General features: G+C 43.5%; 4 protein-coding genes across 5 annotated transcripts; 3 read left to right on the plus strand and 1 right to left on the minus strand.

Moving 5' to 3' along the window:
* The first annotated feature begins 13151 nt into the window (after positions 1 to 13151).
* Positions 13152 to 14660, plus strand: LOC311132688 (uncharacterized protein). The gene is made up of 5 exons (XM_084165956.1): positions 13152 to 13204; positions 13509 to 13564; positions 13742 to 13811; positions 13939 to 14104; positions 14367 to 14660. Exons 1-5 carry the CDS (start codon positions 13172 to 13174, stop codon positions 14444 to 14446), a joined length of 405 nt encoding a protein of 134 aa, XP_084022082.1. The 5' UTR covers positions 13152 to 13171; the 3' UTR covers positions 14447 to 14660.
* Positions 14661 to 25924: 11264 nt separating this feature from the next.
* Positions 25925 to 35737, plus strand: faah2b (fatty acid amide hydrolase 2b). The gene is made up of 11 exons (XM_084166328.1): positions 25925 to 26297; positions 27154 to 27236; positions 27370 to 27506; positions 28414 to 28623; positions 28919 to 29038; positions 29128 to 29263; positions 30858 to 30975; positions 31052 to 31171; positions 31598 to 31709; positions 34140 to 34328; positions 34574 to 35737. The coding sequence occupies exons 1-11, from the start codon at positions 25980 to 25982 to the stop codon at positions 34747 to 34749; spliced, it is 1719 nt and encodes a 572-aa protein (XP_084022454.1). The 5' UTR covers positions 25925 to 25979; the 3' UTR covers positions 34750 to 35737.
* A 227-nt stretch (positions 35738 to 35964) lies between these two features.
* LOC311132940 (negative elongation factor A-like) lies at positions 35965 to 46500 on the minus strand. The gene is made up of 11 exons (XM_084166329.1): positions 46195 to 46500; positions 44490 to 44661; positions 43928 to 44089; positions 41254 to 41343; positions 40950 to 41077; positions 38983 to 39052; positions 38779 to 38867; positions 38580 to 38691; positions 37972 to 38294; positions 37562 to 37661; positions 35965 to 37044 (listed from the first exon to the last, which is right to left on the minus strand). Exons 1-11 carry the CDS (start codon positions 46402 to 46404, stop codon positions 36860 to 36862), a joined length of 1641 nt encoding a protein of 546 aa, XP_084022455.1. The 5' UTR covers positions 46405 to 46500; the 3' UTR covers positions 35965 to 36859.
* LOC311132941 (NELL2-interacting cell ontogeny regulator 1) lies at positions 46230 to 51591 on the plus strand. Of its 2 annotated transcripts, none has more exons than XM_084166331.1 (4): positions 46230 to 46303; positions 47645 to 47790; positions 48113 to 48201; positions 50391 to 51591. In XM_084166331.1, exons 2-4 carry the CDS (start codon positions 47679 to 47681, stop codon positions 50460 to 50462), a joined length of 273 nt encoding a protein of 90 aa, XP_084022457.1. In that variant the 5' UTR covers positions 46230 to 46303; positions 47645 to 47678; the 3' UTR covers positions 50463 to 51591. The 2 variants fall into 2 exon arrangements, with proteins under 2 accessions (XP_084022457.1, XP_084022456.1); XM_084166330.1 differs by lacking the exon at positions 46230 to 46303 and adding an exon at positions 47322 to 47388.
* The last annotated feature ends 10857 nt before the right edge of the window (positions 51592 to 62448 follow it).

Consider the following 62448-nt stretch of genomic DNA (forward strand, 5'->3'; position numbering starts at 1 on the left):
CCGAGCCGGCTACATTGGTGCCGTGACCCGGATATCTTCGCTTCAGATCATCGCCAGGGTGATCGCCGGTGGTTGCTGTGACGAGTAGGAACCTCTTCGGAACGTTGACAAGTATAAGGGCAAACATTAATGTGTAAATTGTAGCTCTTAATTGCTTACCTCAGCTACTTCTATCATTGTACAATTTTTTTTTCATATTCACATGTTCTGGTGATTCACATATCATTACCATAGTCTATTACAACTTTCTATTAAAAAAAAAAAAAAAAAAAATGGCTGATGGCAAGGATGCGCAGACACCATTTAGTGTTGGAGATGCTGCAGGGGTAAGCCTGGGGAGGGGCAGGTTTATGAGTATGGTGGAGAGCACGCCGGTTAGGGGTGCTGGTATACTAGGCAGACCTGTACTCTCGTCCACACGCTTACGCACTGATGAATATTCCCCCGCACCACACATGCGTAGCTTAGGAGATGCTCCAGACATTGCAAGCAGCGTTAGTTCAGGGGGCTGTCCTGCATTTTCATACACTCACACCCAAACAGATGAACGTTCTCCACGTCAGCCAGTGTCTAGTTCACATGTGAGTTCTGCAGACCTAGGGAGTCTCATCACACAGTTAGCTCATGAAATAGGAGAGAACATTGCTAGCCAATTACAGAGATCTGTTGGTAGTGCAGATAACCAAACCACTCCTACGCCTAGCCTGAACTTAGGATATGGACAGTCTGATTTGAACATGACAGGAGTAAAGTTAGTCATGAAGACAGATGTCAAAGAGCCGCCGTACTTCAGGGGTGATGGAACAGACAAACACACAGTGCATGAGTGGGAAGAGATTATGAGCGTTTACCTGAATAAGAGGGGTGTACACCCGCAAGAGCACTCCCAGGAGATAATGTCAAGACTAATGGGAAAGGCTAGAGACATTGTTAAAGTTACCCTGCGCAGTATGCCATCGCTGCAGCCAGCTGAGAACTCCAAGCTCGTCTTTGATATTCTGAAACAACATTTCAGTGAGTTAACCTACTCCTCTATGCCTTTAGCAGATTTCTATAACACACTTCCTCTGGCTGGAGAAAGTCCCATGGACTATTGGATACGCTTGAACAAGGCTGTGGATGTCGCAGATGAGTGTCTGAGAAGGCAGGGGCGAAACATTGAGGACCCCTCTCACGAAGTCACAATGATGCTGGTGAAACACTGTCCCGACCCCGCTCTTACAAGTGTCCTAAAGTGCAAAACAGCTGAAAAGTGGACAGCAAATGAGATTCATGAACACCTCGTTGAACATCAGAGAGAGGCTAGAACAATGTGTCAAGCCAAATCTTATCGGCCAAAGAACATTGGTGCACATGCTCAGGCATTAACCACAGAGACAGTCGCTGCTGAAAACCCAACAGACCTTACTGGTTACCCAAAGGCAATGGGGCTTCCATCCTCTCCTCAGACAGAGAGCATCTGCATGCAGTCTCTCATTGGCTTGCTGGACCGTGTGCTAGAGCAGACGGCACACACAACAGCAGTCGTGCCACCAAGCAGGGGGCCAGCAGCCATTGTTCAGAGTAGATGTAAAGTCTGTCAGTCTGCCGAACATTCAACTACTGCACACTGTAGACAGGCGAACCTCTGTATGGGCTGTTACAAGCCCGGCCACTGGAAGAGAGAATGCCAACAGCGCCGGCCAAGAATTAACGCTCAGCTACAGTTAGCGCACACACCACCTAACTCTGAGCAAGTTGGAGCCAGTTTAAACTAGATAGCTCACATACGGAAAGGGGATGTGTGAGCGTTGAAGATTCAACCCTTGAAAAAAGTGAAGAATTGAAGGAGATGTATGTCAATGTCTGTAAAGCAATGTCTGATAATTGCACGGTAATTGTTCAGAATATTCACAGAGTTGAGACGTTCAGTGAGTTATTTCACGCACCGGTGACAGTTAATGGCTGTGCTCAGTTGCAAGGGCTCCTCGATACAGGCTCAATGGCCTGCACGATAAGTGAAGAGGCAGAGCAGAGACTACTATCGGATAGCGTCTTGACCCCACATCAAGAACTCTCACAGCATATCATCCTTGTTGGCTGTGGAGGAGTACAAGTGCGCCCCAAGTGCATGTATGACATGGAACTAAGTCTGTATGGGGTAAAGTGCATGGTCCCAGTTCTGGTGATCACTGGTCAGAAAGACGACATAATAGTAGGCACCAACATGTTGAAACATGTACTGCATCAGCTGAAAAACGAGAACAGTTATTGGACACTTATCTCGAGCAACACAAAAGGGTCTCCAGATGGCGAACAGTTTCTAGAAATGATGACCAGTCTCACAAGATGGAGGGGTGAAGATGTCCCAGGAAAAGTAGGGACAGTGAAGCTAACTCAGGCGGTGACTCTCCTTCCCAAACAAGAGTACCTGCTGTGGGGAAGACTGCCAAGTAATATACCCAAGTCACCTGGGAGTACAGTTATGGTGGAGCCTACAACCTCCAGGTGTGTGCCTCGGGGCATTATGGTGGGGAGAGTGGTAACACCGCTATGGGGAGATGGCTGGACTCCCATGAAAGTCACTAATATCTCAGACAAACCACTCACACTGAAAAGGAACAGCAAGCTTGCGGACGTCTCTACTTGTGTTGCAGCTGAAGATCTCACACTGTTCCAGGGTTCCTGTCAGAGTGATGCTGGCTCTGTTGGAGTGACTCATGTGAAACAGGACGACAACGGTGACCTGAAAGACAGACTGCAGAAGTCTGGTCTAGGAAATGTCGATATTGATCATTGTGAAGCGAGCCCCTCCACCAAGCTCCAACTTGTGACATTGCTGGAGAAATATCAGGATATATTTTCAAAGCATAATCTTGACTGTGGAGAAGCCAAGGGCTTTGCCCATAGGATCCGCCTCACTGACGACCGTCCCTTCCGTCTTCCATATCGCAGAGTGCCGCCAGCCCATTATCAAAAGCTGCGCCAAGTTCTCACCGAGATGGAGGAACAGGAAATCATACGGAAATCAATGAGTGAATATGCTTCTCCACTCGTGATGGTTTGGAAGAAAAATGGCGACCTCCGGATATGCACAGACTTTCGATGGCTGAATGCAAGAACTATCAAGGATGCTCATCCTTTGCCCCATCAATCGGACTGCTTGGCTGCCCTTGGCGGTAATGCTGTCTTCAGCACCATGGACCTCACGTCTGGATTTTATAACTTGCCCATGCATGAGGAGGACAAAAAGTATACCGCCTTCACAACACCATTAGGCCTGCACGAGTATAACAGAATGCCACAGGGGCTTTGCAACAGTCCAGCGTCCTTCATGAGGATGATGATGAGTATCTTTGGCGATCTTAACTTCAGCAGTCTCTTGTGCTACCTAGATGATCTCTTGATATTTGCCCCCAACGAACAGCAGGCCCTCAGCAGATTAGAGGTTGTTTTCCAGAGGCTACGGGAGCACAATCTAAAGTTGAGTCCAAAAAAATGCCATCTGTTGCGGAGATCTGTGAAGTTTCTCGGACACATCGTTGACAGTGACGGTGTTGCTGTTGACCCAGAGAAGGTCGAGGTCATCACCAAAATGTCAAAGAGGGACTTGATGGAAGATGATGGCTGCACTCCTTCAGTTCGCAGAGTGAAGTCGTTCCTGGGGATGGTATTTTATTACCAACACTACATACCAAATTGCTCCTCCATCGCAAAACCCCTGTTTGCTCTCACAGCTGGCCAGAAACGGAGAGGAAAGGCCGGGAAGTACAGTCAGAATGCGGGAGTCTACAGAAAGCTCAAACCTGCGGATTGGACCCTTGACTGCGATTCCGCTTTCGCCGGCCTTAAGGAGAAGCTCCTGAATTGTGTGGTCCTTAGCCATCCAGACTTTTCTAAGCCCTTGGTTTTGTCCATTGATGCGTCTCTTGATGGCCTTGGGGCAGTTCTGTCCCAGATACCAGAAGGAGAAACGAAGGCACGCCCGATCGCCTTTGCCAGCAAGACCCTCACTGGCTCACAAAAGAGGTATCCTGCTCACCGACTGGAGTTCTTGGCGCTCAAATGGAGTGTTTGTGAAAAATTCAGCCACTGGTTGAAAGGCCACACTTTTACAGTGTGGACCGACAATAATCCTTTGACCTATATAATGACCAAACCAAAACTTGACGCTTGCGAACAGAGGTGGGTGGCAAAGCTTTCCCCCTACACCTTCAGTATCAAACACATTCCTGGGGTAAAGAACATTGTGGCAGATGCCCTGAGTAGAGATCCGTTTGCTAAATCAGTGAGCCAAAGGTTGATCAGTGAGCCCTATGGAAGTCTTTTGGCCGAGGCGGAGGGAACCAAAGAGGAGAAAGTCCAAGATCTCTTCCGGAGTAAGACCCAGTGTCTCCAGGCACTTGATGCAGGGTGCTGTGTAACTATGGACCCCACTCAAGACAGGCTGGCCAGCAGTCAAGAACCCTCTCATGTGAAATCTGCTTGTGAAGCTCATGTAGAGTGGGAAAGGGGAGCAGAGATAAGAGCAACACAGTTTCTCAATGTTCTTCCCCAGGCGGTGCCCTCAGAACAAGACACACTTCCAGCCCTCTCCATCGGCGAGCTGAGGCACAGCCAGGAAATAGATCCAGTTATCAGGGAAGTCCTGCCACTCATTCAGAGGGGTGAGCCACCACCTAGGCGAGGGAGGAGGAGGTTAGCTCTTACGACCCAGACACTGTGCAAGCAGTGGCATCATCTAAAAGTCCAGGACGGAGTCCTATATAGGGTAACCAAAGACCCATTAAGCAGAGAGAAGAGGTATCAGTTTGTGCTGCCTGCTAGCTTGAAGGCCAAAGCTCTCGCTGGTGTGCATGATTTCGCTGGGCATCAAGGGCAGGCTAGAACAGCACACCTCGCCCGACAGCGTTTCTTCTGGCCGCAAATGGGAAGAGACATCAAGGAATATGTGAAATGCTGCCAACGCTGTATCCTTGCAAAGACCCCTGAACCAGCTGCCCGAGCTCCCTTGGAGAGCATTCGCACTTCGGCACCCATGGAGCTGGTGTGCATTGATTTTTGGAGTGCTGAGGACTGTAAGCAAAGATCTGTCGATGTGTTAGTCATAACAGACCACTTTACAAAATTGGCTCATGCCTTTCCCTGCGTAAACCAAACTGCAAAGCAAATAGCAAAGAAGTTATGGGATAACGTATTCTGCATCTACGGTTTCCCAGAGCGAATACATTCTGATCAAGGGGCCAATTTTGAAAGCAAACTCATAGCTGAACTCCTCAGCCTCACAGGGATTAAGAAAACACACACAACAGCATATCATCCCATGGGAAATGGGCAAACCGAAAGGTTCAATAGGACACTTGGCAGTATGTTGCGTGCCCTACCCCTGACAGCTAAGCAACACTGGGCCCAACAGATACAGACTTTGACTTTTGCGTATAATGCCACCACTCATGAAACAACTGGATATCCTCCATTCTATTTGATGTATGGTCGAGTCCCCAGACTCCCAGTAGACATGGTCTTCAAACAAGTCTTGAGGGATCCAGTCGTGGTGAATTATAAGACCTATGCAGAGAAACTGATGGCGAACCTCCATGTGGCTGCCGACATAGCTCAGCAGCATGCGAGGAAAGGACAGCAACATCAAGCTGATGGCTACAACAAGAGTGTTCGTGGAACCCACTTGAACGTTGGCGACCGAGTTTTGTTAGCTAATAAAGCAGAGAGAGGGAAGAGGAAGTTAGCGGATAAGTGGGAAGCCACTATGTATACCATCATAGACCGGAACCCTCAGACTCACGTTTACAAAGTCAGAGACGAAAGTGGGAAAACAAAAGTTGTTCATCGGAATTTGATGTTGGACGTGAGCTTCTTGCCCATGCCAGAACTAAGCGATGAAGAGACGAATGGAGCTGCCTCGGATGTGGCCAGTGAGTTTCAGCCTCCTTCTGTTGATGCTTTGAGTGGCCTAGCAGTAGATGCTTCTGAGGACCGTACATGTTTGTGGTTAAACGCATCCTCTGACTCTGAGTCTATTGGAGAAGCTGATGAGTCTGAGATGGAGAATGAGATGCCCCACTCTCTGTCCAGGAAGTCTGTTCAACTGACACCCACGAGAGCCCAGTCTAAAGAGGTCAGAGGCCAAGGGGAAAATGAATACTCACCTGTGAGAGACTTGTCGGATTCCAGTGACCCCCCTGATTCGCACATGACTGACACTGACTCTGTTGCCCCAATTGATGTTCCTGACTTAGATGAGACAGGGTCTTCGGACATCAATTCACCTGTTACACTGATTGATAGTCAGATACCCTCCCAAGTACAAGGGTTTGAAAGTCAGGTTGTCAGAACACGTACTGGCAGGGTTGTTAAGGCAGTCGATCGCTTGATAGAGAACATGGTGCAAAAACCACTCACCAAGGGTTTTGTTACAGGAGTCAGAAGGTCACTGTCTTTCCGTTCTTTATTTTAGATACATTTTTGAGATTAAGATATTTTTCTTTATTACCAGTAGTATGACCTGGGTCATGAGATGTTCATATTGGAGGGAAAGTGTTCCAAGATTTCATATGATGTATAAGGCATCATATTCACTAGAAGGGGCAGTAGCCTGATCAACTGCTGTTTTCTTTTAACTTACTTTGTAAGTAGCTTTATACGCTGTATATGGGAAATGGAGTCCTAGGGCTATCTTGGACCAAGTGGACAAGAGATTTATTCTATATGTTTTTGGTTATTTTCCACCCTCGAAGTGTGAAGGATTTTGGTGAAATTAAAGAGGGGTGAATGTAACAGGTCAAAGAATTACAGATTTTTGCAACCGTTCATTTTCTATTTTTTATTTTATTTTGTGAGTTGATTTCACCAAAATATTGTATTGTTCAGCATTTCGTGTAGTCTACAGATATTGGGAGAGTTAGTTGTGTAAGTGCGCCCTCTAGAGTTGGTTTGGTTATATGCGGAGGGAGGTCATGCTTTTCTCAGTCTGCATTGTACTCGGCTGGGAGAGGTATGTATTCACTTCGGCGTGACATAAACTTGATATACCTGTTAAAACTAAAACGTTTCAGTGCACATAGTAACTTGTATGTATATTATATGATGAGTGTACGTACATTTAATCAAGCTGTGTCGTGAATTTAGCCATTTTTGAGAGTTGAGAAATTGCTAACTTAGCTAACCTCGTGTTCTGTTTAGCTGTAAGTTAGCAATCATCATTCTATCCTCTTGTATGAAGCTCACGTTGTTCTTTTTATGTTAGGCGGATTCTGGTCGAGGGTAGAGTTTTGAACATTTTCTCTCTTTGATGTTGAACAGGTATGTATTCCCTATATCAGGTTAAAAATATGTGTTCATTTAAAATGTTTTCATGTATTGATTAGTGTTTAATGGCACTGAAAAGCTCAAATGTGAAGGATTACATGTTGCTTCGTGCATATTACTGTATGTATTACCCATTTGAAAGATGGTTTATGTCATGTTGCACAGTATTATGTAAAGGCTAAAAGCTCAGAGTTTTTGGCAGAGATAACATGAATATGACACATACATAAGATATACACCAGATGCAATGTTTATTTTCCAATGATGTTGTATTTTATTCCTTGTATTTTTGAATGTGATTATACTGAGTCTGCATTGTACTCGGCTGGGAGAGGCGGATTCTGGTCGAGGGTAGAGTTTTGAACATTTTCTCTCTTTGATGTTGAACAGATTGAGAGAGTTGTACACAATAAAGTGCCTTCAAGTACGCCAGTGTGTTGTCTTCAGTGCACCGGAACACAACGCAGTAGTCGGCAACGAGCAGACCGAGCCGAAAATAACACATGGCACTTTGAATTCTGTAATAAATAACAGTTTGGTAGGTAGCTGATAGTATTATGGATATTAGAAAGTGGCTTCGCAGGGCACAACGGCAGCATTGGATCGAAGCGGCGGGGAGGGGGAGAAGCCTGCCACAGAGGCCAAAGGCAAGGCCGCTGGGCCGATGCTAATCACCGAGGCCAAGGCCGCTGGGCCGACGCTAATCACCGAGGCCAAAGCCGCTGGGCCAATGCTAATCACCGAGGCCAAGGCCGCTGGGCCAATGCTAATCACCGAGGCCAAGGCCGCTGGGCCGACGCTAATCACCGAGGCCAAAGCCGCTGGGCCAATGCTAATCACCGAGGCCAAGGCCGCTGGGCCAATGCTAATCACCGAGGCCAAGGCCGCTGGGCCGACGCTAATCACCGAGGCCAAAGCCGCTGGGCCAATGCTAATCACCGAGGCCAAGGCCGCTGGGCCGACGCTAATCACCGAGGCCAAGGCCGCTGGGTCGATGCTAATCACCGAGGCCAAGGCCGCTGGGCCGACGCTAATCACCGAGGCCAAGGCCGCTGGGCCAATGCTAATCACCGAGGCCAAGGCCGCCGAGCCCAGCAGCAAAGCCACCTGCGCAACCGTCTTGCAGCCTGGTGACATAGGAGATAACCAACCCGAGGAGGGGCCTGCAGCCGCCAAGACCGAACCTAGCAGCAGTACCACCATGTATATTACAAGCACCGACGCCTCCGTTAGTGCCTGACGACCTCGGTGATGAGGAGCCAGCGCAGGTTTGTCTGGGGAAATACCCAACCCACCTGTACTGTGGGAGAAAATTAGCATTTTTAGCGTGTGGTTCAAAGGCAGAGGGTGACTGGAATATTCCTGCAAGGCAGATGCAGTTTGATGAGTTATGTGAGAAATACAAGCACACGGACACCCCCGCTCCAAGCAAACGGCAAAGAGTAGTGAGTAGTAATCTGAAAGAATATGTGGTGGAAACAACAATGGGCCAGCAAGAAGAGGATAATGAGAGGGAGTGCAAAATACTGTTTTTTCTGCACTCTGGATGCTGTACTGGGAGAAATGTCAGCAAGATTTAACGAACGAAACAGCCAACTTGTTGAGGAATGAAACCTTCATGGATGTGGAAAAAGTGAAACCACTGCTGGACTTAATCTCAGGAGATTTTGTGAAAACTGAGTTTACTGTTGCACGCCAGTCTACAGACAGAAATCGCCCGATATGGAGAATAAAAATGGACAACGCAGAGCATTTTGGATAGATACTCCGTGCCTCTAACAGCAATGTCTACTGTGATGATGGCATTGAAGCTGGGATTATCATTTGGAGCATCCACGGCAATTTGCGAGAACTCTTTTTCAACATTGAAAAACGTGTTCAGTGAGCACAGACGGAGCATGTTGCACAGGAGGAAAGCGCAACTGATTCAACTGGCATTTGAGAGGGATCTTACAAGCAAATTCCGTGGGGAGTGGAACGAGAGACTGCTGAGGAGGTTCAACACAGCATCAAGGAGGCTGCAACTCTTTTGAATCTGGGTAAGAACAGGCAGCCTGGCTGGGCTTGGAGTATTTTGTTATTTGCTAGCTTTTGGAAATGCGTGGCAAACGTCAGAAATAGGCGTAGACGTGATTTTCTTTGTTGGCGTTCCTGCCAAGTCTACTGCTTGATTTCTGTGATGTGATTGGATTGGAAATGTTTGGTTTATAATATAATCGGATTGTTTTTCTTTATGTTTTATAATGTAGAAGAGGTGCTTTGCATTACATTGATTAGGGTGAGCAGACCTTGACCAATGGTTGAGGAATGATGTAGCTAGAGTGTTGCCATAAACAACTCGTTGCTATGGAATACTAATTTCTCTGTTATCATACGCAGCGTAGTAAGGCACTCTTGTGGGAAGACTGCTTGGTAGCTGCGTCCAAGCTGCATAGTACCGATAAGTCCTGGTAGTGCATTGTACATTACTGTTTGTTTTTCGCGATTGGAAATGCATTGTATTGGCATGAGGAAGTGTTATTATGGTAATTAGCAACTGTTTCGCATTGGATTAATGGGTATTGTGCATGTAGCTGTGTAGCGTTGTCATAACTTGCTATTTATGAATTGTCCATGTTTGTAAAGCAGTGCAGTAGCCTGTATTCTTGCTGCAAGACAGCCGTGCGTGGCTGCAAATACATTGTGTGTAATTGTACTATCGATTATTATCCATCCTGTGTTATCAGCATGCGAAAATAGTTGTGCCCCCTTAGTCATTTCTGATGCCCCCTTGCTGAGTTAATCCTGCCGCCGGGCCTGTATATTCATCAGAGGTTTAGGGAGGGTGAAGTCTGTGAATCCAAACAATAGTAATTATACAGATGATTAACAAAACATGCACATGACAGTATTCATACCTTGGTTTTTGTGGTAAATGTGGATGAATAAAACTATTTTGATAATGGTTTTCATACACATTCCTTGTCCATAATGTAGAGGCCTATGGGATTTTTCTTGAAGAGGTAAGGGAAGAGGATTGTACATGTGATCTGCATAACATACCAATACCAATTGACATACCTTTGTATGCCTCCTCATCTGTAAACCTACAGACACAAAAGTGAGCAGTTCAGTCATCTGCACCCAATACAGCTAGCCTTCAACATATTCTTATAGCCTACATAATCTTACCTCTTTGTTGATTTGATATGGGCTCCCGAGTGGCGCAGCGGTCTAAGGCACTGCATCTCAGTGCTTGAGGCGTCACTATAGACCCCCTGGTTCGATTCCAGGCTGTATCACAACCGGCCGTGATTGGGAGTCCCATAGGGCGGCGCACAATTGGCCCAGCGTCGTCAGGGTTTGGCCGGTGTAGGCCGTCATTGTAAATAAGAATTTGTTTTTAACTGACTTGCCAGGTTAACTTTAAAAAATATCCATTGAATTGTCAATTTTCTGTTTTAGAAAGATTTGCATATATATGAAAAGATAGATGGTATCATCATAAAACAATATCAATTTAGATCATACAAGGGACAAACCTTACCTTAAATTGAGGAGATCTTTACATTTTTCAGTTAAGTGCATGCACCTGCTGCCCTTTCAAATTCAAATGTTTCAGTTGGGCAGATAGGTTCCTGCAAGAACCCCCACCAACTAAGGAGGTTCCTCGATGAACCCCACCTCCTATGGGGTTCTTGGACTAACCTTTTGGGGGGCAATTTCAGTGCCAAGAACCCTAAGGTTCTTCAAAGAACTTTGAGGATCTTAGAAGAACCCTTGTTGAACCCCTAACTTTTAGACCCTATACTGGACTTATCTGAGTGCTGACCTCTATGCATGGATAGGCTGATGAGGTAAGTTATGACTGGAGGCTTGTATCTGCTTTTTGTTTTCACATGTGCTTTGATAGTTATTGTGTGATGAACAAGGCCTATTTCTCTTGTCAGGATACAAGGATGGAAGACATGTCAGAAACTCAACTCAATCAAGGCCAGCTGCCGCCCAGCAAATACAAGTGAGAACACTGCATTGCAAAAAGGAACATGACACATGCAATGTTCATTTCTTCCCATGAGAACAGACAGTGCTTAACAGATTCATCCTATTTTCAGACTGGAATAAAGCTGGGGTCCTACCTGGTGTCAAACAGTAAGCCCTCATGGATGGTAGGGCTTTCTGCTTCAGGTGAGCTATTCATAATTAAGGTACAAGAAAATAGCAGGGTAGAGGTGGTATTGTTACTGATGTTGATGACAGTTTATTTTCCTGTAGATTAAGGAAGAGCAGCTCTGAGATCTGAGATCCCCAAACAAGAGATGACTATCTGGCTGTAAATACTTATTTGGAGCTCTATACTGCCTTTACCAAAAGTTATTTTGTTGCATCTGAAATTGTTATTTTGGGCAATAAATCTTGATTACTTTGATTTGTTTGTTATTTCTATGGACTGTCTTAAAGATCTCTTCATTTTCTAAGACAGGCCATAAGACAGGTCTCTATATGCCTCAAGACGTCTTCATTTATATGTATTAAGACGTCTCAAGATGTCTCAAGACATGGTGATGGCTGGGTATGATGTCTTTCATTTCTTTCTACCTGTATTACACCATTCCTAAAGGGTTGTGGTGTGTGTGCAGGTATCGACTTTTGGTATTGCGCAGCGCTAGCACACCTAATTAAGACTTCCCATAGTCAAACTTTGAAGACCATGATTAAGTTAATTATTTGAAAAGGTGTCAGTTATAGGTTGGAAGAAAAGACTGCACACACCGCTTTTTATTCTGTGGTTGAGGATAGAGTTAGGGTTGAACAGGGATGTGGACATGAAGTGAGGGTTAGGGTTATACTTAGCAAGCAGTAATAACACGAGTCAAAGAGACGGGATTTGGAAGGACGGCCATGTGAGACTAAACCTAGCTATATTTTGTTTGACTAGCTTGTTTTGTTTTTCTGTGATCATTGCTTGATCGACTGATTAAGTGGGTAGTCATTGATACACTCATGTATACAGTAAACAACCGATTGTGGCCAACAAGCAAGGACTGTTAACTTCTTGTATCCAACAACAAAAAGTCCCTGGTAAAGATTACAGGGAATATCAGGGAAATCTCCCAATCAACCTGGTCTCAGAGCATTTTGTATTATTCTGTATGTAAATCCGAGACACACTTTATTATGATATGTTACATTTCGTATGGTATGAATTAATTTGTCGATGTCTATCACTCATTTCGTATGATATGTTACGAATTGCAATAAATGTTATATGTTTGAATTTGAAAACCGTACAATATGTTACAACTTTGCAAAACGTAAATATGTACCAAATTGTGCAAAACGTATGATATGTTATGAATTCTAGCTAGCTGGCTAACATTAGCTTGCTGGCTAACGTTAACTAGGCTAGGAGTTAGGGTTAAGTTTAGGGGCTAGGAGTTAGGGTTAAGTTTAGGAGTTAGGTTAAAGGGTTAAGTTTAGGGGAAGGGTTCACTAAAAGGGTTAAGGTTAGGGGAAGGGTTAGCTAACATGCTAAGTAGTTGCAAAGTAGCTAAAAAGTAAGTAGTTAAAAAGTTGCTAAAATGCTAAAGTTGTCTGTTTTTGCTTTAAGTAACCATCAGTCTTATGTAACCATACCAAACATATATAATATAAAACATAACATATCATACTAATTTGAGCGTTCCGGATTTACTTTTAATATGTTACATCTAGTCTATTAGACCAGGCTTTCCCAATAGAAAGTGAAAGTTGCATACTGAACTGAAAGAGCTAAAGGGCTCAAGCAGCTATATAAATGGGTAGAGGCAGCGTACCTCCATTCAACTTTGAAGAAGAAGACTAAGAAGAATAAGCTATATCAGAAAGAGATTCTTACATTTACAAAATGGGCGGAATCTACAGTTATTTCTACCCAGAGGTAAGTAACCTACATTTTACTATTCTTACTATGTTTTTTCTTCACTAAGATCCTTTCTGTTGGCAACTAGTCTGTAATCTGAAATCTATTTTACAACATCCACAATTTCAGAATTTCAAGGTGCCGCATGCATGAACATATGCATTCTCCAAACCAAACCATCAAATGCAAGATTTAAATTTAAATGCATTATTTGTTGCTTTTCAAAAGAGATGCATGATCAGGAAATATAAGGGGAGGGGGCAATCCTATATGACTACTTCTCACTCATTAGAGTGAACTAACTTAGTCTGTTTTGCACCAGTCTTCAGAGGAAATCACAGTTGTCCCTCAGACAGAGACCTATCAGGACACAGACAGGTGAGCCTAGAGTTTCTCTCTCTCTCCTTGGTCAAGTCAATCAATCAAATTCATTTACAAAGCCCTTTTTACATTAGCAGTTGTCACAAAGTGCTTTACAGTCTAGGCCCCAAAGTCTAAACACCTCTGTCTAACTTTCACTTTCACTATAAGTAAACTTCCCCTTTCCCCACCCAGGTCACCAGAACAACAAGGTGATAAGACTAACACAGGGAATTTCCTGGGGGGATCTCCAAGTGCCTTAGGTGTAAGTAGGCTTAACTCTAACACTGTATTCGCCACAATATGAACCTTTTTAAAATGATATATTCTGACTTTTGTTTATAACCTGTTTTTCTCTGATTATTAAATATCTGTGTGCACTTTTTATTAAGGCTGATGACAACATTGAGGATGTGGACAAGTTAAATATCTTTGTTAGGTGTGCGGGAAAGACCTTGGATATAGACATGTTCCCTCTGGAGAGAATCGCAGTTCTGCTGGAAAATGTATGTCAACAGGCAGGAAAGAAATGCAGCAAAATGAAGCTTGTTTACAACGGTAGGCTATCCATCTATCCACCTGATACATCCTTTATGAGTTAAAGCAGTATGCCAGTTATGTTTATTTCATATGGATTGTTGTTGTTTTGTTGTTTACCGATGTCTAACAAGGTAATGAGAATCTTACATAGGCTAGGTAATTCACAGTTAAAAACTTAGCTGTAAAATAATTGTATACTAAGATATAAATGGAAAGTGTCTTTCTATAATAATAATTTTAAAAAAACTTCTAAAATATGTGTTTGATGACTTGTTTGCAGGGGAAACGCTGGATGAGAACAAAACAGTGAAACACTATAAACTACGAAGAGGAAACTCAGTCAACCTCATTCATGCCTAATAAAAGTATGTAGCCTAAGTCAATGTGTTACTTATTCTTACTGTATGTGTCATCATAGCTGCAGAAAGCAGAATATAAAATTAATTGGCTATAAGATGCACTACACAATTGTATATTCCTGTCAAAGCTGGAGAAAAGTACAAGATACACTACACATCATTTGTATTCTATTGTATCATCACCTACCATTATATAAACTACTCTTTGAATGCTGGTGCCCTAGAATTACATTCTACCATTAGTCCTACCTGCAAATTTGTCCTGTCGACTTGCTTTTAAAAATAAAACTGATATTTATCCACACTTGTGACAATTGTAGGCTGTTTATTCCACAAGATCACAATTAATCTTCAATTCGTATAATGTTAAGAAGATAAAACTAATGCAAGAAATCATCAGGATACAACTGCAAACTAGGTTATAATCCAATATTGAGCTAATAGGCCTCATGGTTCCCTGACAAAAAGGTCTAGTCCTAGACCAGGCTTCAAATGACCGCTAACAACTCGGCAGCGAAACTGTGAAATTTAGCGTACTTCATAAGCCAACTTACATCTAAGACCTAGGAGGCCAAATTATATTTCTTACTTCAAATAACTTACAAGTCGTGTGAACATGCACATGGTGCGTGAACTCACGTGTTTACTGAGACATAAAATGGCAAGCAAAAAAAAAGCATGTGGGCCCTATAGGCCATTTCTAGTGCGTCATACACTTCATTTTCTTTGACCAAAACACATTAAACAGGAATGCAATTATGCTATACAATTGTTTGTTTCTAGTTCAAAATGAGTCTACTTATGACTTATTTTCTAATTGCTTACAAGCTTACCTCACCTGGCAGTTTAGGCTACCATATGAACTAACCAATGGGGGGGAAAAGCCTGTAGGCCCTAGGCCTAGCTCATAATTTTTTGGTGCATCAATAACCACAACATTTTATTTTACCAAAACACGTTAAAACCTGAATGGAATTATGTTTCTTGTTCAAAATGTGTCAGATATTTTTCACTTTGATCAAATTTGGCAGCTTTCTCTTACCTGGTTGGCTACGTGGATCTGGGGCCTACTCCAGAATGGTGCTCTTCTCTCAATGCGCCATGTGGTGGGTTTAATCCAAGAACCGAAAAATTAGTTTTTCATTATGGAGCGGGCCATCTAAGTAGCCTAATTACTATGCCCAAATAAAGACAAATTAAGCTTTCATTAATTAACGCAACAGTGACTAACGCTTCGATCACACTGACTGTGTTATTACGTTTTCGTACACCAGAAGTACTCTTAATGCGCCATGTGCAGTGTTGCCAACTCCTCAGTAAGGAAAGTAGCTATTGACTGTCCTAAAAGTCGCTAAATGACGTCATCACCTAATTTGCATAATTGGCCATGTGCATGTAATTGTGATGGACGCTGTAGGAGAGAGGAATAACGTTGTGGGAGAGACAAAAAGTGAGTAAAAAACACCCTCAATATGTTTAGAACTACAAATGAACTTTCTTCTGTTGATTCTTGTTTTTTAAAATGTTTTACATCCGTCCCTGAATGTAAGCCAGGGCGGGATCAGCCAGCGGCGGCTTCCCGCATGCGCGATTCATTTGCAGTCTGGACGCGGAGGGGTGAACATCTCCTGCTCTGACTGCAGCTGGGAGGGACTGCTGCGCGAGGACTGGGCAGCCTGTTAGTGCTTTGGGACAGAGGTGGGGCCCACGTGCTTTCATGTCAGTCTCCAAAAGTCTCCAATAACACAAGAAAATGTTTCTAGATTTGTCGCTAGTCGATTTTTTGAAAATGTGTCGCTAGAGGGGTCTGAATACTTGCTAAATATAGCGACAAAGTTGCTAAATTGGCAACACTGGCCATGTGGTGGGTTTAATCCAAGAACCAAAAAATTTGTTTTCATTATGCGCACCATCTAAGTAGCCTAATTACTATGCCCAAATAAAGATAAATTAAGCTTTCATTAATTAACGCAACGGTGACTAACGCTTCGAACACACTGACTGTGTTATTATGTTTTCGTACACCAGAAGTACATTCATTTCCAATGGAACGCTGCGTTTGCCTTGCTGCATTGCGTTGCAGAGGCAGTTGCAGTGCGTTCTGTATGGTGCATACATTGGATTAATCGAACGTATGCATCAAACTGTATGCGTAAAGGGGTTGACAGAAATGGTAGCAGAAGGTGAATGTTGAACTTTTGTTGCACACATACAGTGGGGAAAGAAAGTATTTAGTCAGCCACCAATTGTGCAAGTTCTCCCACTTAAAAAGATGAGAGAAGCCTGTAATTTTCATCATAGGTACACGTCAACTATGACAGACAAAATGAGATTTTTTTTCTCCAGAAAATCACATTGTAGGATTTTTAATGAATTTATTTGCAAATTATGGTGGAAAATAAGTATTTGGTCAATAACAAAAGTTTCTCAATACTTTGTTATATACCCTTTGTTGGCAATGACACAGGTCAAACGTTTTCTGTAAGTCTTCACAAGGTTTTCACACACTGTTGCTGGTATTTTGGCCCATTCCTCCATGCAGATCTCCTCTAGAGCAGTGATGTTTTGGGGCTGTCGCTGGGCAACACAGACTTTCAACTCCCTCCAAAGATGTTCTATGGGGTTGAGATCTGGAGACTGGCTAGGCCACTCCAAGACCTTGAAATGCTTCTTACGAAGCCACTCCTTCGTTGCCCGGGCGGTGTGTTTGGGATCATTGTCATGCTGAAAGACCCAGCCACGTTTCATCTTCAATGACCTTGCTGATGGAAGGAGGTTTTCACACAAAATCTCACGATACATGGCCCCATTCATTCTTTCCTTTACACGGATCAGTCGTCCTGGTCCCTTTGCAGAAAAACAGCCCCAAAGCATGATGTTTCCACCCCCATGCTTCACAGTAGGTATGGTGTTCTTTGGATGCAACTCAGCATTCTTTGTCCTCCAAACACGACGAGTTGAGTTTTTACCAAAAAGTTATATTTTGGTTTCATCTGACCATATGACATTCTCCCAATCCTCTTCTGGATCATCCAAATGCACTCTAGCAAACTTCAGACGGGCCTGGACATGTACTGGCTTAAGCAGGGGGCCACGTCTTGCACTGCAGGATTTGAGTCCCTGGCGACGTAGTGTGTTACTGATGGTAGGCTTTGTTACTTTGGTCCCAGCTCTCTGCAGGTCATTCACTAGGTCCCCCCGTGTGGTTCTGGGATTTTTGCTCACCGTTCTTGTGATCATTTTGACCCCACGGGGTGAGATCTTGCGTGGAGCCCCAGATCGAGGGAGATTATCAGTGGTCTTGTATGTCTTCCATTTCCTAATAATTGCTCCCACAGTTAATTTCTTCAAACCAAGCTGCTCACCTATTGCAGATTCAGTCTTCCCAGCCTGGTGCAGGTCTACAATTTTGTTTCTGGTGTCCTTTGACAGCTCTTTGGTCTTGGCCATAGTGGAGTTTGGAGTGTGGCTGTTTGAGGTTGTGGACAGGTGTCTTTTATACTGATAACAAGTTCAAACAGGTGCCATTAATACAGGTAACGAGTGGAGGACAGAGGAGCCTCTTAAAGAAGAAGTTACAGGTCTGTGAGAGGCAGAAATCTCGCTTGTTTGTAGGTGACCAAATACTTATTTTCCACCATAATTTGCAAATAAATTCATGAAAAATCCTACAATGTGATTTTCTGGAGAAAAAAAAATCTCAATTTGTCTGTCATAGTTGACGTGTACCTATGATGAAAATTACAGGCCTCTCTCATCTTTTTAAGTGGGAGAACTTGCACAATTGGTGGCTGACTAAATACATTTTTCCCCCACTGTATCTAGATGATGCTGCATACTATTTTGCGCAATGACGCAGTCGGTGTGTTCAAATCATTAATTTTACCAATTCGGATCCAGTGGTGGACGCATCACCATGTAGACCTATTCCCGCCGTTCCTGTACCATGAGTGATCGATCATCGCTACCTCTATACTCAATAAAGATTCTTGCATCCGGGTAATGTTGACTTATACTATCTTTTTCCTGTTCCCTGCTATCTGGGATCCTTGGGACACCAGTACCCTATTGAAATGTAAAATGACATTTAAAATTGAAATGTTAAGGTCAGGGTTAGGTAAGGGTTATGGTTAAGGTTAGGTTTAGGGTAGGGGTTAAGGTTAGGGTTTAGGGTATGGATGTCCCAAGGATCCCGGACAGACCTTTTTTTCTACCTTTCCTTATATACTAGTTTATAAGAGGGCAATTACAACTATTTTAAAATATTACAATACGGCCTACTGATTCAGTCTATGCTATAGGCTACTCATATATATACAGTGGGGAGAACAAGTATTTGATACACTGCCGATTTTGCAGGTTTTCCTACTTACAAAGCATGTAGAGGTCTGTAATTTTTTATCATAGGTACACTTCAATTGTGAGAGACGGAATCTAAAACAAAAATCCAGAAAATCACATTGTATGATTTTTAAGTAATTAATTTGCATTTTATTGCATGACATAAGTATTTGATACATCAGAAAAGCAGAACTTAATATTTGGTACAGAAACCTTGGTTTGCAATTACAGAGATCATACGTTTCCTGTAGGTCTTGACCAGATTTGCACACACTGCAGCAGGGATTTTGGCCCACTCCTCCATACAGACCTTCTCCAGATCCTTCAGGTTTCGGGGCTGTCGCTAGGCAATACGGACTTTCAGCTCCCTCCAAAGATTTTCTATTGGGTTCAGGTCTGGAGACTGGCTAGGCCACTCCAGGACATTGAGATGCTTCTTACGTAGCCACTCCTTAGTTGCCCTGGCTGTGTGTTTCGGGTCGTTGTCATGCTGGAAGACCCAGCCATGACCCATCTTCAATGCTCTTACTGAGGGAAGGAGGTTGTTGGCCAAGATCTCGCAATACATGGCCCCATCCATCCTCCCCTCAATACGGTGCAGTTGTCCTGTCCCCTTTGCAGAAAACATCCCCAAAGAATGATGTTTCCACCTCCATGCTTCACGGTTGGAATGGTGTTCTTGGGGTTGTACTCATCCTTCTTCTTCCTCCAAACACAGAGAGTGGAGTTTAGACCAAAAAGCTCTATTCTTGTCTCATCAGACCACATGACCTTCTCCCATTCCTCCTCTGGATCATCCAGATGGTCATTGGCAAACTTCAGACCGGCCTGGACATGCGCTGGCTTGAGCAGGGGGACCTTGCGTGCGCTGCAGGATTTTAATCCATGACGGCGTAGTGTGTTACTAATGGTTTTCTTTGAGACTGTGGTCCCAGCTCTCTTCAGGTCATTGACCAGGTCCTGCCGTGTAGTTCTGGGCTGATCCCTCACCTTCCTCATGATCATTGATGCCCCACGAGGTGAGATCTTGCATGGAGCCCCAGACCGAGGGTGATTGAGCTCCTGAGTGGCGCAGTGGTCTAAGGCACTGCATCGCAGTGCTAACTGTGCCACTAGAGATCCTGGTTTGAATCCAGGCTCTGTCGCAGCCAGCTGCGACCGGGAGACTCATGGGCGGTGCACAATTGGCCCAGCGTCGTCCAGGGTAGGGGAGGGAATGGCCGGCAGGGATGTAGCTCAGTTGATAGAGCATGGCGTTTGCAACGCCAGGGTTGTGGGTTCGATTCCCATGGGGGGCCAGTATAAAAAATATATATATATTCACTAACTGTAAGTCGCTCTGGAAAAGAGCGTCTGCTAAATGACAAAAATGTAATTGATCGCCATCTTGAACTTCTTCCATTTTCTAATAATTGCGGCAACAGTTGTTGCCTTCTCACCAAGCTGCTTGCCTATTGTCCTGTAGCCCATCCCAGCCTTGTGCAGGTCTACTATTTTATCCCTGATGTCCTTACACAGCTCTCTGGTCTTGGCCATTGTGGAGAGGTTGGAGTCTGTTTGATTGAGTGTGTGGACAGGTGTCTTTTATACAGGTAACGAGTTCAAACAGGTGCAGTTAATACAGGTAATGAGTGGAGAACAGGAGGGCTTCTTAAAGAAAAACTAACAGGTCTGTGAGAGCCGGAATTCTTACTGGTTGGTAGGTGATCAAATACTTATGTCATGTAATAAAATGCAAATTAATTACTTAGAAATCATACAATGTGATTTTCTGGATTTTTGTTTTAGATTCCGTCTCTCACAGTTGAAGTGTACCTATGATAAAAAATTACAGACCTCTACATGCTTTGTAAGTAGGAAAACCTGCAAAATCGGCAGTGTATCAAATACTTGTTCTCCCCACTGTATATATATACAGTGGGGAAAAAAAGTATTTAGTCAGCCACCAATTGTGCAAGTTCTCCCACTTAAAAAGATGAGAGGCCTGTAATTTTCATCATAGGTACACGTCAACTATGACAGACAAATTGAGAAAAAAAATTCCAGAAAATCACATTGTAGGATTTTTAATGAATTTATTTGCAAATTATGGTGGAAAATAAGTATTTGGTCAATAACAAAAGTTTCTCAATACTTTGTTATATACCCTTTGTTGACAATGACACAGGTCAAACGTTTTCTGTAAGTCTTCACAAGGTTTTCACACACTGTTGCTGGTATTTTGGCCCATTCCTCCATGCAGATCTCCTCTAGAGCAGGGATTTTTTTTGGGCCTGTCGCTGGGCAACACGGACTTTCAACTCCCTCCAAAGATTTTCTATGGGGTTGAGATCTGGAGACTGGCTAGGCCACTCCAGGACCTTGAAATGCTTCTTACGAAGCCACTCCTTCGTTGCCCGGGTGGTGTGTTTAGGATCATTGTCATGCTGAAAGACCCAGCCACGTTTCATCTTCAATGCCCTTGCTGATGGAAGGAGGTTTTCACTCAAAATCTCACGATACATGGCCCCATTCATTCTTTCCTTTACACGGATCAGTCGTCCTGGTCCCTTTGCAGAAAAACAGCCCCAAAGCATGATGTTTCCACCCCTATGCTTCACAGTAGGTATGGTGTTCTTTGGATGCAACTCAGCATTCTTTGTCCTCCAAACACGACGAGTTGAGTTTTTACCAAAAAGTTATATTTTGGTTTCATCTGACCATATGACATTCTCCCAATCCTCTTCTGGATCATCCAAATGCACTCTAGCAAACTTCAGACGGGCCTGGACATGTACTGGCTTAAGCAGGGGGACACGTCTTGCACTGCAGGATTTGAGTCCCTGGCGGCGTAGTGTGTTACTGATGGTAGGCTTTGTTACTTTGGTCCCAGCTCTCTGCAGGTCATTCACTAGGTCCCCCCGTGTGGTTCTGGGATTTTTACTCACCGTTCTTGTGATCATTTTGACCCCACGGGTGAGATCTTGCATGGAGCCCCAGATCGAGGGAGATTATCAGTGGTCTTGTATGTCTTCCATTTCCTAATAATTGCTCCCACAGTTGATTTCTTCAAACCAAGCTGCTTACCTATTGCAGATTCAGTCTTCCCAGCCTGGTGCAGGTCTACAATTTTGTTTCTGGTGTCCTTTGACAGCTCTTTGGTCTTGGCCATAGTGGAGTTTGGAGTGTGACTGTTTGAGGTTGTGGACAGGTGTCTTTTATACTGATAAGTTCAAACAGGTCCCATTAATACAGGTAACGAGTGGAGGACAGAGGAGCCTCTTAAAGAAGAAGTTACAGGTCTGTGAGAGCCAGAAATCTTGCTTGTTTGTAGGTGACCAAATACTTATTTTCCACCATCATTTGCAAATAAATTCATTAAAAATCCTACAATGTGATTTTCTGGATTTTTTTTCCTAAATTTGTCTGTCATAGTTGACGTGTACCTATGATGAAAATTACAGGCCTCTCATCTTTTTAAGTGGGAGAACTTGCACAATTGGTGGCTGACTAAATACTTTTTTCCCCCACTGTATATATATATATATATATATATATTACAGTTGAAGTTGGAAGTTTACATACAATTAGGTTGGAGTCATTAAAACTCGTTTTTCAACCACTCCACAAATTTCTTGTTATCAAACTATCGATTTGGCAAGTCGGTGAGGACATTTACTTTGCATGACACAAGTAGTTTTTCCAACAATTGTTTACAGACAGATTGTTTCACTTATAATTCACTGTATCACAATTCTAGTGGGTCAGAAGTTTACATACACTAAGTTGACTGTGCCTTTAAACAGCTTGTAAAATTCCAGAAAATTATGTAATGGCTTTAGAAGCTTCTGATAGGCTAATTGACATCATTTGAGTCAATTGGAGGTGTACCTGTGGATGTATTTCAAGGCCTACCTTCAAACTCAGTGCCTCTTTGCTTGACATCATGGGAAAATCAAAATAAATAATTGTAGACCTCCACAAGTCTGCTTCATCCTTGGGAGCAAATTCCAAACACCTGATAGTACGCAAGTATAAACACCATGGGACCACGCAGACGTCATACCGCTCAGCAAGTGCAAATCAATCCCAGAACAACAGCAAAGGACCTTGTGAAAATGCTGGAGGAAACGGGTACAAAAGTATCTATATCCACAGTAAAACAAGTCCTATATCGCCATAACCTGAAAGGCCGCTCAGCAAGGAAGAAGCCACTGCTCCAAAACCGCCATAAAAAAGCCAGACTACGGTTTGCAACTGCACATGGGGACAAAGATCGTACTTTTTGGAGAAATGTCCTCTGGTCTGATGAAACAAAAATAGAACTGTTTGGCCATAATGACCCTTGTTATATTTGGAGGAAAAAGGGGGACACTTGCAAGCCGAAGAACACCATCCCAACCGTGAAGCACGGGGGTGGCAGCATCATGCTGTGGGGGTGCTTTGCTGCAGGAGGGACTGGTACACTTCACAAAATAGATGGCATCATGAGGAAGGAAAATTATGTGGATATATTGAAGCAACATCAGTCAGGAAGTTAAAGCTGTCACAAATGGGTCTTCCAAATGGACAATGACCCCAAGCATACTTCCAAAGTTGTGGCAAAATGGCTTAAGGACAACAAAGTCAAGGTATTGGAGTGGCCATCTTAAAGCCCTGACCTCAATCCTATAGAAAATGTGTGGGCAGAACTGAAAAAGCATGTGCGAGCAAGGAGGCCTACAAACCTGACTCAGTTACACCAGGAGGAATGGGCCAAAATTCACCCAACTTATTGTGGGAAGCTTGTGGAAGGCTACCCGAAACGTTTGACCCAAGTTAAACAATTTAAAGGCAATGCTACCAAATACTAATTGAGTGTATGTAAACTTCTGACCCACTGGGAATGTGATGAAAGAAATACAATCTGAAATAAATCATTCTCTCTTCTATTATTCTGACATTTCACATTCTTAAAATAAAGTGGTGATCCTAACTGACCTAAGACAGGGAATTTTTACTAGGATTAAATGTCAGGAATTGTGAAAAACTGAGTTTAAATGTATTTGGCTATGGTGCATGTAAACTTCTGACTTCAAATCTTTTGGTAAATAGTATTGTCCACAGTTTATCATGAGGTATTCTGCACCATCGAGAGCATCCTGACTAGTTGCATCACCGCCTGGTATTGCAACTGCTCGGCATCTGACCGCAAGGCGCTACAGAGGGTAGTGCGTACGGCCCAGTTCCTGCCATCCAGGACCTCTATACCAGGCGGTTTTAGAGGAAGGCCCTACAAATTGTCAAAGACTCCAGCCAGCCATAGACTGTTCTCTCTGCCACCGCATGGCAAGTGGTAGCGGAGCGCCAAGTCTGGGTCCAAAAGGCTCCATAACAGCTTCTACCCCCAAGCCATAAGACTGCTGAACAGTTAATCAAATGGCTACCCTGACTATTTGCATTGACCCCCCCCCCCCCCCCCTTTTTATACGATGCTGCTACTCGCTGTTTATTATCTATGCATAGTCACTTTAGCCCTACCTACATGCACATATTACCTCAATTACCTCAATAAACCTGTACCCCGCACATTGACTTGTAACTTTTTTTTACTTTCGTTTTTTAGTAAATATTTTCTTAACTCTTATTTTTCTTAAAACTGCATTGTTGGTTAAGGGCTTGAAAAGTAAGCATTTCATGGTAAGGTCTACACCTGTTGTATTCGGTGCATGTGACAAACACAATTAGATTTGATTTGAAAAGGAAGCCTGTACTGTTTGCAATCAGGCACTAAAGTAAAACTGCAAAGAAATTAACTTTATGTCCTAAATACAAAGCGTTATGTTTGCGGCAAATCCAACACAACACATCACTGAATACCACTCTTCATATTTTCAAGCATGGTGGTGGCTGCTCATGTAATGCTTGTCATCAGCAAAGACTAGGGAGTTTTTTTTTGGATAAAAATAAACAGAATAGAGCTAAGCACAGGCAAAATCCTAGAGGAAAACCTGGTTCAGTCTGCTTTCCACCAGACACTGGGAGACAAATTCACCTTTCAGCAGGACAATAACCTAAAACACAATGCCAAATATACACTGGAGTTGCTTACCAAGACAACATTGAACGTTCCTGAGTGGTCTAGTTAAAGTTTTGACTTAAATTCGCTTGAAAATCTATGGCAAGACTTGAAAATGGCTGTCTAGCAATGATCATTGCTAGATTCAAGTCTTACCATAGATTTTCAAGCGAATTTAAGTCCTTATCCTGATTTCTTACAAAAAAAAAATTATATTACAACTGTATCAATATGACTTGAATATTTTCAGTTAAGATACATAAAGTAGATTAACTCCTTTATATTGGTTGTTAGCAGACATTAAAGACTAAGTTTATATTGTATACACTTTGTTTTCCCTGAATCATTGCAATAAAATCCTTCAAACTGTACAGTCATTGTTTCATTCATACAGTTCTGATTTTGCAATAAACTACTGAGACAATCCCATATCAGGTGGAATTAGAAAAAAATGTCATCTAACATATTTTTGTATTTTATGTTAAATGACATTAGAATATTAGGCTATATCTACACATTACCGCTAAATTATAGCCTATATAAGCATAAGCATAAGCATACAAGTAACACATTCAAAAGAAAAGCAAGTACAGTTTGATTCCTGTAGATATTGTGGGAAATTCTGGAACGTGGAATAGTGGAAAGCATTTTCGATGGTTAAAATGCAGCCTTCATGGTTTCCTAATCCACTGACATCTGCTCTGTTTGTCTGAGTGCGCATCATGTTTTTACGCATAGCAATACTGCCACCCTGTGTGCAATGTACAAATGACACTTGATTACACTCGTTTAGAAGAGCGGATTATGCTAAACAAATAGTGATTTGTGATCGATGTGTCACTATAATTATTTGTTGTCTACTACGTTGTACATTTATTTGCTTTATGTGGTTTGCTTGATACCTTACATTTAATGTATTCAATACAGTGCGTTATATTCTCAGTCTACGTATCGAAGCGCACGATGGCAAATAGTTAACCATTAACCTTTTACAATGATTGTTCACACACTTGGCCATTTCTTATTGGTTTAAAATTTAGCCACGGTTGACCTAATCTCGGATACCGAGAAGTAAAATTCTCGCGAAAGTTGTCACTTTCCGTTTACATGTGAATCTGTCCACGAGATATTACCGCTAAACTGATAGCGAGGTCGGATGCTTTTAAACTCCAACCCATTTATAGATAAGAACCATAACAAAACGTTGCATGCCGGGAGTTATGTTAGACGACGACAGTGTCCAGCTGTCAAAGTAGTTAGTGCCGTGGTGGTGACCAAAGCTGTGATCATGGCGCTGACCCGCCTAGAACGGGCCCAGGCATGGATTCTGAGTGCGTGCATGGGCGTGCTCTTTGCGCTCTTTCGGCTCCTCGCTCCGCGGCTGTCCGGTGGATTCACCAAACTTCAACCGGTCACCAACCCCCTGCTAATGATGTCTGCGATGCAGCTCGCGCAAAGGATTCGTCGGAGAGAGGTCCGTAGGCTACCCCGTACCTGGTTATATGTTCTCATCTATTTTACCCGAGAGACTACTTTTCCGTGGTGTCTATTTGCGTAGGCCTATATGGTGCAGCCAATGGTAAAAGTATTGAGTGAGCTATCTTCATTTATCCACCATATTTGGACAGGGTTCTGCAACGGCTTGGTAAAGAGTGAGTAGCCTATTTGCTGCATGATAGGCTACTGCGTTGCTCTTTGGGAGCAGTAGTCCAGTTGGGCTGTGACTGCACTCAGCACCTGTCCATTACCTAAAGGCGCTACATGGTCAATCTGAGGCCTGCATTGGCCGTGCAGCTTTTACGGTGATATGGCCTCTTCAGAAGTCAGGGCATTCATACTTTTTGTGCTTCGTCGAGCAGCGCAGATCTGTTGTGAAGGAAGTTGTCAATTAAGTGAGTTTGTGTTTATACAACCAATAATGTCAATGCGGAGCTATACAGAGCCCTCCACATTGTTACGAAATTTGAGAGGCGCACAGCTATGCAGTACAGAGCCCAATTTGGCCTCTGCGTGCCTCAGGAGGCTCCGCATAGGGGCACACCATCCATATGGCGACTCAGACCACATTTTCAGATCAAGCATAAATTGGTTCTTAGGCTACTGTAGCCTAGTGCTGTGCTCTCCATATTAAAAAGGGTTGAGGTCAATTCCATTCCAATTGTCAATTCAGGAAGTTTAGGACTACACACATTCCAATACTCTTCAATGCTTTTCAATGAGGAAAAGTGTTGAATTGGAAATTGGTTTACTCTGAATTGACTGGACTTGAAATGGAGTTGATGCACACACACAGGCACACTACTGTCTATACTGTATGTTGGTTGGTGCAGGTGTCGAGTGTGGAGGTGGTGCAGGCCTACATTGACAGGATTCAGGAGGTGAACCCGCTGCTCAATGCTATGGTGCAGGACAGGCAAGTACAAGTCCTCCAGGACTAGACTGGTTAATTGTCATATGTTTACAAATCTCATGTTGCTGTCTCACCATACTTCCACTACGTTCTGACACAAAACCAAACTTGTATTTCTTTCTTTCTTTCCCTCCAGGTTTGCAGCAGCGTTGCTAGAGGCAGCTCAGGTGGACAAGCTGATTGAGGAGGAGACCGGGGGAGAGGATGTTCTGGAGGATAGACTTCCTCTGCTGGGGGTCCCCCTCACTGTCAAAGAGGCCTTCGCTCTACAGGGTAGGACTACACATAAATAATAATAATAATAATATGCCATTTAGCAGATGCTTTTATCCAAAGCGACTTACAGTCATGCGTGCATACATTTTTGAGTATGGAATAGTTCACCTAGACCAGCCTTTTTCAAACCTCTCCTCTGGGACCGCCCAGCTGTTTCATCTATTTGAACTATTCCAGAACTAGCACACCTGATTCAACTTGTCAACTAATCAAGACCTTGACTAGGTGAATCAGGTGAGCTAGTTCAGGGCTACAACAAAATTGTGAAACGTCTGGGGGTCCTCGAGGAGAGGTTTGAAAATGGCTGACCTAGACCCTCTCCCATACTCTCCCACACTGTGTACTACTCTTGTAGTTGTGTACCCTGCAGTGAGGCTGGGTGAGTGTGTAGACCTACCCTATAGGTGAGTGTTTTCCCATCCTGGTCCTGGGGACCCAAAGCCCTAGCACTAACACACTTGATTCCACTTATCACTTCATCACCAAGCCTTAATTAGTGATTCAGGCCTGTTAGTACTAGGGCAAAATTAAAAAAGGATACCGCTTTGGGTCTCCCGGACCAGGATTGGGACACACTGCTATAGGTAGACCAATCCTACACACATAGACACACACCCAGACCCTCTCCTATAGTCCTATGGTCTCACCACAACAGCACTCATCCATCAACAACTTTCCCTCTGCCTCTTTTCCATCAAATACACATTACATTGTTTGATGATATTCCCACTAGATACGCATCAGTGAAGTTCATCTGTCCCTATTCAAATATATACTTTCCTGAATATCTGTAATATCTGCCAGCTTAGCGCACAAACATAACAGACCCAAGCCATTGCACTCTCCTAGTTTACAGTTCCACCTGTATGTTCATCTTCTCCCCACCCTTTCCTCTGTCCTCCAGGCATGCCTAACACCGCAGGCGTGGTTTCCCGGCGTGGGGTCCTTTCAGTGGGGGACGCCCCTCCCGTGGCCCTGTTGAAGAGGGCCGGGGCCATCCCCCTAGGGGTCACCAACTCAAGCGAGCTCTGCATGTGGTGTGAGTCCCACAACCACCTATACGGCATTTGCAACAACCCGTATGACCTGGAGAGGACACCAGGCGGCAGCTCAGGTGTGGTATTTTAGGGTTTACAAGGTGTTATAAAATGGTAATAACATTGTAATAACATGGGATAGTATGTGTTATAACAGTATTACAGCTGTGCTGATGTAATGACAACACAGGTAGATGTCCATAACAATAGGACTGCTATTACTTGTTAATTACTTGTTATATCAAGCTACCTCACGCTACAGAACCAGAAAATAAGCTCCTGCCCCTATGGGCCTTTCTGGCTCGGACAAGCCTTACTTACATTCTCTATCTCAGTCTTTCTACTCCCCTCCTCCTTTCCTGTCGTCTCCAGGTGGAGAGGGTAGTATACTTGGGAGTGGAGCATCAGTGATCGGGATAGGTTCTGACATCGGTGGAAGTATCCGTATGCCGTGCTTCTTCAATGGCATTTTTGGCCATAAAACCACACCAGGTAAGTAAATAGTACCCCTTGTGTTGGTGTATATGTAGGTGCTAGTGCGTGTGTGTGCCATTGACCATGTTATCCTGTGTTATTTGTAGGTGTAATATCTAATGATTGTCAGTACCCCCCTGCCTCTGGTCGTCATGAGGACTACCTCAGTACTGGCCCCATGTGTCGCTATGCTGAGGACCTTCTGCCCATGCTCAGGATCATGGCTGGACCCAACGCTCACAAGTACACAACCAATCACAACCCTAACACATGACAACCAATCACAACCCTAACACATGACAACCAATCACAACCAAAACACACAAGTACACAACTACATCCATAACACACCAAAACACCCTGTAACACACCAACAACCACCACCCTAACACACATGAACAGTCAACACAGTGTTCGTAGTAACACAACAAGTACACAACCCATCACACCTTTAACAGACTAAAACACCCAACACTGTATTCTCAGTAAAGGCTTCAACACATCTAACTAGAAACAACTTACTACCAATGGTACATGGGTAGTTTTTATAGACATACAAAAATGCAAATAAGTTTAATGTCCACACAACTACGTTTTGTGAAGTTACACTATATATACAAAAGTATGTGGACATCCCTTCAAATGAGTTGCTGACAGGTGTATAAAATCGAGCACACCGCCATGCAATCTCCATAGACAAACATTGGCAGTAGAATGGCCTTACTGAAGAGCTCAGTGACTTTCAACGTGGCACTGTCATGGGATGCCACCTTTCCAACAAGTCAGTTTGTCAAATTTCTGCCCCGCTAGAGCTGCCCCGGTCAACTGTAAGTGCTGTTATTGTGAAGTGGAAATGTCTAGGAGCAACAACGGCTCAGCCGCAAAGTGGTAGGCCACACAAGCTCACAGAAAGGGACCGACGAGTGCTGAAGCGCGTAAAAATCGTCTGTCCTTGGTTGCAACACTCACTACCGAGTTCCAAACTGCCCCTGGAAGCAACGTCAGCACAATAAATGTTCGTCGGGAGCTTCATGAAATGGGTTTCCATGGCCGAGCAGCCGCACACAAGTCTAAGATCACCATGCGCAATGCCAAGCGTCGGCTGGAGTGGTGTAAATTCGCCGCCATTGGACTCTGGAGCAGTAGAAACGTGTTCTCTGGAGTGATGAATCACGCTTCACCATCTGGCAGTCCGACAGACGAATCTGGGTTTGGCGGATGCCAGGAGAACGCTACCTGCCCCAATGCATAGTGCCAACTGTAAAGTTTGGTGGAGGAATAATGGTCTGGGGCTGTTTTTCATGGTTCGGGCTAGGCCCCTTAGTTCCAGTGAAGGGAAATCTTAACGCTACATCATGCAATGACAATCTAGACGATTCTGTGCTTCCAACTTTATGGCAACAGTTTGGGGCCCTTTCCTGTTTCAGCATGACAATGCCCCCGTGCACAAAGCGAGGTCCAAACAGAAATGGTTTGTCGAGGTCTGTGTGGAAGAACTTGACTCGCCTTCACAGATCCCTGACCTCAACCCCATCGAACACCTTTGGGATAAATTGGAAAGCCGACTGCGAGACAGGCCTAATCGCCCAACATCAGTGCCCGACCTCCCTAATGCAAGTCCCCGCAGCAATGTTCCAGCATCTAGTGGAAAGCCTTCCCAGAAGAGTGGAGGCTGTTAGAGCAGCAATGGGGGGACCAACTTCATATTAATGCCTCTGATTTTGGAATGAGATGTTCGACGAACAGGTGTCCACATACTTTAGGTAATTTAGCGTACATCAAAACCATGACATTTTGAGCATGTTTAACTGTCCTAACTCTCCATGTCTCTGTACAGATTGTCTTTGTCCATTGAGGTGAATCTGTGGAACCTGCGTTTCTTCTCTATCCCTCACGATGGTGGCTCTCCTCTAGTGAGTGCTGTAGACGAACAACTCCTTCAAGTCCAGAGGAGGGTGAGCAGAATGCCTCATAGACCCACAACACACGCGCAAATGTAGATTCACAAAGACATATCTGTATTTCTACCAGGTGGTGGAGCGGCTGGAGGCTGACCTAGGGGTCAAGGTTCAGGAGGTGCATCTCTCTGGGCTCAAATATGGCTTCCAGATCTGGGATACGTACATGGGGCTCCCCGACAAGGAGGGCAAGGTGGGTCAACTGCTGCTGCATCCAAATAGCACACTATTCCTTACATGGTGCACTACTTTTGACCATGGCCCATAGGGTTTGTGTGTGTGTGCGTCTCCTTCATTAGGTTTATGGGGTATTATGAGGCCTCACTAATACAGCCATTCTAACTATACTGAACAAAAATATTAACGCAACAATTTCAAAGATTTTACTGAGTTAAAGTTCATATAAGGAAATCAGTCAATTGAAATAAATTCCTTAGACCCTAATCTATGGATTTCACATGACTGGGAATACAGATATGCATCTGTTGTTCACAGATACCCAAAATAATAAAGGAAGGGGATCTTTTATTTCAGCTCATGAAACATGGGACCAACACTTTACATGTTTCGTTTATATTTTTGTTCAGTGTGGATACGTGTGTGTATGTGTTTCTCACAGCCCCCCACACCCTTCCAAGTGCTGATGGGGGAACCAGGGAGGCCGGTGTGGCCAGTGTGGGAGCTGGCCAAGTGGATGATGGGAAGGTCCCCTCACACCATGGCTGCTATTGGTAACAACAGAGACACACATTCACAATCCTGTCTAGTAATAGTTATTTCGGGTCTAGGGATTTGTTTAAGTGGTGCCAGTCATCTGAGTGACCTTGTAAACCTATCTATAGTCCCAGAAAGGGTGTATTCTAGTAATCAGAGAGCTATAGTGGCGCTTTGATCAATTGATTCAGAGTCAACTGTTACTATCTGGTATCTTTAGTATCAAGGTCCACTCTTGTCATGATGATATAGGTCAGGGATGGGTAACTGGCAGCCCATGCCCCCCTTTTGTAGGCCCGCGGATCAAGTTGACCCAAAAAAACTCAGTCGTGGTCTCAACTTACTGTTGTGAGTTAGAATAATAGAATACACAAGGTGCAATTAAAAAATGTGGATGTGCATCAGCAGTCACTCAATTAGCCCATGTCAGCAAAATGGTTTTAGATTGGTAAGTTAGTCTAGCGGCCAGCTATTTAAACTTGTACAGTCGTGGTCAAAAGTTTTGAGAATGACACAAGTAATGGTCTTCACAAAGTTTGCTGCTTCAGTGTTTTTTAGATATTTTTGTCAGATGTTACTATGGTATACTGAAGTATAATTACAAGCATTCCATAAGTGTCAAAGGCTTTTATTGACAATTACATTAAGTTTATGCAAAGAGTCAATATTTGCAGTGTTGACCCTTCTTTTTCAAGACCTCTGCAATCCGCCCTGGCATGGTGTCAATTAACGTCTGGGCCACATCCTGACTGATGGCAGCCCATTCTTGCATAATCAATGCTTTGAGTTTGTCTGAATTTGTGGGGTTTTGTTTGTCCACCCGCCTCTTGAGGATTGACCAGAAGTTCTCAATGGGATTAAGGTCTGGGGAGTTTCCTGGCCATGGACCCAACATTTCGATGTTTTGTTCCCCGAGCCACTTAGTTATCACTTTTGCCTTATGGCAATGTGCTCCATCATGCTGGAAGAGGCATTGTTCGTCACCAAACTGTTCTTGGATGGTTGGGAGAAGTTGCTCTCGGAGGATGTGTTGGTACCATTCTTTATTCATGGCTGTGTTCTAAGGCAAAATTGTGAGTGAGCCCACTCCCTTGGCATGACACAGGACTGATGGTAGCGCTCACCTTGTCTGCTCCGGACAAGCTTTTTTCCGGATGGCCCAAACAATCGGAAAGGGGATTCATCAGAGAAACTGACTTTACCCCAGTCCTCAGCAGTCCAATCCCTGTACCTTTTGCAGAATATCAGTCTGTCCCTGATGTTTTTCCTGGAGAGAAGTGGCTTCCTCGCTGCCCTTCTTGACACCAGGCCATCCTCCAAAAGTCTTCGCCTCACTGTGTGTGCAGATGCACTCACACCTGCCTGCTGCCATTACTGAGCAAGCTCTGCACTGGTGGTGCCCCGATCCCGCACCTGAATCAACTTTAGGAGACGGTCCTGGTGCTTGCTGGACTTTCTGGGGCGCCCTGAAGCCTTCTTCACAACAATTGAACCTCTCTCCTTGAAGTTCTTGATGATCCGATAAATGGTTGATTTAGGTGCAATCTTACTAGCAGCAATATCCTTGCCCGTGAAGCCCTTTTTGTGCAAAGCAATGATGACGGCACGTGTTTCCTTGCAGGTAACCATGGTTAACAGAGGAAGAACAATGATTTCAAGCACCACCCTCCTTTTAAAACTTCCAGTCTGTTATTCTATCTCAATCAGCATGACAGAGTGATCTCCATCCTTGTCCTCGTCAACACTCCCCTGTGTTAACGAGATAATCACTGACATGATGGCAGCTGGTCCTTTTGTGGCAGGGCTGAAATGCAGTGGAAATGTTTTTGGGGGATTAAGTTCATTTTCATGGCAAAGAGGGACTTTGAAATTAATTGCAATTCTTCTGATCACTCTTCATAACATTCTGGAGTATTTTCCAGCATGATGGAGCACCTTGCCATAAGGCTCGGGGAACAAAACATCAACATTTTGGGTCCATGGCCAGGAAACTCCCCAGACCTTAATCCCATTGAGAACTTGTGGTCAATCCTCAAGAGGCGGGTGGACAAACAAAACCCCACAAATTCTGACAAACTCCAAGCAGATTATGCAAGAATGGGCTGCCATCAGTCAGGATGTGGCCCAGAAGTTAATTGACAGCATGCCAGGGCGGATTGCAGAGGCCTTGAAAAAGAAATATTGACTTTGCATAAACTTAATGTAATTGTCAATAAAAGCCTTTGACACTTATGGAATGCTTGTAAAAATTTAAATGTAATTATACTTCAGTATACCATAGTAACATCTGACAAACATTTCTAAAAACACTGAAGCAGCAAACTTTGTGAAGACCAATACTTGTGTCATTCTCAAAACTTTTGACCACGACTGTACATCAATCTGATGTGTTATCTCTGGAATCATGGTCATTCTGTTGCTCTGGTGCGTGTTCATGTGTGTTCCAGGTCTGGCCCTGGTAGAGATGACCAGCTCATCCAAGCCCTCTCCCTTCATCGTGAAGCAGAAAGAGAAGCTCCAGAAGGAGATTGAGGAGCTGTTGGGTACAGACGGGGTTCTCCTGTACCCCACCCACCCTCGCCTCGCCCCCAAACACCACCACCCCCTCTTTACACCCTTCAACTTCGCCTACACAGGTGAGAGATAGTCTGGAAACCAATATCTAATAATAATATCAATGGAGATAAATCTAACTATGAACCAAATCTTAATATAACTTGAGGTATTCAAACTTTCAGGAAAATCACGCATTGATTCAATGATTAGGGCTGTGGTCACAAATGTGACTGAGAATGAGTTGTCTGTACACCACATAACTGAATGAATGAATACAACATACTTATTCTCATTTGCATCCCTTCCTCTATCCGTCCATCCCCAGGGGTCATCAACATCCTGGGGCTGCCTGTGACCCAGTGCCCTCTGGGGCTGAGTGTAGAGGGTCTACCCCTGGGGGTGCAGGTGGTGACTGGGAAGCTCCAGGACCGCCTGTCCCTGGCCATGGCCCTCTACCTGGAGAAGACCTTCGGAGGCTGGAGAGACCCTGGAGCCGACTGACCTGGGCCTGTATCTATAAAGCATTGCAGAGTAGGAGTGCTGATCTACTACGATCAGTTTGGCCTTTTTAAATCATAATAAACAAGATTACATAAACAGGGAGGACCTGATCCTAGATCAGCACTCCCATTCTAAGACGCTTTATGTACCACTAGGCCAGGTTCAGTAGGCAAAGGTGGTCAAACGTTGCAGATAGAACTGTCATGAATAGAACAGACATGATTCCTTATTTTACATTGTCAGAGGCATGTTTGTTCTATATAATAATAATATGCCATTTAGCAGACGCTTTTATCCAAAGCGACTTAGTCATGCGTGCATACATTTTTGTGTATGGGTGGTCCCGGGGATCGAACCCACTACCTTGGCGTTACAAGCGCCGTGCTCTACCAGCTGAGCTACAGAGGACCACATAACATATTTCTATCTAAACGTTGTGCCCTGCTGAACGTGCCCCACGCTGGCTCGGAGGGAGGTTGCCCGTAGCCATTTTTAATAGGGAATGGTAGAATTGGGTGTAGGATAATCTGATCCTAGATCTGTGGTTATGGGGATGAAGTAGGAAGAATGTCCCTAACTGCTGATACAGGGGTGTGTTTGTTATGGGCAAATTCTAGCCTGAGCTGTGCACTCAATATATATCTCTGGTACACACTATTCAGAACTTATCCCAATGTAAATGTATGGTTCAATCACCTCTCACTGAAGAATGAATGTCTTTTGTTTTTCTGTTATGCTCTTCTGTTCTGCACTGAAAGCTAATGTTATTGGCACAATGAATGTCTAGTCAGCCATGATTGACTTTTGCACTATGAAAGTCCCACTCACTCCAATAGATCTTATTACCAATGTCTATCTGTTCATCTTTTGCAAAATGACAGGAATGCAGATCCTAAAGGCCAGTATTTTCGAATGAGAATACTGTATTACTTGATTCCTGTCTTTGTGCATTTCTCTGGTTCGATTAGTAAAGACCTTTTAAAGAGTTCATCTGATTAATCATTTGCTTGTATACTTGATTTGGAATTCATACCCCGAATTGACTGAAATGGGATTGACACCAACCCTGGGGTGTATTCACTAGTGCACACCGTAGCAAAACGTTTTGAAACAAAGTGTTTACCATCGAAGAACACCTTTAGTCATGTGCTCAGAAATAGAATAGTAGAGTCAGGAGAGAGAGGTTCTGAAGGACTATGTTTAACACTCAGGAATCTGAACATGTTTTCGCTTTTATTTTTTTATTTTACCTTTATTTAACTAGGCAAGTGAGTTAAGAACAAATTCTTATTTACAATGACGGCCTACACCGGCCAAACCCGGACGACGCTGGGCTAATTGTGCGCTGCCCTATGGGACTCCCGATCACGGCCGGTTGTGATACAGCCTGGAATCGAACCAGGGAGTCTGTAGTGACACCTCAAGCAGTGCCTTAGACCACTGCGCCACTCGGGAGCTTTATTTTCTTTTCATTCTTGGTAAGGATGGAAAAACATTCTTCGGAATGTTCCAAAACAGAACTTGACAGCAAAAAGGAAACCCATCATCCCTCTCTCTGTCACATTTTCACTGATGGGTTTGGCCTCTTTATTTACTTAATTTTCTCAAATCATCCTCTTTTTTTTTTTCTTTGACAAAGTAGGAAGAATACAGTAAACGTCATTCTCACAATGAAAAACACAGACAGTTGTAATATTTTTGTGGCATGCTTGTACCTTTTCATAGTAAAGCAGGTCTTGACTGGTGTCTTATGAAAAAGAAGGTATACGGACTCCTCTAGCACACAAACATTCAGAAATCTGAGGTGACCTGACTAAAACAGAAAAGAAAAACGAACCAACGGAAACAAGTCTTGAGGGTCCCTGCCTTTTGGCAATGAAGGAACTTTGAGAAAGAGGGATCCATGCCTTCTTAACCTGCGTCCCCATATCCATCCCCCCCCACCCCCACCCCAGCCCCTCTCACGTGCTGGATTTGGCCCATGTGTGTATGCACAAGTGTGTGAGTATGACAAGTCCCTGGCCACCCGAGGAGGATTTGGCCTGCGTGTGTTGATGCTTGCGTGTGTATGTAAATGTGTGTGTGTGTTTAGTCCCGGCAGGCAGCCAACTCAGGAGGTGTTGGTGATGGGTTTGTACTTCTTGAGGCGGGTCCACTGTCCTGTGGAGTAGTTCATCTCAAACACTGTGTCCACCAGCATGGTGGTGCTGCCCGTGCCGTCCGCCTTGGGCAGGATCTCTGTGTGCTCGCTTAGCTTGATCTGGATGATGTCTCCCTGCTCCGGACACGGGTTCTCTGGAGGAGGGGATACAACATTTAAGAGATGTGGTTTGTGTGTGTAGTAGCAGGAGAACTCGCAGTGGGGGTAAGAGTGTTTTAAGGTGTGTGTAGCCAGTTCCTCTCAGACTCCACCAGAGCACTTGCACATATTCACACCCACGCATTCCTAAATCATTACTAGTATGTTGAAAACTCATACAGTATGCCACTAAGTGGACATACTCCAGCACAGGTCGGTTGCGCCTTAATTGTGGAGGACGGGCTGGTGGTAATGGCTGGAGCGGAATCAGTGGAATGGTATCAAATACATGGTTTCCATGTGTTTGATGCCATTCCATTTGCTCCGTTCCAGCCATTACTATGAGCCATCCTCCTCTCAGCAGCCTCCACTGTACTTGAGGGAATATTTATTCTCTGTTGCAAAAAGCTGTTACTTGTTACTAAAACAGTGCTATTCCAACAGTACAAAACTCATATGTTAGGTGGACTTCATCTAGGGAAATGGGAGTATTTGCAGAAAGCAGTCCAGTACCTCTGGATCCGGCCATGAAGCCCAGGATGAGAGCTTTCTCTGGTCTGGTGACCTTGTTGGCGGTCTTGAACATTTCCTGAGCAGCATACATCTGGTCTCTCTGGTGGGACCACAACACATGGCACAGAGGTTACACCACACTGCATACATTTACATTTTAGACATTTAGCAGATGCTCTAATACAGAGTTACTTACAGTCAGTGCATTCAACTAAGACAAAACAACTACATATCTCACAACCTTTGCATGCCAAACCACCATTCCAAATACTGAACTACAATCTCTACAGTCAATGTAAGCATGACACAAGTTCATCTTAGAATACATGCCCAATATATTGCTTCATTCTAAGTAGTATAGTGGCGTGAATATTGGAACAGAGTCTCAAAGATGCCTTTATCCAACTCACAGTGAGCGAGAGGTTCTTTTTGGGCTGGGGCGTGAGGGTGGGAGTCGGGGTGGTGGACTGGGGGGTAGTGGGGGGCTGTGTGGCGGGGGTCTCGGGCTGCGTGGCGGCAGCCGAGGGGCCGTTGCTGCTGGCGGGGGTGCTGGCTGGCGTGCTGGGGGAGGCGGGGGCGGTGGGGCTGGCGGCCGTGTTGCTGGCGTTGTACATGGGCGTCCTTTGTTTGAACTGGCCAGGGAGGGTGGTGGTGGCGGCGGCACTGGGTGTGGCCGACTCCTCAGGCTGTCGACCCGACTGCAGGGCGTCACGCCCTGAACCGCCCGCATTCGCTAGAGAAAGAAAAGGAGGATAATGAAGAAGACTCAGTTCACGACATCTGAGACTATCGCTCTATCAATCGCTACAGAAACAGGAGATAGCCTACTGCCATATAGGCCGTTCTTGCTCGGACAAGGCTTTAATTGTCCAAGGCTTACTAGTAAGTAAGTAAGTAAGTGAGTACACTGTGATACTACCGTGCCATATTGCAAAACCAACTTCATATAGGACCAAATGGAGGGTAACCCTGAGATTTGAGTAACAGGTATGTAGGTGTTTGAAGTTGCGTCTCTCACCTGGCTGTGCCTCTGAACTGGGAATGTAGGAGGAGGAGGGGACCATACTGGGGGTAGCAGGCAGGTAACTCGTAGACGGCAGGGCACTCTCGTTGTTTAACGCACCCAGTTTCTGAAACACCCGTTGAATGGGTTACAATTCAATGCAATACCGCTTTGTAAATTGCATTACATTGTGTGACAGTGTGTGTCTTCCTACCTGGGTAGATACCAGTCCAGCAGCATAGTCTGGTGTAGCATTCTCCACCACAGCCTCCTCTTTGGCAGCTTTCTCCCCAGCCTCTGTTTCTGTACCACGAGAGAAAGAGATTAACAAGAATGAGTGAGTCTGAAGGACGGTGAATAATAGTGAAGACTGCTAGCTAGATAGAGATAGATCAAAACTATAAATAAATGCATTTACCCAAAGTCTTTCTCCTCCTCTTTGCCTCTCTACCAGCTCCCACCATATCGAGCTCTGAGATGTCTAACAACTAAAGAACAGACAATGATGTGCATCAGATTCGCTTAACACATTGAACCATCAATTTAAAATGACATAATTCCTTTCAATACAGCTTCCCATCCGGGTTTCCGTTAGCCGGTAATAGCCGGCTTTCTGGCAGTTATTTTTTTGGAAAGACGATAAATAAAAATGGCCGCAATTCTGCAAAAAAATTTACTAATCCCATTGCTAAATAATGTTTTTTTGCCTATTCATCGATGAAAATACCGGTCGATGTAAATACATTTGACCAGAAATACTTATCGGTCTATGGGTTCATTTGCATACTTTTTGGGGGAATTAAATTGCACTTGTGTATTTTCGTTGGTCATTATGATTCTTATTTAGGCTATCACACGTGTACAGGCACAGCTTACAGATACAGAGTCTAGTTTCAAATCTGTCAAACAGGGTGAGAGCTGCTGCTACAGCTCCTGTTGCTGCTGGAGTGAAAAACTTTTATAAGCACAATCATTGCGCAACAACTCTAAATGAAATCGCATGTTAAAAACAGTTTTGATGACCAGAATTAAAAAGAGCTAGCCTACTATTTTTATTTCTCAACTGGTCAAGTGCATTGGCAACGGTAGGCAGGCTTCAGCGCGTCACACTTTGCAATGTGAGCTGGAAGCAGTATTCATTTTGAAAACATATACTTAATTGTGTGAAACCTGAACGTTTTACTTCATATTATGAGGCACTTCTTACCTTGCTTTAAAGTAGCCTAACCAAAATCTGTTCCTATAAATGTGGAGTCAATTAATTTATAAAGACTTCCATATGCCATTGAAACAAGTAGCCCATTTCTCTCATGTTCTATTGGTTTTCAAATAAACATCTTTATTTTTATTGTCCAGTAACCAAAAGGCACAATCTTCGTCATATAGGCAAACCATGCTAGTTGTTGCATCTTTAGATCTCCCTAAACTTATAACGGATATTTTCATCTCGGTCACATGAAACCGCTTGCATGTGCAGTGCGCTTTTGACAACTGTGTTTTCCCACTAATTGCATTATGAAATGAATATTCGCGCGTAGCCTACTGCCGTGCGCACATTGCTGCGCTTATAATGTGAGGAAATAATAGTTTATCAACATTTTAAGCTAAACGTTCTGATCGGTTGCATCAGCCTCATTGCTTTTTAAAGTGTTTTTTTGTACTGGTTGTATGAATTTGAGATCTATCGTCCCACAACTGTCCCAGAGTCTGTTTGGAATAGGCTATTTCTTTCTCGCACAGAACGACAAGCTGACCAATAGAAAAGGTAAACTTTTCTACTATGGGGGATAGTAGATTGACATAAGCTAGTGATTTTGCTGTTCGTTACTCATCTTGTTGGCTGAGGAAAAGTCAATGTGGACTGTTATTCTAACATCTTCAAAGTGCGCATCGGAATTTGAGAAGAAGGATGCACGTCATTGCATCCTCAAGTTGCATGTTCTGTTAAGATGAATTACCATAATCGCAATGTGATTCCGGTTATTCTGAGCACCGTGGGTGGACGCCCTAATCAGTTTACGCACCCAATGCATTTGGGTCCAGTACATTTCTCAAATGTCCGGTAAATTAAAATGCCAACGGTCAAATGTCCAGCACCCCATTTTCCTAACGGAAACCCTGCTTCCTGTTTATTGTGAAATTCATATTTTTTTTTTTATATTGGTTTCCTTACTGTATAAGCAGTCTATGGCCGAGGTAAGACAGCAATCCACGCTTTGGTTTTGTTTACATGGCCACTGTCCAAAAACAAAACCAAAGCATGGATTGCTGTCTTACCTTGTCCATAGCCTGCTTGCAGGATGAGGCAACCAATATAATTGTGTTATTTGGGTGAACTATCCCTTTAAAGAAAACAAGGTCACTTGTTAAAGGCCCCTTCGTTACCTTGACTCCCCTCTCCTTGCGCAGGGGCGTCCGTGCGGGGGCGATGGGTGTGCGGTTGCTAGGGGGGCTGAATATACTGGGGGTGGTGGGGCTGCGGAACGGGGCTTTGGGGATCCCCTTGAGGGGTGCTGGAAGGGAGAGTATAAAACATGATATCGCAGCAGCCAATCAGACACCAGTGGGTATAAATGTGTGTGTAAGAGTTAATATGCATAGTCTTAGCAACAACAAGTATTGTAATAGCTGTGTGTGTGTGTGTGTGTGTGTGTGTGTGTGTGTGTGTGTGTGTGTGTGTCAAACTCACTGGTGGTGTCAATCTTCTTGACCAGGCCTCTTCCTTTGGCGTGGAAAGGCACTCCCGCTGCCTTCTTCAGCTGTTGAGCTGTCTCTGTGGCTGAAAACATAACAGAACAATGAGTCAAGGTTGTATTAATTAGTGCACATCGTAGAAAAATATTTTGCAATGGAAAATGTTTTACATGAAAATAAGACTTTCTATTGGACAAATTTAGGTAAAGTTCCTCCCAGTTTCGTCCTGTTTGCTTCCATTAGGCTCCTAGTGAATACCGGAGGGTGCTGTTCATTTGGCACCAAACAGAAGAAGACAAACAGGGAGGGACTACATGAACTTGTCCAATAAGAAACGTTCATATTCGTTTTCCAGTGCATGCTGTAATGAACATGAGTCATGACCATTCACTAATGTGAAAAAGACCATTCACATTCAGTAAACGAGCACAAAGTTAGGGCCCTATAAAATCGGTTTTATTATTTGCCTGATCTCCCTCCAACCTGTTTTTCCAGGTTTCAGTTTTTTTCTTCCAGTTTCAGGTTCTCTCTAAATCACACTTTTTTAAATAGAAAAACAAAAACATTGGATGTTCTAAGTCCACAACAATGCTTAATCCACATCAGGAGACCACTTTTGAGGTCTGGGAAAAATCTAAGAAATCTTGATTTTTGGGTGTAGTTACCCTTTAATGTCAGTGCAGCATGAGACCATTGTTTGGTTAGCGATGTTGCTGTAGCGCTCATATGATTGCAGAGTTTGCTAAACAAAAGGCCACTAATCATGATATCATTCTGCCAGGTAGACATAGGCTACTTTGTAATTAAAGTTGCACTATGCAGAAATCGCTCCGCCATTTACGGGTTTCTAAAACTCTAATAGTTCGCCTAATTTCAGTTTATGTGACAAAATAAGCTAGTATACTGTAGAGAATCATTGTAACATCTAAACCGCTGTGAAATATATTTTCCATAATCAAAAATATTGTTGTTTCAGCTGTTTGAAGCTGGTGTACAAAACTGAAAGTAAAAGACACAAAAACAGAATATGAGACATAGAAATAGCGCACATAGAACAGATATACCGCTTCTTAGACTTGCTTTCAAGTAGAATGATAGATCTACAACTCACATTTATATTTGAATTTAGTCAGGTCGCCCAAAAAGTTACATATTGCCACTAACATTTAATTGAGGTTTTTGAGAAAGCCTTTCCATCTACCAGAAGACAGCCATCATTACATTAGCATCATCGCTAACGGCTCCACAAAGTGTTCAACAAACGCGCGCGCACACACATACAGGGGAATTCCTGTGCTTTTGCCTCTTCAGAAAGTTAAAGGAAAATATGAATCACTGATGCATTTTGTTCACGTCTTATGATAATCTTGGGCAAATTAATGAATGTTCAATACATCAGCATTAGCCATGGCAACATGCATAGAATTGCAGGAAATTTACTTGAAAACTGCAATATTTTCTCTCAGCTCCAGGTTGAGGGAGCAGTCTCTGGAAATGACTTTTCTATCCATATACTGTCTATACACACCAGTGTACAATGAGTGTACAAAACATTAGGAACGCGATCAATAAACTTGTATTTGATTTTCAGGACCTATATACTAGGCGGTGTCAGATGAAGGCCCAAAAAATTGTCAAAGACTCCAGCCACCCAAGTCATAGACTGTTCTCTCTGCTGCTGCACAGCAAGCGGTACCAGAGCGCCAAGTCTAGGTCCAAAAGGCTCCTTAACAGCTTCTACCCCCAAGCCATAAGATTGCTGAACAATTTATCAAATGGCCAAATGTTTTTACACTGCTGCTACTCGCTGTTTATTATCTATGCATAGTCACTTTACCCCTACCTACATGTACAAAGTACCGCGACTAACCTGTACCCCCGCACATTGACTCTTGTACCAGTACCCCCTGTATAAAGCCTCGTTACTGTTATTTTATTGTGTTACTTTTTATTTAATTTTTTACTAAATATTTTCTTAACTCTATTTCTTGAACTGCATTGTTGGTTAAGGGCTTGTAAGTAAGCATTTCACGGTAAGGTCTACACCTGTTGTATTCGGCGCATGTGACATAAGATTTGACTTGAATTTGCTTAACTGCTCAAATTCTCTCCACTCCATGGCAAAATGTGAAAGAAATTCCTGCAAGAAATTGGTTTTAAAACACTGAAATAATCTCCGCCGCCAAGATGGGGGCCTCAAAAACATTCTTGCCCAGGGCCTTGACCGAATTCAGCCACGCCGACGGGCTGACCGTGCCACACCCCTCCGCCACGCTCACCACCTAAGCACCTTTTTGATCCAGAAAAAGCACTGGGAGCATCTGAACGGTCTAAAGTGGCTTCATTTTCTCATCTGCTTTCCTTCATCTGCACTGATGTGTGAAAAACAACTGGACAAGTGAAAGCAACTCCCAAATAAGCATCCGCCATAGCGCTTTAACTTATCCTTTGCTTTTCAGATCAGGGACATATTCATTAAGCATCTCAGAGTAGGAGTTGTGATCTAGGATCAGTTCTGCCTTTTAGATCATAACGAATAACATTACATGGAACCTGATCCTTGATCAGCACTCCTAATCTGAGACGCTTGATAGATGAAGAAGATGAGACCACTTTAGACTATTGACATGTACCCAGGTGGGCGGATCGAGTGAAGTGTCTTTTCTTACATTTCTGCAGCAGCTCTGCCCTGAGGGTGGCGCTCTTGGGCTTCCTCTTGAGCTGGAAGTGTTTGACGGGGGGTGTGAGTGGGCCCACCAGGGTGGTCAGGGCGCTCTTGTTCAGGTACTGGCACTCCAGAGGGAGCATGGCCGACGCTTCACACTCACTCACTGCAGGGGGAGATCAATCAATCAAATGTATTTATAAAGCCTTTTACATAAGCGGTTGACACAGTGTTTTTACAGTAACTCAAACCTAGACCCCAAAGAGCAAGCAAAAGCAGAAGTGTGATGGAGACAGTCAGGTGGAGCCAACAAGTACCTGCACAAGCATGTTCACAAGTGATGAAGAAAAAGTACACAAGGACAAGGACTCTGATACATGGCCAACCAACAGGTGATGTTAGAGCAGCACCAACATGCTGGAACATGCATCCTATTCCATACTAAAAATTCCCTGAGCACTGTTTACATAATCATAGTCATTCCAGTTGTAAAGCTAGAACCATGATCCCTGCTGCTCTCATTTGACCCTTGACTTATGACCCCTAGCCTATGGTAGTGTACCCACCTTTCTCCCGGAGCTCGCCCAGGATGTCCTGTACGTTAGGGTTCTGCTCCTCCAGGTCCAGGTTGAGGGAGCCTGTCTCTGGGAAGGACTTAAGGATGTCTGCCACCATCAGTACCCAGGGCTCAGAGTCCACCGTGGCCAGCTGGATGATCTCTGATAGGGCCTCCTTCATCTGCACGGTCAAAGGAGGTGATTGTGGAGGTTAGTAGAGCAAGATTTTTTTTAAACGTTATCGTCCAATCTTGTGGAATGGTAATGTGTCTTTAGGCTTTGCATGCATGCATGGCTCACAGTATGCATGGCTGTCTGTTCAATACCATTTATAGAAATGGTATAGAACAGGGTATAGAAAGAAATTGATTATAGAATATCCATGGGGCATGGTGTATATGGGCATAAGAGGGAGGTGGATGTGGCGGTTAGAGCAGGGCACAGAAATGGAATACATCAAACTACTACACCTGCCATATAGTGTGTGTGCTGACTTTCTGTTTCCTGGCCTGGTATGGTGGGCTGTCAGTAGCTAACAGGGGCATCCTCAGGAGGACCGTAAACCTGGGGTCCAAGTTCTGCAAGCTGCAGTGCAGGGGACTTCAGGGCCTCTATGATAGACGGGCAAGTGACAAGGCCAAGCACATCATAGAGGACCCCCACACAATCTTGCCCAATGTTTTGAGCTTCTGCCCCCAGAAGGAGTCCCACAGTTCAGCAAGAATAGGAGCAGGGCAAGTTTCATTCTGGCAGCTATCAGGCTTCTGAACAGTTGGACATAGTAAAGATGTAGGCCCAATACATGGTCGAACAGTAGGCAGCAGAGACTGTGAATTGTGTAATTTAGGAGAATAAAGAGCTGTGGACTAATGACAGTGATAATACATGACAGGATGTAGATTTTGTTATGGTCATGAAATTGAAATGACAAGTCTAAATGTATAAAAGTAGCTAATTCAATCACTTAATCACGGAAATATAATTGGTAAACAAAGCAATAAATTGTAGTGCACCTGGTTTACAACACCAGTTGTAGCTAAGTAAGGAGCTAGACTGTATCAAAGTTTAATAGGACGTTTAGCTACTAGACTATTTAAAAGGAGCTAAAACTATTTTAAAGGCTGTCTCCCAGTTTTGAGTTGTGACTTAACTCGCTGGTTACGCCCTCCAAAATGGCTCAAGCTGGCTGGCAGGCATGCGAAACCACTTGGACTGACAAAGCTCCGAGACGTTTTGAGCATTTGAATGATTCTCAGACATATCAGATGACGAAAAAAAATCACGACTACACTACAAACAGGTTCAATGCTACATGTCAGGCTAGATAGCTAACTTGGTGTTTGTGAAAGCAAGGCATGTGCGTTAGGTAAACAAATTATGAGACTGGACAGAATGAGCCTAACCGATAGTTAGCTAGCTAGTTATCGGTTAGACTCATTCTGACTAGTTAACTAACTACCTCCTGGCTGTAGACACTTAAACACTGTTGGCGCTTCGGTACAGGTCTCCCGGAGCGAAGAGGCTGAGCCATATGCAGCTAGATAAGTGTACAATGGAAACGGTTAGCTTATAAACATGGTGTACTATACTTCCCGCTCAGGAAGCATCAGCCAACAACTTGGTCAAGGCTGCTTGCTGCAGAATCCCATTTAAACTAGCTAGTAGCAGTGGCTAGCTAGTACTCAGTCAGTCATATAGCAACTCGCGTACCCACCTCATCAACAGTCCGCCTGGGAAGATGCAGCATCCCGAGCAAGAGTTTTAGCTTTACCGGAGGCGACAAACTCGAAAAACACAACCTTATATTGTCGATAACTGAAACGGTGAGGAGTGAAGCAATACTAGAAGGCGCCCAAAGTTCGTCTGTTGATCCTAGTTTATTATGGAGCCACAGGCCGGTGTCGCTATCCTTCATCGACGCCATCTTGGAAAAAGAAGCGTTTTGAGTTCGGGCATTTTAAAAGGCTACCTAGCTAAGAAAACATAGAACGGTTGGTTAGGACACACCCACCATGTTCATGGTCAGTGCTATGTTGGATCCTTGGGACGTCCCTACCCTAAACCTTAACCATAACCCTTACCCTGACCTTAAACCATTTTAAATGTCAAATTCAATGGGGGGGGTATGGTCGTCTCAGGGATTCTAGATAGCATGGACCCCATGTTCATATCGGGGGAGATCAAAGGAACGCACCTCTCTCTTACCTGTCCAAAAAAACAAATGTAATATTTTACATGGCCTTTTACATTGACTTTACAGAACACTTGAGATATATGTCTACAACAGCATTGCATTTATTTGCTATTCAATGCATTTGGGGTGTTTGACTCTAAGGGAATGCTGACTTATTTTGCAAATAAGTCTAATAATACAAACCCTTTTCTTAAAATTGACCTGGAGCGTGCACTAGCATGTAGGAATGAATGGTCCGTGTACGTGCAGGAATATTTATTGTACAACAATTTCTGTATAAGGTTATGCAAATAAGCGACTGCGATAAAATTATAAGACATGTGAACAACATTCAATTTGGGATGAATAAATAAATAAAATAATTTAGCATAGGCCTCATTATACGGGATTTGTGGAAGGACAATCCGTTTGCCTAATTTACAGTTGGCACAGCCACAAAGTCATAAACTCCACATATTTCTACAATTTATCTTATGAAAATCTAATTTTAAACCTAACCCTAACCACACTGCTAAACTTATGCTTAACCTTAAATTAATTTAATTTTTACGAGGCAATTTTGGTTTTGTTGCTGTGTTAACTAGTGACGAACCTCAAAGGGTTTTATACGCATGCGCCCTCTGCACTTCGAATTAATATTCAACAGAATCGTCTTGAGGTGGGCGTCTTTCGGCTGGCTACATTGTTTTTATTTTCTTTAAAATATCACACACAGTGAGTAGGGCTACATTAAATGTTATACAGTTCTTGGTCATATTTCCGACCTTTTTCTTTATGAAAAAAACTTGGCCCATTTAAAACGAGAAGATCTCTGCATCTGTGATGTTATTTTGGATGCTTGTATTGCTTTCTTTAGTCGAGCAAACGTAGCCTACAATCGTTTTCATATAACCTATCAATGCTTCGTTTATCAAATTAATGATATATCATAAAGAACCATATGCTGAAATTCGCTCTCTCCATTTTCCAGGTCTTTCTCTTGACATCCTGCACCGAGCATCAGTATGGCATCGAGCGGCTATTTGCAAGCGGTGATGCTGCTATTAGCCGTGCAGCTCCTGTGTTTTAGGCCAAGTGATGCCGAGCAGGAGACAGGGACGGTAATCCCTGCCGAAAGTAAGTGGTTTTATTTCATAGATTGTATTGTCTTTCTGGCATTTGCGATTATACACAATGAGCGGTTGTTACTGTAGTGCGTATGACTATTGTCTAGGTGTATAAAGAGAAAAAATTCTAGGCCCAAACAAAATCAATTATGACTAATTGCCGAATCGATAGGTTATACCAATTGAGAACAGCCATTGATGAAGTGTAGCAGCAGGTAGGTATTGATTGTAAATATAAACGTCTTAAAATATGTTTTTGTTTTCACAAATGCAGTAGCCTATAATGAATCATAATGAACACAGTTTTTATATTTTGTCTCATTGTCTTGCAGGTCGGCCCTGTGTGGACTGTCATGCATTTGAATTCATGCAGAGGGCACTGCAAGACCTTAAGAAGACTGCTTTCAACCTCGATGCCCGGGTATCAGTTCCTATCCCTTTCTTTTCAGTTACACTTTATGTTAGTGTGTAATTATTCTTATAAGTACAGTATTTGGTATTTTATTAGGATCCCCATTAGCTGTTGCGAAAGCAGCATCTACTCTTCCTTGGGTCCACATGAAACATGACATAATACAGAACATTACTAGAGAAGAACAGCTGAAGGACAGAACTACATCAATTTAATAACTATTACATTTACAAATTGTTACACTTAGTGCTTGAAGTGGGCCGTAGTTGTCCATCTCTAATTTTCTATTGATTAAGAACTGGCACCTGTTAAAGAATAGACTTTTGGCTCTAATATTATGATGAGTACCAGCAGTGGTGTAGTGGTGCCTGGAGAAGTGGGTATACTCTAATTTGACCAACAACAAAAAACGGCCCACCCGGCGAAGCAAAGGTGTGAAAAACTATATGTTTTCCTATAGTTTTTTCAGGTTTTCACTCTCAAAATCACACTTTTTAAAAATAGAAAAACAACAATGTTTAAACCACATCAGGATACCATTTTGAGGTCTGGGGGGAAAAAAATATATATATATTTGGGGAGGGTTTAGTTGCCCTTTAATTCAATTGTACACCTAGCATGAGACCTTTTGGCTAACAGTGTTGCTGTAGGCCTACAGTGTATGTGATGGCAGAGTTTGCAAAACAAATGGCCTCCCAATTCATCATCATTCTACCAGGTAGGACTACCTTGCAGTCAACATTTAATTGGGAAGGTTTTTTGTGAAAGCCTTTAGACATTTTCAAACAGCGCATGATGACTGAATTGCGCATTGCAAAGATTCAACCAAGACTTCGGACCAAACTTTTTCAATACCTGGTTTGCTTACCCATTGTTGCTTTAACTAGCATTCACTGGTATAAGTTTAAACATCTTTCCTACCTGCCCTAACAGCTACGGGCTACCGATGTCGTTCTTCTCCTGTGAGATGCTCCTGGTTGAGAGTTGTGCTCTTGCTGCCAGATGATATTCCGTTGAAGCTAGGCTGTGTCCGGCACATGTGAATATGCTTTGCGATTGTGTAGGCTACTTTGTGCATGATATCTCTATTGTACTACATAATTGATACGGCATATAACTTCACTATACAACTTTGATACGCATAAGTGGGGATTAAGAAGTGAGTATACGCAATGCCCCTACTACCCCACTGCGTACCAGCACCTAAAATGAGTACCAGCACCTATTTCATTCCACTTCAAGCACTGGTTATGGCTGGGATAGTACTGAGTTGCTCCCTATAGATGCAGTAAAGGGGTCAGTGGAGCGCAGACCGTTCCATTGACCAGATTGGTGCACATTCAACAAATCTGATCTAACAAAGTGATATTCGTCAAATCCGTCATGATTTATGTATTGTAACAGACCCACAATGTGGTTACTTAAGTCCGATTTGGATATATTTGGAAGTTTTCACTGCATAACATTTAAAGGTTTTCCCTTTTCAGGTTTAGAAGAAGTGACTGCTAAATGCTAACTCTCGTTCGTATAAGCTGGTTAGCATAGCTAGTGTACAGAAATCGGCGGTGGTAGTCAGTCATTTTTAACTGTAATGCAGTTGATTGGTTAAGATGACATGAACATGTGTTGGGGTTGACATCCATACAAGCATTATACTCAGATTTTTACCCCAACATAGAGTGAAATACAGGGGCGCAACTTTGGTTTTAGAAGTGGGGGGGGGGACTTATTATTATTATTATTATTATTATTATTATACAATTTTTATCCAGTCAGATAAACACTCCAAACAGCCTACCCGACCGCTCGGAGACGTCCGCATGGTCCTAAAGCACACCGTTGCCTTGTTTTGTATCACATTCCAATGATAAAACTGGGGGGGGACAAAAATGCTATTTCAGAATGTGGGGGGGACATGTCTCCAGTGAAAGTTGCGCCCCTGGTGAAATACACATAAACAATAACCTAAATGTAGGCACATTTTGCTGCGCAGCAATGAGGAGATTCAGGATCTTTCCCCCACATGTTTCCATGGCAATTCCATTGTTTTGGTCGAGTTCGATTGACCTTTTTACCACATCTATACCCTGGCCTGCTGTATATCTACCTGTAAAGTTCCTCTAAAAGTCTTAGCCTAGTTTGAAAAGTTTACTCCGGCTAGTGCTCCCTAACATGGCATTGCTTTTATTTCCTCCTAGACCGAGACCCTGGTGTTGAGGGCAGAGAGGCGAGCCCTGTGTGACTGCATGCCCACTAATACCCTGCACTGAGTGGAGTAGTGATGTGCTGCCCCCCCCCCATGGTAATCAACCCCACACCCATAATGGCCGGACACTTACTTTTACCCACTACAAACAACGCCTGGACTAGACAGTTGTCTCTCTGTGCTTCCTTCTATGGAATATTGTACCATTTTGTTTGCTAATTTGTACAACATACACTTTATTTTCTTTGCTAACATATCACTATTGATATTGCAGTGGTTTAATTATTTAAAGATACAATTTAATTAGATTAGAGTTTAGATAAGCCAGCCATGCGTTACTATGTCATGTAGGGCAAAACCAACAACAGCTAGTCTATTGTCCCAGAACGTATGTCCATCTCTTATGTGAGGGTTTGTCTTATCTGAGGGATTTTGTGAAATAAAATACGATTTACACTTTACACAATTAAGTTAAAGAAACAACACATTTTCAATGTTGATGTAACCTATCACAATACGTATTATTTGCGCTGTAGCATAGTAGATCTGTATGTAGATTCAATGGACAGACATCTTATTAAATGTGTGCCAATATGATCAGAATAATTCACATATACATACATAATTTAGGTACATGCTAGGCAGCAGTATTACATTCAAAATAGCTGCTAATTCATAATAACATACCTTTATTATTTTAAGAAAGTGTCTTGGAAAGTATTTTTATTGGCATGGCAACACCAGGCCTTTAGAATAAGTGTACTTTTTAGGTGTATGTGGTACCATACACTCTAGCTGCATGTTTATAGGGTATAGGCCTACATTCATCTCAACCAGTTGTTTATGGCAACCAGTTGTTTATGGCAACCAGTTGTTTGAGGCACTTCATAATTTGTTATATTCATCATATCTTTTGTCTTTATTCTGTCTAGCTGAACTGTATAAAGATAAGCGAGCTGGATGATGTAGCGGTCAGGAGAATATAGACAAACAAACGCATATTTACCACTAAGACATAGGGACTGTAGAGTATTGACAATATATTGATAAAATAGTAACTATAGAGGAGAATGATTAATGATAATAATGCTTTGTGTTTGTGTTGTTGCTTTCTTTGTTTCAATATGTCAATAAGCTGCTTTTAGTAATGTCTTGTATGTTTTATTTGGTATTAAAGTCATTATTATACCTTTCGTCATATGCCTTTCTGATATCTTTTTAGTGGTTGTGGAAATGACTGAGGCCCAATCCCAAATTAACCCTAAACCCTACACCCTATGCTCTCGTAGAGATCTGAGAGGATTTGATTGGTATAAGTAATATGGTGAAACTTCCACCACAAGTGCATAGGGCGTTGTGCTTAGGGGTCGATTTGGGATTGTGCCTCAGTTCCCAGTGATTTCAGTACTTCAGTGTATGGCAGGCAACCCCAGCAGCAAGATAAAAACATTTTATCAAGCCGTGTGTGTGTGTGTGTGTGTGTGTAATGTATAGTTCTGCTTCTTATAAATACAGCACAGGCATATCCATCAGCGCTAGTGGCCGAGGCACATTGATTGTGGGTGCGTCTCAAATGACACCCTATTCCCTAAGTACACTCTTAGAAAAAAGGCTGCTATCTAGAACCTAAAATGGTTATTTGGCTGTCCCCTTAGGAGAACCCCTTGAAGAACCCTTTTTGGTTCCAGGTAGAACCCTTTTAGGTTCCATGTAGGACCCTTTCCACAGAGGGTTCTACATGGAACCCAAAAGGGTTATACGTGGAACCAAAAAGGATTCTCCCTGGAACCAAAAAGGGTTCTCCTATGGGGACAGCCGAAGAACCATTTTTTCAAAGAGTGTAGTGCTGGGCTCTAGTCAAAAGTAGTGCACTATATAGGGAATAGGGTGCCATTTGGGAGGTATCCTATGTGTAAAAATGTATATGGCCAGATTTCTCCCCTGCAGGGAATAGGTGATGTTCGCTCAGGAAACAGTGTTTATGTGTTTAGTCACACCATCAACGACTGTGTGTGTGTGTGTGCCTATCTTGCTATAAACCAGTGACTGAGACAATTGTCTTCTCTGAATACATCAGTGTGTCTGTCTGATGTTATGTGCTTGATATAGTGATATTTTTGTACATACATAATTCGATTCTAAAAAGAGAATTGTGGTTATTATGTGATCATGATTAATGTTATTATTACATAGAATTAAAAAAAAAACTGCATTTTATTCAAAACCCTGTAGCTATGCCTTTCCTCATATAGGGTGTCTGAACAGACTGCTCAGCTTGGAATGAGACCCCAGCATTATCGATCAAAAGCAATGGCTGTCTGAGATCACACAGCAACAGTTCTTTCTCTCTGTGGACATATTGTTCTGGTCTGGAGCTGTTTTATTTCCAGAATGCAGCAATAGCCAGCCTGGTCCAAGATATGTTTATGCTGTCTTGCCAACATGGCAAGACTTGACAAAACAGCACAAAGAGATTGGGGACCAGGCTGGAAGTATCCTGAGTCTCACCCCAATTAGAGAGAAGTGCTGTAGTCAGTACTTGGCTGTTTGCAGAGCCCTCATGCTCTCACACCCTTTCATTTATTTACAGTGCATTCGGAAAGTATTCAGACCCCTTGACTTTTTCCACATTGTGTTACGTTACAGCCTTATTCTAAAATTGATTAAAATACACATTTTCCCTCATCAACCTACACACAATAACCCATAATGACAAAGCGAAAACAGGTTTTCTGAGATTTTAGCAAATGTATTACAAATAAAAAACAGAAATACCTTATTTACAGTATTCAAACCCTTTGCTATGAGACTTGAAATTGAGCTCAGGTGTGTCGAGGTACAGATCTGGGGAAGGGTATCAAAAAATGTCTGCAGCATTGAAGGTCCCCAAGAACACAGTGGCCTCCATCATTCTTAAATGGAAGAAGTTTGGAACCACCAAGACTCTTCCTAGAGCTGGCCACGTGGCCAAACTGAGCAATCAGGGGAGAAAGGCCTTGGTCTGGGAGGTGACCAAGAACCCGATGGTCACTCTGACAGAGCTCCAGAGTTCCACTGTGGATATGGGAGAATATTCCAGAAGGACAACCATCTCTACAGCACTCCACCAATCAAGCCTTTATGGTAGAGTGGACAGACGGAAGCCACTCCTCAGTAAATGGCACATGACAGCCCGCTTGGAGTTTGCCAAAAGGCGCCTAAAGGACAGACCACGAGAAACAAGATTCTCTGGTCTGATGAAACCATGATTGAACTCTTTGTCCTGAATGCCAAGCGTCACGTCTGGAGAAAACCTGGAACCATCCCTACGGTGAAGCATGGTGGTGGCAGCATCATGCTGTGGGGATGTTTTTCAGCGGCAGGGACAGGGAGACTAGTCAGGATCGAGGGAAAGATGAACGGCGCAAAGGCGAAGGTTCACCTTCCAACAGGACAACGACCCTAAGCACACAGCCAAGACAATGCAGGAGTGGCTTCGGGACAAGTCTCTGAATGTCCTTGAGTGGCCCAGCCAGAGCCCGGACTTGAACCCGATCAAACATCTCTGGAGAGACCTGAAAATAGCTGTGCCCCCCTTCCAACCTGGCAGAGCTTGAGAGGATCTGCAGTGAAGAATGGGAGAAACTCCCCAAATACAGGTGTGCCAAGCTTGTAGCGTCATACCCAAGAAGACGCGAGGCTGTAATCGCTGCCAAAGGTGCTTCAACAAAGTACTGAGTAAAGGGTCTGAATACTTATGTAAATGTGATATTTCAGTTCTTTATTTTTTATAAATTTGCAAACATTTCTTTTTGCTTTGTCATTATGGGGTATTGTGTGTAGATTGATGAGGGGAAAAAACTATTTAATCAATTTTAGAATAAGGCTTTAACGTAACAAAATGTGAAAAAAGGCAAGGTGTATGAATACTTCCCGAATGCACTGTATAATAGGGATAACAGCATGTAGACAGAGACTGCCTGCAATACCTTCTCTATCCACATGGAGGAGCCCTAACTCAGTGCAGGGCAGGACACTTGCTACTGCTATGTCGCATTGATGCAGCATCTTTCCTATAGGCTTAAAAGCAGGGCTACTCTCTGCAGAGCAAGCAGGTTTGGGAAATAAATAGATCTAGCAACAGTTTGCACAAAATCAGGGATCTAGTGTGCACTGCATCCATACGTCCCTTCCTCTGTTACATACTCACCTGCAGTAACCTGGCATTGCAACCCTGGGATACGTCCCAAATGGCACCCTATCAAAAGTAATGCACTATGTAGGGAATAGGTTGCCCTGCATACGCAACCCTGGTTTAACCATCATTCACCATCCAGCCAGGCTAAATAAGGCATCCTCATGCCTGAACTGAACACAACCAGTCCGTCCTCATTCACCCTTCTGTTCTCTCTCTCTCTCTCTCTCTCGCTCACTCTCTCGCTCTCTCTCTTTCTACTCTCTCTCTCGCACTCTCTCTCTCTCTCTTTCTACTCTCTCTCTCTCTCTTTCTCTCTCCTCTCTCTCACTCTCTTTCTCCTCTCTCTCTCTCTCTCTCTCCAAGCACTTTGAACTCTTCTTCGCTTAATAAGTATTTGGTTTCTTGAAAGAGTTTTATAAATGGGTATAGGGGATTTTAGTAGGTCTTAGGGAATGACAGACTGACACCTTGGACTGGCTTGGAGTGCTATATAGAGGTATTACTGGCTCACGGTGCACATGGTGCAGTAATAGAAGATTCAATATTTTTTAGTAGGTCTTAGGAAATCTCTGGAGAGCCATAGACTAGAGATTGCCAATCATTGGTTTTACGGACCCGGTGCATGGCTTGTTTGTGTCAGAGAAGACGAAAAAAGCAGACAATCAGGAATCTTATGATGAGTTAATGGGGGAAACACTTGCGGGGTGGTGCTTTGTTATTCCTTCAACTGCAGATTGTCCCTTTAATGGGGGAATCACACCCTCACAGATGCCCTAGAATCAGGCTGATTTTCTGCTGAATCACTCAAATGGATCCTGGCAGTGGAGCAGAGCAGCCTCCTCTTCTGTCTCTGAGTGTGCATCCCAAATGGCACCCTATTCCCTTTATAGTGCACTACTTTTGACCAGGGATGCACCCTGAGTAAGATGCGCTTTCATCAACATCCCCCTTTCATCTGTTCCTGAGAAACCCCACTAAATCGTTATTACCGTTTGAAGTGTTGAAGTGTTCCCTGCATATAGTTGAGCAAGAGCGCTCTCTCACACACGCACGCACACATACGCATAGACACACACACTAAGTGTTTCCAACCTTATTTGACCCCCCAGTACAAATTTAGCACCACCACCACCCACAGCCCATGGATGAGCATTATGCAAACCAAACCAGGACATGGTAACTAAGCAAATAAATATTTGCTGCGGACATTAATTTGTTTCCTTGTGGCAACAGGGCAGGGCAGAGGTCACAGGAAGTTTCTATGACGCACTAATGCAAAAATACAAAATATGTGCTAATAGCTGCAGGAAACGGACAATTTCAACTATCTGGCTTCATTCATACATTAGACCAGTCATCACAACATCCTACCATATTTAGCCTAGGCCTACTCAACATAAAGTCCCCAATAGAAAACATGACTTACTTGCATGACTTCTATAAATTGCATTGATGACTATCATGTGTAGGCTACATGCGACCTCTCGACGTAGTTAGGCAATCTCCAACACATTCACAAATCTCCTAACGTTAGCTGTGTTGCACTGGCAGAGGCTCCAAAATATAAATTGCGGCTTGGCTATCAGGGGAATTTGGAAAGGTTGTGGCAACCTTTCCAAATTCCCCTGATAGCCAAGTGCAAAATGGGAGAGAAAATGGTCAACGGTAGGCTAAAACGATTGTAATTTTCACTAGGCTGTAATAATTCATATTTTAACAGTCGGACAACAGTACTTCACAACCCATTAAAACTAGCCTTCATCAACGAAATAGTGTGGTGACTTTGAGAGGACTTTGAGTTGATTAAATTGCAGCAAATTCAACAAGAAACCGTTCGATTCCCGTGTAGCCAAATTGATCAATTTACAGTGGTAAATATTTTTCGCTGGTAGGTCTATATGCTTTTACAAATGTCTAGCATTTCCGTTTTGAACGGGAATACCCGGGATAACTGGGAGGGGCTTGCAATTTGGTAGATTCAACCCTTGTATATATAATTAATTTAAAAGTCAAAAAATGTATGCACCAATCGTTGATTGACGCCTTAATCGCTACATTACCACCCCACCACATGCTCTCTACTCTCCAACATTGGAATGCACCATTTTAGCAGAAGGATCCCCCTCTCCACTATTCTCTTCTGGAGCGGAAACACCCCAGTGTGTGTAAACTCTTCATGATGTGTCATCCCTCTCAACAATACACCAAAATGAAGGACAGGTGTTTGTTTTACTATCCTTGTGGGGACCCAAAAATGGATTCCCCATCAAAATCCTATGTTCCCTAAACCTAACACTAACCTTAACCCTTACCTTAACCCCAAACCCATAATCCTAAAACTAAACCTAACCTTAACTCCTAACCCTAATTGTAACCCTAAACCTAATCCCTAAACCTAAAATAGCCGTTTTGCTATTTAATTTTCCTTGTTTTACTATCCTTGTGAGGACTTCTGGTAAAACCAAACCACACACACACACTCTACGTCAGAAACGGTGTGACAGCTGGTTTTAAAACTAATTCCAACAGTGCTTAGTTAGTGGTGACAATGACAGCCAATCACTGCCACTGTCCTGTTTCTGTAACAGATCTCCCAGGCTGAATATTCCTAGTCTACCGTCCGGGCACTTTAGACCCACAGAGATGCCACTGGCGTGGCCGGATGGCTCAAGCAAGTAAGTAGGCGGCTGCAGTGCTGCCACCATGAATAAATTATGTTTTTACATTTTAGTCATTTAGCAGACACTCTTATCCAGAGCAACTTACAGTAGTGAGTGCATACATTTTCTGACTTTTTCGTACTGGTCCCCCTGTGGGAATCGAACCCACAACTCTGGTGTTGCAAGCGCCATGCTCTACCAACTGAGTCACTCGGTACCACATGGGATATGCATGATAATGCATTAAATATGCATAGATATATTTTTGCAGGGCTTCTATGAATAACTCATTAGAGGCCGATCTATGAATAAAGGCCTGGCCAACCACGATTAAATATTCACTGGATGAAGATACACAAGGGTGAAGGGAGAGAGAGATGGATGGAGAGAGAGAGAGAGAGAGAGGGAGAGAGGGGGAGAGAGAGCGAGAGGGACGAGAGAGAGAGAGAGAGAGAGAGAGAGAGAGAGAGAGAGAGAGAGAGAGAGAGAGAGAGAGAGAGAGAGAGAGAGAGAGACGGATAGAGACGGATAGAGAGAGAGAGAGGGCGAGACAGATAGAGAGAGAGAGAGAGAGAGACGGATAGAGAGAGAGAGAGAGAGAGAGAGAGAGAGAGAGAGAGAGAGACGGATAGAGAGCGAGAGAGATAAGGGGGAGAAAATCACATGCTTTGGATGGAGGAGAATAAGTTCTTCAGGGTGGCTAGGGGTTGTGGAGAGAAAATCAGCAGGGAGGGTCCCACTTAAACGTACAATCTGCAATATTTACCGCTGTTCTCCAGCCCCATCCCTCAGCATTATAGTGAAACAAGTGGTGAGCGGAGCTGCCGTTTGGCTGGAAGTAAGGCTTGATGATTGTGGTTTTCAAGACTGCCTCAGAGGTGAGAGGAGAGCAGCAGACGAACACTGCTTAAACATTTATAAGCTCTCTCTTTCCCTCCCTCTCTCTATATTTCTCTCTCCCGCCCTCCCTCCCTCTCTATATATCGCACACTACAGTACATTCAGAAAGTATTCAGACACCTTTACTTTTTACACATTTTGTTATGTTACAGCCTTATTCTAAAAAGGATTAAACAACTTTTTTCCCTCATCTATCTACACACGCCTCCCGAGTGGCGCAGTGGTCTAAGGCACTGCATCGCAGTGCTAGAGGCTTCACTACAGATCCGGGTTAAATCCCGGGCTATGAGGTGGTGCACAATTGGCCCAGCGTTGTCCGGGTTTAGCCGGCTGGGATGTCCTTGTCCCATCGCTCTCGACCTTCGCCTCTCCCGAGTCCGTATGGGAGTTGCAGCGATGGGACAAGACTGTAACTACCAATTGGGGTAAAAAGTATCAATCAATCTACACACAATACCTCATAATGACAAAGTGAAAACAAGCTTTTATAAATGTATTACAAATTAAAAACAAAAATACCTTAATTACATAAGTATTCAGACCCTTTACTATGAGACTCGAAATTGAGCTCAGGTGCATCCTTTTTCCATTGATCATCCTTGAGATGTTTCTACAACTTGATTAAAGTCCACCTGTAGTAAATTCAATTGATTGGACATGATTTGGAAAGGTGCATGTCAGAGGTCGAAGGAATTTTCCGTAGAGCTCCGAGACAGGATTATGTCGAGGCACAGATCTGGGGAAGGGTACCAAAACATTGAAGGTCCCCAAGAACACAGTGGTCTCCATCATGCTTAAATGGAAGAAGTTTGGAACCACCAAGACTCTTCCTAGAGCTGGCCGCCCGGCCAAACGGAGCAATCAGGGGAGAAGGGCCATGGTCAGGGAGGTGACCAAGAACCCAATGGTCACTCTGATAGATAGAGCTCTAGAGTTCCTCTGTGGAGATGGGAGAACCTTCCAGAAGGACAACCATCTCTGCAGCACTCCACCAATCAGGCCTTTATGGTAGAGTGGCCAGACGGAAGCCACTCCTCAGTAAAAGGCACATGACATCCCGCTTGGAGTTTGCCAAAAGGCACCTAAAGACTCTCAGACCATGAGAAACAAGATTCTCTGCTTTGATTAAACCAAAATTGAACTCTTTGACCTGAATGCCAAGCATCATGTCTGGAGGAAACCTGGAACCATCCCTACGGTGAAGCATGGTGGTGGCAGCATCATGCTGTGTTTTTCAGCGGCAGGGACTGGGAGACTAGTCCAGAGCGCTCAGGTCCTCAGACTGGGGGAGAAGATTCACCTTCCAACAGGACAACAACCCTAATAACACAGCCATGACAACGCAGGAGTGGCTTTGGGACAAGTCTCTGAATGTCCTTGAGTGGCCCAGCCAGAGCCCGGACTTGAACCCGATTGAACATCTCTGGAGAGACCTGAAAATAGCTGTGCAGCGACGCTCCCCATCCAACCTGACAGAGGTTGAGAGGATCTGCAGAGAAGAATGTGAGAAACTCCCCAAATACAGGTGTGCAAAGCTTGTAGTGTCATACCCAAGAAGTCTCGAGGCTGTAATTGCTGCCAAGTTTATTTGAATATTTATGTAAATGTGATATTTCATTTTATTGTATTTGTTTTGTTTTTGAAAAAACTATTTTTGCTTTGTCATTATGGGGTATTAATAGTGTGTAGATTGATGAGGGGAAAAACGATTTAATCAATTTTAGAATAAGGTAACGTAACAAAATGTGGAAAAAGTAAAGGGCTCTGAATACTTTCCGAATGCACTGTACTCCATCTCTCTCCCTCTCTCTATCTCTCTTCACTGGGTTCTGGGTGTTTGCATGCATGTAGCGCTTGTGGCATGTTCCATTATGTATCTGCTGACACCTGGTATACACTGGATGTGTCCCAAATAGCACGCTATTCCCTATATAGTGCACCACTTTTAACCAGGGCCCATAGGACTTTGGTCAAAAGTAGCGCACTATGTAGTGAATAGGATACCATTTGGGACACACCACCAGCCAGTCCCAGACAACCCTGTATCTCATTTTTAAAGAGCTGGGTCTTCGCTTTTCAAGGATACCTCCACCCTCTCTCTCCCTTCCACGTGTGGCATCTCTGTGTCTCTCTTTCATTCTGTTAGTCTTATCTTTATTTCACTTTTCCCCTCACTAGCTCTGTCCCTATCTCAACCCTTTCACCTTCTATCCCCCCATTCAGTCTCCCCTTTTCTCTATCAATCTATATCTCTCACTCCCTCTCATCCCAGTCAGAGACTGTAACACACCCACCCACACACAGACACACACACACTCTGCCCTCAGAGTAGTGGGTGTCTCCGGCAGGCAGGCTGGGGCATGATGCCCAGAGGGACAGGGGAAGTGGGCACTAATGGCTGGCAGAGAGGATGAGGACACAGTGTGTGTTTGTGTGTGTGTGTGTGTGTGTGTGTGTGTGGGGGGGGGGGGGGGCGCAGTGTGATAACAGAACAGAACAGTGGAAACCCTGGGACAAGGACTAGAACTATCCTGCAGCCAGACAGGTTATAAATAGACAGTGTTAGAGCCTAAAACTAGGAAACATTGCATGCGCATGCACACACACACACAAACACAAACACAGAGAGAGAAAGATGTCAAAGGTCAGGTTGAAGATAATCAGGCTCACAGACACACACACCCTTCACACACTTACCCAGGGAGTTTGAATACAAATGCAGAGCAACAAGCCTCTTCAAATGCTCTTACTCCCGAGTGGGAAATGTGTTCAACTTGAACACACAAACACACACAGAAAGATGTCAAAGGTCAGGTTGAAGATAATCAGAACTATATGTGGGCAGGGCTATAGCCAGTTGTTCAATGTCCCAATAAAGAGTGGACTTACACACCAGTCTCTTTTACCAGTTTTGTAGGAGTGATGGGCTCACTCCTAAATTACATCATATTCCCTATGTAGGGCCCATAGTGCTCTGGTCAAAAGTAGTGCACTATGAATAGGGTGCCATTTGCGACGCAGAAACAGTGCTCAGGAACAGACAGTCCTAATTCGTTCCCTACCCCTTCCCCTTTGGCCCTAACCCTCTTGGATGTTTGCTTGCAATACAGAACTACAACCCTTCATTCTGTTTCTATGGTTTGCAGATCTGTAGTTGTCTCCACTGCAGCATCCAGAAAAGCACTGACTGAGCTCCCCTTTATCACTCTGTTATTTTATCTAACTTGAAATATAACAAAACATGTAGACTATATTTATATGTATAGCACCGGTGCTAGGACCCTTATAGGCCTAAGCAACAGTTCAGGAAATAATGTAGGCTAAGGTATGAAGTCTAGCCCAGTGCTTAGTTTGTACATTTAGAGGTGCCGGAACATTGACATGTACATTTAAGTCATTTAGCAGACGCTCTTATCCAGAAAAAGTGAGCCAGAGAGGGGGGTGACCCAGGGTGCTCTGAGTAACAAGAACGCATGAAAAAAAATGCATTGTATGCATTATCATGCTTTTGTGTACTGGCACAGATCAGTAGAGTAAAGGCGCTTGCAGAAGTTGTACACATGGCGAAACATTTTTTAGCCTTGGGTTCGGGAAAAATGTGGCCTTTATAAACGCATTTCATGCAATTCTACATAATTTTAGATGACTGGAGACTTTAGTAGAATATTTTTTAATACCTCACATATGTAGCTCAGCTGGTAGAGCACGGCGCTTGTAACGCTAAGGTAGTGGGTTCGATCCCCGGGACCACCCATACAAAAAAATGTATGCACGCATGACTGTAAGTCGCTTTGGATAAAAGCGTCTGCTAAATGGCATATTATTATCAAAATGACAGGCTACTTTGACACTAACAAACTGAGAATCTGAGATAAATAAAAACGACCATGTCTTCAATACATCAATAGCCTAGACATAGGCAATATGTACAATATGAGGAGGATATTATAGTCCTAAAAAAGCTTTCCAGTTTCACTGACACTCAATGATGCTCAGCTCACTCACCCGCGATGGCCGATGCGCTCGTGCCAAAAGCTTATCTCTCTCTTGTTTTACTTGGTAAAACAATGCTGTTCGCTCAACAGGCCCATTTGGAAGTTGATAACTTGGTAGCCTACAGACAGATTAGTATTCTCTTTTCAGCAGGATCCATTTGCTTTCCAACTATTGTATATTAAATATTGCGAAAGGCCTGTTTTGGCTGCATGACTGACAGATTTGCCGCGCGTTCCCGACTGTAGGCATGCCTCTTGATTGGGCTACACACAATCCACAGCTAGGCAATTTTGTTTAATAAACTATTGATCATCTGT

The sequence above is a fragment of the Coregonus lavaretus genome, assembly GCF_964263955.1.
Source record: "Coregonus lavaretus genome assembly, chromosome: 7".
NCBI lineage: Eukaryota > Metazoa > Chordata > Actinopteri > Salmoniformes > Salmonidae > Coregonus > Coregonus lavaretus.

Bases quoted from the DNA above. Each gene is read 5' to 3' on its own strand.
- LOC311132688 (XM_084165956.1), top strand. From the start codon at position 13,172: ATGGGCGGAATCTACAGTTATTTCTACCCAGAG. The intron at 13,565-13,741 runs GTGAGCCTAGAG...TTCCCCACCCAG, and splicing joins ACCTATCAGGACACAGACAG to GTCACCAGAACAACAAGGTG. The intron at 14,105-14,366 runs GTAGGCTATCCA...ACTTGTTTGCAG, and splicing joins AATGAAGCTTGTTTACAACG to GGGAAACGCTGGATGAGAAC.
- faah2b (XM_084166328.1), top strand. From the start codon at position 25,980: ATGCTTTTAAACTCCAACCCATTTATAGATAAGAACCATAACAAAACG. The intron at 31,710-34,139 runs GTAACAACAGAG...TGTGTGTTCCAG, and splicing joins TCACACCATGGCTGCTATTG to GTCTGGCCCTGGTAGAGATG. The intron at 34,329-34,573 runs GTGAGAGATAGT...GTCCATCCCCAG, and splicing joins CTTCAACTTCGCCTACACAG to GGGTCATCAACATCCTGGGG.
- LOC311132940 (XM_084166329.1), bottom strand. From the start codon at position 46,404: ATGGCGTCGATGAAGGATAGCGACACCGGCCTGTGGCTCCATAATAAA. The intron at 38,692-38,778 runs GTAGGAAGACAC...CGGGTGTTTCAG, and splicing joins CTGGACTGGTATCTACCCAG to AAACTGGGTGCGTTAAACAA. The intron at 38,295-38,579 runs GTGAGAGACGCA...TTCTTTCTCTAG, and splicing joins CAGTTCAGAGGCACAGCCAG to CGAATGCGGGCGGTTCAGGG.
- LOC311132941 (XM_084166331.1), top strand. From the start codon at position 47,679: ATGGCATCGAGCGGCTATTTGCAAGCGGTGATGCTGCTATTAGCCGTG. The intron at 47,791-48,112 runs GTAAGTGGTTTT...ATTGTCTTGCAG, and splicing joins GACGGTAATCCCTGCCGAAA to GTCGGCCCTGTGTGGACTGT. The intron at 48,202-50,390 runs GTATCAGTTCCT...ATTTCCTCCTAG, and splicing joins CTTTCAACCTCGATGCCCGG to ACCGAGACCCTGGTGTTGAG.